General features: G+C 39.1%; 2 protein-coding genes and 2 long non-coding RNA genes across 6 annotated transcripts; 2 read left to right on the top strand and 2 right to left on the bottom strand.

Annotated features, from left to right (window-relative positions):
• Nucleotides 1-21,714: 21,714 nt before the first annotated feature.
• On the bottom strand, nt 21,715-31,440 carry gxylt1a (glucoside xylosyltransferase 1a). Of its 2 annotated transcripts, XM_046859004.1 has the most exons (8): nt 31,086-31,440; nt 30,387-30,479; nt 29,970-30,165; nt 29,202-29,333; nt 28,695-28,946; nt 27,664-27,787; nt 27,154-27,326; nt 21,715-24,334 (listed from the first exon to the last, which is right to left on the bottom strand). In XM_046859004.1, exons 1-8 carry the CDS (start codon nt 31,256-31,258, stop codon nt 24,173-24,175), a joined length of 1,305 nt encoding a protein of 434 aa, XP_046714960.1. In that variant the 5' UTR covers nt 31,259-31,440; the 3' UTR covers nt 21,715-24,172. The 2 variants fall into 2 exon arrangements, with proteins under 2 accessions (XP_046714960.1, XP_046714961.1); XM_046859005.1 differs by lacking the exon at nt 30,387-30,479 and having other exon boundaries at nt 31,086-31,438.
• Nucleotides 31,320-33,589, top strand: LOC124392231. Its single transcript, XR_006927132.1, has 2 exons — nt 31,320-31,455; nt 33,499-33,589. It is a non-coding gene; the product is annotated as an uncharacterized LOC124392231 (long non-coding RNA).
• yaf2 (YY1 associated factor 2) lies at nt 31,578-39,246 on the bottom strand. Of its 2 annotated transcripts, XM_046859008.1 has the most exons (4): nt 37,878-39,246; nt 37,473-37,598; nt 34,127-34,279; nt 31,578-33,757 (listed from the first exon to the last, which is right to left on the bottom strand). In XM_046859008.1, exons 1-4 carry the CDS (start codon nt 37,901-37,903, stop codon nt 33,502-33,504), a joined length of 561 nt encoding a protein of 186 aa, XP_046714964.1. In that variant the 5' UTR covers nt 37,904-39,246; the 3' UTR covers nt 31,578-33,501. The 2 variants fall into 2 exon arrangements, with proteins under 2 accessions (XP_046714964.1, XP_046714963.1); XM_046859007.1 differs by having other exon boundaries at nt 37,473-39,244.
• An 8,198-nt stretch (nt 39,247-47,444) lies between these two features.
• On the top strand, nt 47,445-52,454 carry LOC124392232. Its single transcript, XR_006927133.1, has 3 exons — nt 47,445-47,661; nt 49,927-50,058; nt 50,801-52,454. It is a non-coding gene; the product is annotated as an uncharacterized LOC124392232 (long non-coding RNA).
• Nucleotides 52,455-53,823: the final 1,369 nt, after the last annotated feature.

Here is a 53,823-nt window from a genome sequence, read left to right on the forward strand (position 1 = left end):
CTCTGTATGAATTGTGTTTATATATTAAAGCATCTGAATTACTGCCATAAATTATTTCCTCTGTCTTGACTAGAGCTTCAGTCTCAGGTGAGGATAAGCAGCTTCAAAGCGTAACAACGTCACCAACATGCTTTGTAATAAGTTAGCTAGGAAAAAACATATTTTACAAGAACAAGCTGGCCAGGAAAGCAAAAAAACACAAGAACAATCAAGACACAACAAAGTAAAAAAAAAGAGATGAATGAGTGAGTGGAAAAAAAATTAAATGAAGAACTAAACAAACCAGTAGCAGTGTTGGGTTTTGAAAAAGTGTATCTAAAGTCGGGTACCTATGTAGTGTGAGGAGGCCTGGGGTGCAGTCAGCGTTCCTATTCATCCCTAAGTTTTTCAACAGTGTTGAAGTCGGAGATCTATAGCAGGCCATTCAAGATTTTCCACTCCAGAAATGTATCTTCATTGAGTTTGCTTTGTGGACAGAGTCATTGACATGGTGAAAAAGGGTTGAGTCTCCTATTTTGTTAGGAAAATTTAATGGTACTGCATCCAAAGACATCCCTGACAATCATTTTGGTATATGTTTGGGGAAGAACCATATATGGCTGGAAAAGTCATGCAGCCCGATAGTTTTTTCCATGTAGTTTATATGTACTGTATATACTGCATATCCTATGTCCATTATGCATTATTGCGATTATATTCTATTTAATTTTTATTTTATTTGAATCTGTTTGATTATTTTGTAAATTCTGTTTTAGTCCTGTATACTGTTTTTATTCTTTTTTTTTTTACTTTTTAACATTTAAACTTTAATTTTTTAATTTTATCATTTTATCATTTTTTATTCAATTGTATTTAACAGACAATGATATGGTAATATATGTGACAAATCAATGTGAATTTGAATTTAAAACCTTTTTGTTTCCAAAACGAAAATTTTTTGGGGTTCATCAGAATCAGTTCATTGATGCCAAGCGTTTTTTTTCCTAAAACATTTTTACTTGATTTTTATTTTGCTACAACAAAAAACGTCTGACATGATTGATCTCTCTCTTGAATTCTTTTTCACACATCATAAATACCTGTCATTTTAACAGGAGTGTGTAAGCCACTATACACTATACATTACTGTATATTTCTGAAAAGTACCCATGTGCCTATTGTGCTTCTTATGCACACCCGAGTAAAATTAAACAAAGTCAGCTGTATCAACAGCGCTATTCTCCTGTGTCTTTACAAATGACTGCCCCAGTAAACTAACAGGTTAATTATGTACAATGCACTTACAAATCCAATTCAATATTTACTGTGGCACCTGTTCCAAAAGCATCGATCTCTCTTCATGCTGGCCAGAGCTTTAAATTCTGTCTATCACAGGTGATGAGATTTCAATTAAAGCAGGAGATCTTTATTGTCAGGGGAAGCAAAGCGTTCAGTTACCTTTGGGTCGACGTGCCTCGACTTATTCTCTCAGTCTCTTGCTGCATGAATAGATTTCCCTTTTCATGGTTCGACTTCACTCTGAGCTTCAATTAGGTGGAGAGAGGAAAGCGTGAGAAATCAATAGTGCTCTGCAAATTGGATCCTCTTGTAGAGTGACACACACTGGGTTTATTCTGTCAAGAGGCTGTTGTAGGGTCACTGTGAATCTCTTAGGAATTCATTTTCAAATGCAGTGACTTCAGTTACGTGTCAACTTTATACTTCAAATTACTTCAGAGGAAGAGTGTTGTCATTTTTGATAGAAATACAAACTCTGAAAACCGCCAAATAAACGTTTATATCTGGGGATGTCGAAATGCACCTGAACCGCGTTTCCCATCAGGTACTGCAAAACTATGTTTAATGCATCACATTGATTGTCACATTGTTAAAGAACCACGTATCTAGGTTTTACCTCGCACCTCACAGTTTGTCGTTCACTGTAATCATGCTGGTGGGTCAGGTTAGGGTCCTTTTTAAAATCATGTAGGTATTTTGTGTTTTGTTTCTTTGTTGTTTATGTAGGTTTGCACTCTAAATAAAGATATCTGCACCTGCATCCAACCATACGCTGATCACATGAGAGTTAGTGACTAATGTGAGCCGTTTGACAAGTGACTTCATTTTTGTTACAGACTTGTTTTTTCCCCTCACTGAAAACTATACCATTATCCTGAAAAAAGCAGCACGTGATCTGATTTTTTCACTGTCCCGCTATATCTTGCAACCAAATGAGGCCATGTCCTAGAGCATGCATAAATAATGCTAATGATGCCAACGAGCTGAAGGCTGAGGGGGTGGTGGAGGGGTTGTGCACAAAATTAGTTACGGAGTGTCTCTGAAATGAAAAGGACGCATGACAAACGATGTTCCTGGGGTGGTTTTAGTGTGCGCTCAATCTCTGCTACAAGGCATCTCATCAGATGTTACATGGTCTTGGCGTTTCGAATTTGCATAACTGTTATCGAAAGTAGCTATGGACATGTAACCTCATCTCCAAGTTCCTGTTACCTTGAGCTGATACTAGCATGAGAGCTATGTACATGTTAATTCATCAGTGTATTGTAGGGTCATTAAAAAACAGAGTAATTAGTTTGTTAAACATTAAGTAAGCTGACACTGATCTGGTTTAGTTCTCCATGGCCCTTTAATAAACTGAATATATGTTCAAAGCAGCATGTTAAACCAACACCCAGACAACTTTTGTCAGTACGGCATTTTAATTGCCTTTCGGAGAAACCCAATTTCTGTATTTCATTTAGAGCGGTGCCCCGAAGGTCTAGTCTTGACTTCTAATATCACACAGGACCGAAGTAGCATTCGTTTACAACTTGATTATTTGCCTTGATGCTGGAAAGCGAAAGATGCGCAGACCTCCAGGTGCTGTCTGGATGTCCTTCACACAAAGTAAATTAACATTCATCCTCATTCATCATGCTCCACATACCTGTCATGTTTAATGGAAAACAATTAAACCCCTAAAACCTACATGAAAAGAGTCAATGCAGCAAGATTGTAAACTTTTTTATTATTTGTATAATTTAAAATTTAAAAAAGGTCCAAGGCTCTTTAGTTGTCCTTAATTCTACACTACAGGTCAAAGGATTGTGGACACCTGATTATTACACCAATACGAGGGCTTGCTCCAAACTGCTGCCACAAAGTTGGGAGAACACATTTGTATAGAATGTCTTTGTCTGCTGTGACATTAAAGTTTCCTTTCACTGGAAGTCCCAAATGTTCTAGCATGAGAATCATAGTGTGCACAAAGCAAGGTCCATGATGACATGATTTGATGTGGTTAGAATGGACAAACTCATATAGCCCTGACCTCAAATTCACTAAACAGTAAACTGGAATTCAAAGTGCACACCATGCCTTTTCACCCAACATTACTAATGCTCTTGTCTGAATCCCAGGGCCATTTCTAGCCTCTCTGAGACCCTAGATGAGATTCCTATTGTCACCATCCAACCACAATGCTCCACTTCCACACCATACAAATCATTTGCAACCATTCCATACAAAGATTAAAACATCTAATTACCATTGCAAAACTGCCTGAATTTAACTATGTAAACATAGACTGTGCGCTAAACTTCAGCAGAAAAACGGGTAAATAATTTAAACAAGCGAGTGCGAGGGCAGTGGCTGGGTGGTGGGTGCCCCCCTAACTGGTTGCACCCTTGGAGATTGCCTGGTTTGTCTATGCTTAGAAACTGTGCTGCTAAATCCCCACATTCACATTATAACCAAACAAAATATGGACAAAACAATTGCAACATTTGATTTTTTACAATTGACACAATTTTATAGGATGCTTTTGTTTGCAATACGATTCAAATTTCCCTTAATTTTAACTAGAAGACCCAAACCTGTTCCAGCAGGACAATGTCTCTGTGCACAATATCATCTCCATAAAGATATGCTTTGCATGGGTGAAGTGACCTGCTACAAAGATATTGTCCTGCTGGAACCGGTTTGGGCCTGCTACAGAGCTCTAACCTCAACCTCATTGAACATCTCTGGGATGATTTGAAGTGCACCCCAGGCCTTCTTAACATAAATCAGTATCTGACTTTACCAACACCACTGTGGCTAAATGAGCACAAATCTCCACAAGCACTCCGAAATCTAATAAATTCCAGCAATAGTAAATGTAGACTAAATGTGGAAAAGTCTAGATTAAATGTGCCGGTCCCAAGCCCGGATAAATTGGGGAGGGTTGTGTTAGAACGTAACGTAGAGCATAAAGCGTAAAAACATGTGCGAAATCAAACATGTGGAGGATCCACTGTGGCGACTCCTAACGAGAGAAGCCGAAAGATATAATTTTGGCCAGTTTGCAGTTGTGTCTTTTACTTTAGTTTAGTTAGTGCACAAGTGTCAGGTTCCCATACAGCAAATTATTCAGTATTATTGAAAATAATTGAACATGACTCCAAAAACAATTCATGGAGCAAAAAAAAATGACATTTGCTGTAAAAACCCACTGCCAAAAAACAGCATCGGATGATTTAATTCAATTAATTTTTATTTGTATAGCGCTTTAAACAATAAACATTGTCTTAAAGCGCTATACAAGCGCTATAACTGGACCTCACATCATAGATAGATAGATAGATAGATAGATAGATAGATAGATAGATAGATAGATAGATGGATAGATGGATAGATGGATGGATGTGATAGCCTAGTGCGTTAATGTCAGGGTCCCCACGACCATGAGTTTGAGAGTTTCCTGGTCGAGCTGGTTGCTGTGTTGGTAAATAAAACTTCTGGAACTTGTCCACTCAGAAAACATTTCCTTTCTGTGTTGGATTAATTTCTTGATTTCCTGGTCTTTAATGAAAGATAACTCCACCAAAAAAAAAAAAAACAACAAAAAAAGGCACTTCAGTGGTAGATCAGTGGGTTAAGGCTTGTGCCTGAACATGGTCCTTAATATAGTCCACGCTGGTGATAAGGTTTCAAAGCCAGTCCTAACAAAGAATGAACCCTCCAAAAAACCACACATGCTTTTCAGCAGTGGTCGCTCAGTGGTTTAAGGCTTGTGCCTCATCTAAACATGCTTCCCAATCTGATCTCTTCTATGGTTTAGTGGGTTAAGGCTGGTGCCTCACTGAAGTCCTAGACTTAACACTCGACAGACACTCATTACTCATCTCAGACCATTCCACCATCATTTATTTATTATTATTTATACTCTACTGTACTACACTGTTTACATGCTGTTTTTTGCACCTTTACTGTTTCTTATTACACTATACTGTTATTATACTATACTGTTTACATGCTGTCTTTTGCACCTCTTGACTGCTGCTGTTTTTTGCACTACATTGTGTCTGTTTATATTCAGTCCCGGGTATAGTTTTTACAGTTCTCCTCATACAGTACTGTATATTCAGAGTATACAGTAGGTTTACTAGTTGGCGCTATCTCAGGTTTTGTGTCTTGTCTTGTGTTGTCTTGTGTTTTCTGTCTGCACTGTCTGTCTGTATTATTGTCTGCACTGTTCTCACCAGGTTGCACTCGATGCACTTTATGTAGCTTGTTGTTAATTAGTGTAGCTCCAGGGTTGTCTCATTTTTACTGTGTACTGTGTACCACTGTGTATAGTAGAAATGACAATAAAAGCCTCTTGACTTGACTTGATATTGAGGATCAGGGTTTGAATCCTGCTTTCTGCCTGCTAGTTGCGATGTAGGTTATGTTCCTGCTTCCTAAATCTTTCTTTAGCTTTATAGTCTTGTGTTGATGGTTTAAAGGTAGATAGACCTGCTCTAAACAACCTTCCTGGCCTGTCTTCCCTGATGGTACAGTGGGTTAAATCAGGTGTCCTGCTTTTGGTGGGGTTCAGGGTTCGAATCCTGGCTTCTGTCTGCCAGTTACGATCAGGATTCACTTCCTACATCTTTCTTTAGCGGTATATTTTCGTTTTTAATGAGTTGAAAAGAAAGATAGACCTGCTCTAAACAAGCTTCCTAGCCTGTCCTCACCGATGGTTCAATGGGTTAACGTTGGTATTGCTGGTGGTGGGAATCATGGTTCGAATCCTGCTTTCTTTCTGCTAGTTACAATGTAGGTTCAACTTGTGCTACTTACATCTGTATTTGCTTCCTACATCATTCTTTAGCATTAAATTCTTGTGTTGATGGTTTAAAAATAATGCTAGACCTTCTCTAATCAAGCTTCCCATCCTGTTTTTTCTGATGGCTTAGTGGGTTAAGGCTGGTACTTTGCTAATGTTGGTGGTGAGGGTTAAACCTGGCTTTCTGTCTGCTAGTCATAAGGTAGGTTAAATTCCTGATTCCTACATCTTCATATTCTTGTTTTGATGGGTCAAAAAGAAAGATAAACCTGCTCTAAACAAACTTCCAGCTTGTCTGTCCTGATAGTTCAGTGGGTTAAAGCTGGTGCCTCGCTAATGGTGTGAATCAGGGTTGGAATCCTGCTTTGTTCCTGCTAGTCACGATATGGGTTTGCTTCCTACGTCTGTCTTTAGCATTATATTCTTGTGTTGATGGTTTGAAAGAAAAGATAGACCTGCTCTAAACAATCGTCGCAGCCGGTCCTTTCTGATGGTTCAGTGGGTTAAGACTGGTATTTCACTGTTGGTGGGGTTCAGCGTTCGAATCCTGCTTTCTGTGTTTCTGTCTGGTCTGAATTTCTTGCTTTGAAGCATAAAACAAACGATAAACCCCCAAAAAAAGAAGGTTTTTTGTGGGACTTGATGGATTTGTGATAAAAGCCTTGCCTCTGAGTTTAGAGGTTGCTGGTTTGAATCTGGCTTGTCCCCACATTGGGTAAGCTGTGTGGAAAGTAGTATGTGGTGAGCAATGGAGTGGTTGACTGTGAACTAAGGTTGTGAAGATCTGCTGCTTCACAGCCTCAGAAAAAGTGAGGGTGATAGGTTTTTGGCAGAATTTTTCCCCATATATGCAAAACTAAGTCAATACTTTTTTGACTTCCTGTACATTCTCTCAATAACCGGAAGTCTATGAGAAGTGACTCAGGTACAAGAAACACATCTCCAACACCTGCACCACTGATATACCATGATTTGCCAGCAACCAATTTGAATGATCTTTCATTGTTCTGTTTTTAAAAACTTCTTATAATGTTCAATATGAAACTAGAGGTAAGAATCAAACCAGGGAAGTCTTTCATCATAGATCACTAATGGCATTACTTCAAAACTCAAAACTTTGTTAGACATTTAAATAAGCAGGAAAGACAGAAACAAAGACAAAGAGACACAAATACAGCTTTAGAAAGAGTGAGAAACAAATAGAGAGACACAAGACAGAGACATTTACTAAAAGGCTTGTTTAAGGAGAAGTTTTGACCCTCTACCATCATGATCTAAGAGAAAACACTGGTCTCCTAACTATAGAAAAGCCAAGAGTCCAATAAGCAAAGGCTTGTTTACCTCTCCTTTGTTGGTGTAATGGTCAGTGAAGTGGTTGCTGTTATCTGACTCACCCAGTTCGATTCCTACCGCTAAGCTTTCCTTTAAATTGTTTAAAAAGTTTAAAAAAAGAACCAAAAAAGGTCCTAAAAATCAGGTTCATGCAGGAGATCCTGTGGCTCAATTGGAAGAGCTTTACCTTTGGGTTAAAAGGTTGCTGGTTCAAACCCCGGCCAGGGCTCAAAGTTAAGAGTGCGGAAGGTTCCGGTGGCCGTAGTAAGGAAGCTGTCAGAAATGGCTGCGTGGAAGGTTGGATGTGGTTTCGGAGGGCGTATCCTGAAGCAGGGGGGCAATATCCGGGCATCTGGCCCCCCGGTGTCTGAGAAGCTGAAAACAGGGGGTTATGAAGCAAAAACATTCAAAAAAGTATTGACTTGGTTTTGCATATATAGGGAAAAATTCTGCCAAAACCTATCACCCTCACTTTTTCTGAGGCTGTGAAGCAGCAGGTCTTCACAGCCTTTGTTCACAATCAACCACTCCATTGCTCACCGCACACTACTTTCCACACAGCTTACCCAGTGTGGGGACAAGCCAGATTCGAACCAGCAACCTCTGAGCTCAGAGGTAAGGCTTTTATCACAAAGCCATCAAGTCCCACAACACACCTTCTTTTTTTGGGGGGTTTATCATTTGTTTCATGCTTCAACGCAAGAAATTCAGACCAGACAAACACAGAAAGCAGGATTCGAACCCTGAACCCCACCAACAGCGAAATACCAGTCTTAACCCACTGAACCATCGGGAAGGACCGGCGATGGCGATTGTTTAGAGCAGGTCTATCTTTTCTTTCAAACCATCAACACAAGAATATAATGCTAAAGACAGACATAAGAAGCAATCCCATAACATGACTAGCAGGGACAAAGCAGGATTCAAACCCTGATTCACACCATTAGCGAGGCACCACCATTAACCCACTGAACCATCAGGAAGGACAAGCTGGGGAAGCTTGTTTAGAGCATCTAGCGTCTATCTTTCTTTTTAACCCATCAAAACAAGAATATGAAAATGTAGGAATCAGGAATTTAACCTACCTCATGACTAGCAGACAGAAAGCCAGGTTTGAACCCTGACCACCAACATTAGCAAAGTACCAGCCTTAACCCACTAAGCCATCAGGAAAAAACAGGATGGGAAGCTTGATTAGAGAAGGTCTAGCATTCTTTTTAAACCATCAACGCAATAATTTAAAGCTAAAGAAAGATGTAGGAAGCGAATACAGATGTAAGCAGCACAAGTTGAACCCACATTAAAAATAACAGGAAGAAAGCAGGATTCAAACCAAGATCCCCACCACCAGCGAGACACCAACATTAACCCATTGAACCATCGGTGAGGACAGGCTAGGAAGCTTGTTTAGAGCAGGTCTATCTTTCTTTTCAACCCATTAAAAACAAAAATATATCACTAAACAAAGATGTAGGAAGTGAATCCTGATCGTGACTGGCAGACAGAAAGCAGGATTCGAACCCTGAACCCCACCAAAAGCAAGAAACCTGATTTAACCCACTGAACCATCAGGGAAGACAGGCTGGAAGGTTGCTTAGAGCAGGTCTATCTACCTTTAAACCATCAACACACGAATATAAAGCTAAAGAAAGATTTAGGAAGCAGGAACATAACCTACGTCACAACTAGCAGGCAGAAAGCAGGATTCAAACCCGGATCCTCACCATCAGCGAGGCACCAGCCTTAACCCACTGAACCATGGAAGAGATCAGACTGGGAAGCATGTTTAGATGAGGCACAAGCCTTAAACCACTGAGCAACCGCTGCTGAAAAGCCTGTGTGCTTTTTGGAGGGTTCATACTTTGTTTCATGCCAGCGCAGTAAGAAAGAAGGCATGTAGGACTGGCTTTGAAACCTTATCACCAGCGTGGACTATATTAAGGACCATGTTCAGGCACAAGCCTTAACCCACTGAGCTACCACAGAAGTGCCTTTTTTTTGGTGGAGTTATTTTTCATTAAAGACCAGGAAATCAAGAAATTAATCCAACACAGAAAGGACAGAATTTAAATGTTTTCAGAGGGGAAAAGGTCCAGAAGTTTTATTTACCAAACACAGCAACCAGCTCGACCAGGAATCAAACTCTCAAACTCATCCTTGTGGGGACCCTGACATTAACCCACTAGGCCATCACATCTATCTATCGATCTATCTATCTATCTATCTATGATTTGAGGTCCAGTTAACAGCTAAAACAGGTAGAAGTAATAACTACTTTTTACTTAAGTACATGTCAGAGCCAAAACTTCTTTACTTTCACTTAAGTAAAAAAGTTTAATCAGTACTTCAACTTTTACCCAAATATTTTAAAACATGAGTATCTGTACTTCTACTTAAGTAAAGGATGTGTGTACTTTTGCCACCTCTGATGTACAGTGATTAAATATAAAGGCTATATCAGTGCAGAGATGTGTGGACATCATTAAGAGCCTTTGCTATGTTTCCACACGGACAGTTAATGAGGTGATACCGGAGAGACTGCACCTCTTCAAGTCAAGTCAGGAAGCTTATACATAGAAAATTATAGACATTTTACAGATTTGAATGATGTATTGTTTTTATCTGTACAATCAATAAAGGCAGTAATTTAAGTTTGTGTCGCCATTATGAGGGAAACCCCCACAAAACGCCACCCAGAGGGTTAATGGTGTGAATCATGGTGGATTTGGAGTTTAATTTGAGACTTGGCGCATAAATAAAACAAAAGTTTACTGATTAAAAATATTTTTGTCTGGAGTTTATTTATTTATTTTAGATCTAAGTAAAGAAAGGACATCATGGATAAATGTATTTTTTGCCAAAGGTTTAAATTTTGCCTCTTTTTTATTTAGTTATTTATTTATGTATTTACATTTTTTATAAAAATGGTTTAACAGAAATGTGCGCAAAATTTATTTTTTAAATTTAAACTTTTGTAATGTTTTTAATTTATACTTTTTACTGTATTATTTTCAGAAATCCACCTGCCACGTCCCCTTCGGTGGCTGTCAAAACCTCCGCTTTCCCTGAAGCCCCCGGTTTCAACAATGCACACCTGGGGCTCATTGTTTACTCATCCCCAGCTTCTATATAAACCCCTCATTCAGCCACACTCCTTGTCGGTTATTGTTGGTATGTGAAGGTGTTTGGTGCATGGTTGTCTGTGTTTTCCCTGTCACACGTATTCCCATGCGTTTCTTCCTTTCCGGACTCCACGCGCTCTCCACGGCTGCGCTTTCTTTCCAAAGCGCACCCCGGGTTACCTTTTTCCTCCCGTGCATCCACCCGTGGACCTCGCCCCTCCAGGCCATACCACGGATATCTCTATTGTTTGTTGGGATTCTATGGACTGCCGTGTGTGTGTGTGTGTGTGTTTGTGTTAAACTCTCCATGTTTTCGTTAAACCAATGCGAACTGTGCTTTGCCTCCGCTCATTATGCTGCATAACAATTATATACAGTATTATTTATGTACCTGTATTATTTAGTATTAATACTGCTAAAAACAGGGAAACAATTGTTAATAAATGGGTATCGGTGGAGGTCGGGAACGGATTAATAGGTTTTCCATTATTTCTTATGGGATAATTACATTCGCTTATCGATTAAAGTCGATAAGCGGGGTACCACTGTACATATATATATATACAAAACTAATTAAAATGTTGTTACCTAATGAATGGGTCCAGGCTGAAGATCCACATATAGAACACAAGCAGAGAAAAGACAGGAAATCGGTTGTTCGACTGAAATTGCACGCAGGGAAATTTCACCAAATCAATGGATTAAAACTAAAGTAGCGAGGCTGTTTTGAAAATGTAAGAAGTAAAAAGTACAGATATTTGTGTAAAAATGTAATGAGTAAAAGTAAAAAGTTGTCTGAAAAATAAAAAGTGGCGTAAAGTACTGATACCAAAAAAATCTAGTAGTAGAAGTATTTGTACTTCGTTACTTCCCACCTCTGGAGGGAACCCATCCTTATCTGGGTTGCACCCAGTGTCCATTTATTACAGATAAACGATGTTGCGGGTTGCAGTGATGGTGATCAGAAGCAAACTGTAGTGCTGAGTGAGTGTAGTAGATTGTTGACATTAACTACAGTCTAAATCCATCTTCAAAGCTCCTGTTCTTACTCTGTAATTTCATGGAACCCAAGGGTGTTGATGAGAAACAGTCCCTAGCTGCACAGAGTGGCCTCAAATCGAAGATCACACTATCCAGAGGCAGCCCGGGACGAAGTGGGAAGATCTGATGAGGGAAGAGGGGCAAGAACAGTGGTCACTGGAACCTCAGGAGCATGTTTAACTCAACCGAGAGAGAGAGTGAAAGAAAGAGAGAGAGAGAGAGAGAGAGAGAGAGAGAGAGAGAGAGAGAACAACATCCTGCAAATGTATAAGTAATTACATTTTTCCAGGCATTGTTTTTTCTTATCCAAACCATAGTGTCAGAATTATGGCCCCTGGACATACAGCTACAGCTCCTAACATCTACTCCCTCACATGTCACATGATTTCTGCACCTGAATGTATAATAGCCTTACCTTTCACAATACACTCGTGTTCATTTCCATGGTAGGTATTGGTTTTCAGAGTGTTTCTCTTTTATTTAGTTATCTTAAATGAATCTTTTCTACCATCAAAGTAATAAAGGATAAATTATAATAACATTTAAAATATATATATAAATCAAGTGCCTTTTCCACTAAATTACAGGTTAATCAGCACAGCAACATAAAGCACTGGATCATTAGTTAATTTTAATTAACTAAATTCTTAGCTCAGTTTAAAAAATCTATCATGCTGGGACGTGCTTCATGTTCAAAAACACTGCTCAGAAGGAATCCAATGTTTAATTTACTCAAATCTAACTGGCTAATTTGGAGTTTAATCATGAACTGAACGATTAAATGCATGGCAGGAGTTTATGATGACTTTTGACCTGAGGCTACTCAGTATGGAGCTGCAATTGAAGTCTAACTCAACCATAAATGTAAATTGTAGTTCTCTAATAATAAATAGCAAAGATCAGCATCTGAATTATACAAAATGGCAATACAGCCAAATTAATTATCTAATTCCAAACTGCACCAGATTCTTAAAGATCTAACTTTTTGTTAGATCTTTGAGCTTGTTCCTCCTTTTAGTGGATCTACTTTTTGCCTTTCTATTTTTGAAAAATCCCAAGCAAGCTAACACCTTTGTAGCTCTTAAGTTTGTTGGAATTATACGGCCCACACAGTCGTCTTGTTGCTAGTGTGTGTGTATGTGTGTGTGCCATTAGTAATAGGGTCACTATGTTATTGTGTCACCAGGAACCCAGGCAATAGAGCAATAAACAGACCCTTAACACTTGCAATGATGCTGCCAAATTTGCCAGATGTCCTTGGCACCATGATTCCCAACTAACCGAACAGACGTGTGCTACAATTAAAGCCACACTTCGGAGAGAAAAAAAAATCTTCACCTAAATGCAATGAAAATGAGAAAACGGTAGTTTCTTTTAGAACACATTTTGGTAACCTATGGAGTTTTTAGACTTAGACCAAACATTTAATTCTGCCCTCTGAGGAGGATGAATTCCAGCAAACACCCAGGGTTTGTTTTGTGGGGCTCATCCGTTCCTCAATCACACAAATCTTTTCGTCCCTATTGTTTGCAAAATGATAGGTTCAACTTTGACCTCCAAATCCCACCATATGTGGGTTGACCATCCCATTTCAGAGGTTTGCTGTTCAAACTAGAGGTCAACTGATGAATTTTACTGATAGCTAGGTTGGCTCGTACTTGTTAATAACCTATTAATCAAACGATAATATTTAGAATATACTAGAGGATACTAGATAAAAAAACATAACACTTCATGTAAAATGGTATTGAACTTGGAAACCAAAATAACCAAAATAAAACAATACTGAATCACGAAAATGTGCCAAATGAAAAAACTATCGGTATGGATTTTTGCCAATAGTTCCAGAAATCAACTGTCTGTGCTGATCAGGAAAACCTCTCAATCGTTCGACCTCGAGTTATAATAACCTTCATTCTTCTGGGGGGGCTCTCCACTAGATTTTGGAGAATGACTGAAAGGGATTTGTAATCATTCAGCAACAATTAGTCAGATCAGGCACTGATGATGTGTGAGGAGGCCTGAGGATGCGTTCCAATTCATCCCAAAGGTGTTCAGTAGGAATGCGGTCAATTCTTCGAGTACTTTGATTTCTTCCACTTCTTCCAGTTTCATCTGACAAAACATATCATGTCATAAAGCTTGCTTTGTGTATCATGAAAGCTAGAACATGCTTAGGAGTCTTAGTTCCAGCAACGATAACTTATGTTACAATATACCAGGACATTATATACATCTGTGTGCTTTAGACCCACAAATGGGTCTGATAATCATAAAAAGCTCACCAACTTTTGGATATAGAATGTAAAGCCCTGGAAAGCTTCCAGTGGATGTAGCTCAGTTAGTAATGGCTTGTTTGTTGTACAAATACTCAAAAAAACTAAAAAAAAAATCGAATGTTTGCTATATTCCATGTATAGGCAGGGTAATAACTTAGTGATTTTTTTTTTTTTTACTAAGGACAAATATTCCTGTCATCTATAATTAGAACCTATGATTCATAAATCTTCCTCAAACCTCACTTGGTTATTTACCAGTGCCTTCCAAATACAATAAATGTGAGAGCAAATACTGAATCATGATGAATAGTATTGTCTGGGAATATCTGAGTGTCCCATTGATTTCTGACAGTAGCCCCGAGGCCATGGGGACTGGTCCACTTCACACAGAACTGTTCTCCACATAAAAGACAAAAAGGTCAATTTAAATGATTGATACTTTTTTGGCAGTGGATAACAGAGAAACCATTACTTAAATGTTTTAGATGATGAATCAGGCTGACATTTTCGTTACAATTGAATCATAAACCCTCGATGTTAAACGCGTCCCTTATTTTTCCGCCGTGTTGCACTTTGACGAAAAACGAAAGACACTGCACACAGGCAAATGTACGGAGCAACGATCAACATCTCAGCAACCCGGGGTGAAGAGAGTAATGATCTGAACAGTGATCCTTAAGTAAATAAGCAAATGAGTCATTTGGCACTCCACAATCAACTATTTTTATCCATTGTCATACAAAATAAAGTAACAGCTGTTCCCCACATTAAAGCTAATGAAGTGTCATGGACTTCATAATATTGTCCGTGGGAACAGATTGTGCCGTGTTTGCTCCGAGTACCATTTTGATAAAGTGCGTCCCTTATATTCATTGCGATCACAGCCTGCCAGATACAACAAGGCGTCGACGAGATGCCACCTCTGTTATTGAGATACACGGCCACCGCTTGTCTGTCCTCTTGTAAAGTTTCAACACAATTATCCTTGCTTCAGCAATCCAAGCCCACACATCTGTTTATCTGAGAGGACAGCTATAAGGAGAGATAGTGTCTCTCTCTAACAGGTTAACTTCCTTTTCCATTGCTCTTTCCCCCGTTACAGATTAGTCACCAAAGTGACAGCCAGACCAGGGTAGTGTAATGTTTTTTCCACTGGAAAGTAAAAATATGTGCCCAATTGCCTGTGCAAACATTTAGCAAGTGAATAGAGCTAAAAATAAATAATGCAGAACACTGATTGAACTCTAAAGACACCAGGTTAAACAACATTAATATATACTGTTACCTTAAATATTTCTTTTGCAACTAAATCTCATTTTCTAGAAAAGACGGTGGATTTCCTGAATGCACTCGTACTACATATTATTTTTACAAGCAGATTATTACAGCTTGTGCACATAAACGCTGCATGACAAATGCTCTATCTGAGCAGATCTAAGTCTAGCAATAAACCACCTTGTAAGAAAAAAATTTCATCGATGCAGCGAAGCTACACATTGAAACAGTCAGCATGTCTTCTGGAAATGGGATTATTTGCTTTCCAATTTCTCGGTAACATGAAAAACTGTGTTTTAGGTTTTTTTTTAAAGAGAGAGAAAGAGAGAAAAAAACAATGCTGCTGAGGAAATAAAATATTAACTATAATAAATATAAACCCGCCAGTGCACTCTTAGTGCCTGTCCCAAGCCTGGATAAATGGGGAGGGTTGCGTTAGGAAGGGCATCCAGCGTAAAAACATGTGCCAAGTCAAATCTGCGGATCACAAAACAGACTTTCATATGGGATCGGTTAAAGCCCAGGTTACCAACAACCGCAACAGGGTACCGGTGGAAATTGGGCGACTGTTGGCCGAAAGAGGAGAAGGAGAGGAGGAAGACATCTACAGAGACAGCAGGAGAAGGAGAAGTGGAGGAGAGTGGAGGTTCGGGTTGGTACTTTAAATGTTGGTACTATGACTGTAAAAGGGAGAGATGTAGCTGATATGATGGAGAGGAGAAAGGTAGATATGTTGTGTGTTCAGGAGACCAAGTGGAAAAGGAGTAAGGCCAGGAACATTGGAGGTGGGTTTAAACTGTTCTATCAGGGTGTGGATGGAAAGAGAAATGGTGTAGGGGTGATTCTGAAGGAAGAGTACAGTAAGAGTGTAGTGGAGGTGAAGAGAGTTTCTGATAGGGTGATGAACATGAAGCTGGAAGATGAGGGGGTGATGATAAATGTCATCAGTGCTTATGCTCCACAAGTGGGTTGTGAGATGGCAGATAATAAAAAATTCTGGAGTGAGTTAGATGAAGTGGTAGATGGTGTACCTAGGAATGAACAATTGGTGATTGGGGCAGACTTCAATGGGCATGTAGGTGAAGGGAACAGAGGTGATGAGGTGGTGATGGGTAGGGGTGGCCTTAAGGAGAGGAATGTAGTATATTTTGTTGAAATGATGGAATCAGCAGTGGTGAACACTTATTTTAAGAAGAAGGAGGATCACAGGGTGACGTATAAGAGTGGAGCAAGGTGCACACATGTGGACAATGTTCTTTGTAGGAGATGCAACCTGAAGCAGATTGGAGATTGTAAGGTGTTGGCAGGGGACAGTGTAGCTAGACAGCATTGGATGGTGGTCTGTAGGATGGGTTTGGAGGTGAAGAATAAGAGGAGGAGAGTGAAGACTGAAAGAAGAATTTGATGGTGGAAACTGAAGGAGGAAGACTGTAGTATGAGATTCAGGGAAGAAGTCAGACAGGGGCTCGGTGGTGGTAAAAAGGTGCTGGATGATTGGAAAACTACTGCAGAAGTGATAAGGGACAGCTAGAAAGGTACTTGGTGTGACATCTGGAAAGAGAAAGGAAGACAAAGAGACGTGGTGGTGGAACAAAGAAGTGCAGAAAATTATAAGGAGAAAAAGGTAGGCAAAACAGAATTGGGATCGACAGAATAGAAGGGTTGGATGGTGTGGAGATGGTGAAGCAGAAAGTGGATAGGATTAGTAAGGATGAAGTCAGAGCAGCAATTAAGAGGATGAAGAGTGGAAAGTCGGTTGGACCAGATGACATACCGGAAGAAGCATGGAGATGTTTAGGAGAGATGGCAGTGGAGTTTTTAACCAGGTTGTTCAACAAGATTTTGGAAAGTGAGAGGATGCCTGAGGAATGGAGACATAGTCTGCTGGTATCTATCTTTAAGAATAAGGGAGATGTGCAGACCTGCAGTAACTACAGGGGAATAAAGTTGATCAGTCACACCATGAAGTTATGGGAAAGAGTAGTGGAAGCCAGGCTGAGAGAAGAGGTGACCATCTGTGAGCTGAAGAGAAGGGGAATGAAAAGAGTAAGAAAGAGTACATAAGTGTGAATGAGAGGGAGGGCAGTGGAGGGGTGCGGTTGCAAGGAAGAGGTGGAGAAGGTGGAGGAGCTCAGGTAGAGTTTCAGGGGTCAACAGTGAAAGTAATGGAGAGTGTGTTAGAGAAGTGAAGAAAAGAGTGCAGGAAGGGTGAAGTGGGTGGAGAAGAGTGGCAGGAGTGATTTGTGATAGAAAAGTATCTGCAAGAGTGAAAGTTTATAGGACTGTGGTGAGACCTGCGATGATGAATGGTTTAGAGACAGTGGCATTGAGAAAAAGACAGGAGGCGGATCTGGAGGTAGCAGAGCTGAAGATGTTAAGGTTTACGCTGGGAGTGATGAGGATGAAACTTGAGGATGAAACTTCTAAACTTGAGTTTAGAAACAAGTTTATTAAAGGAACAGCACATGTAGGGCATTTTGGAGACAAGGTGAGCGAGGCGAGATTGAGATGGTTTGGACATGTGCAAAGGCGGTACATGGGGTATATGTGTAGGTGAATGCTGAGGATGGAGCCACCAGGAAGGAGGAAATAAGGAAGGCCAAGGAGGATGTTTATGGATGTGGTAAGGTAAGAGACATGCAGGTAGTTGGTTTGATGTAGAGGACGGGGGGGTATGGAGACGGATGATTCACTGTGGCATCCCCTAATGGGAGAAGCTAAAAGAAGAAGATTAAATGTAATAAAAATAACACAAAGTAATACAAATGGTTACATTACATAATGTGATGTCTGTTGATAATCTAAAAATGGTATAATAGGAATAAAACATATTATATGTGGTTATTGGAAAAAATATAACACTTTAGGTATGTAACAGTAGTAATCATTGATTCTTTTGCTCAAACGATGTTCCCTATTGTGTTTCATCTCTTACATAACTATTGACTTACTTTTACATCTCAGATGAATCCTGCATAATAATTGATCATCTCCATCTCCAAGGCTCATGCCCAAATCACTTCCTATTTGCAATAAATGCTCACTATGTACGGTAATGACATTGTGCTGATTTAGTTTTGACTCTACTCTAGTGCATTATAGGGCAGAGAGAACACCATTTTACATTGAACCATACATTTTTTTCACAAGTAAAAAAGAGTCTCAATTTCATGGCTGAATGTTGACCAGCATACCCATGTGTTCTTTCCTTAAAATGTTGCCACTGCACAAGTCTGACAATCTTCGTTAGATTATATTAGCAGTAAAATATCTCAGATGACACACTGAACAAATGCTTTAGTCTATGACAGGAGACTTAGACCTTTTGTAAACTACGATAGTTTTTCATTGAAAAAATTCCTAAAGAATAGCCGGTGGTGTGTGTCTAGTTGATGTGTTAGAAGCAGGAAAAATGGGCAAGCGTAAGGATTTGAGCGAGTTTAACAAGTGCCAAATTGTGATGGCTAGACGACTGGGTCAGAGCATCTCCAAAATTGCATCTTTTGTGGGATGTTCCCGCTTGAAAGTGGTCAGTATCTATCAAAAATGGTCCAAGGAAGGCACAGTGGTGAACCGGGCGACAGGGTCATGTGTGCCCAAGGCTCATTGATGTGGTCTGATCCAACAGACAAGCTCCTGTAGCTCAAATTGCTGAAGAAGTTAATGCTGTTCATGCTCGATGGGTCAGAACTGTTTCGCAGCAAAAGGGGGACCAACACAATATTAGGCAGGTGGTCATCATTTTATGCCTGATCAGTGTATATCCACTGGTTTGTTTCTCATTGCTGCTTAGTTTTAAGAAACCGAAGCAATTTTGAGGGCTTCATTGACTCGTTAGGTAAAGTATTTCGACATATTTAGACACATGGAGTTTGAAACTTTGTAGAAATTAAACCATATTTTACATACAAGTTCTCAAATTTTCAGTTACAGGCTGCTTTATTCCTTTTTTCTAGTCAGTTGCTCTCGGTTATCACCTTTGCCTGGTCTTTTTTTTACCAAGTCAACTAAAGAACCATTTGAGGGAGGTCTGTTTAACACTCGTTACTAATAAGCAGAACCTGTTGCAAGTGTGGAAATGGTTTCCTGAAATTTCCTGTACATTTGGATAGAGGCTTTTGATAGGCCAAATGCACAATTAATAATAATAATACAGTGACATAACTATAGACATTTTCCGCAGAATGTTCTTGCAAACCGAAAGCAATTATTCTAAGGCTCAGTACTGGATACTTACCTGGTAGTTGGGAAAATCTGGTCTTAGGAATAATATTTTATTTATATCCCACTCTTTGTTTACTACTTTTAAGTTAAGGAAACAAAATTACTTAGATTTGAATAGTATAAATAGTTATAGATTCTTGGAGATATTTTTTTTTTTTTGTTAAACATTTTCCAAAAACCTGATTCTATACTGAACAAAATTATAAATGCAGCACTTTTGTTTTTGCCCCCATTTTTCATGAGCTGAATTTAAAGACTTTTTCCTATTTCGGTTACGATGCAGTCAGGTCGAGACCCCGATGAGGAGGACGAGCATGCAGATGAGCTTCCCTGAGCCCCTTTCTGACAGTTTGAGCAGAAAATCTTTGGTTATGCAAACCGATTGTTGCAGCAGTTGTCCGGGTGGCTGGTCTCAGACAATCTTGGAGGTGAAGATGCTAGATGTGGAGGTCCTGGGCTGCAGTTGTGAGGCCGGTTTAATGTACTGTCAAATTCTCTGAAACGCCTTTGGAGACGGCTTAATGGTAGAGAAATGAACATTCAATTCACAGGCAACAGCTCTGGTGGACATTCCTGCAGTCAGCATGCCAATTGCATGCTCCCACAAAACTTGTGACATCTGTGGCATTGTGCTGTGTGATTAAACTGTACATTTTAGAGTGGCCTTTTATTGTGGCCAGCCTAAAGCACACCTGTGCAATAATCATGCTGTCTAATCAGCATCTTGATCTGCCACACCTGTGAGGTGGATGGATTATCTCTGTAAAGGAGAAGTGCTCAATATTAAGTGCCTTAATGTGGTTCCTGCCTTCTCATCAGAACTAGCTTTTTTTTCTCCAACCACCATATTCAATTTATTTCTTTGTTTAGTGCTTTTAACAATGGACATTGTTTTATAACCGCTTTTCTTTGGAAAGCTGCTTTCAGACAATGTATACGTTTGTTCTTTATAATTGTAAGTTTGTCTCTGATGAGCAAACCATTGGCGAATGTGTGAAGGAAAAAGATGGCATGAGGAAGAAACCTTAAGAGGAGCCAGACTCAAAAGGGAACCCATCCTGATCGGGTTGGCACTATATGTCCATTATTTTCCGTTCCATCATTGTTTAGGTTTGCGACGATTGAAAGCAGACCCTGTTCTTGGTCCATTGTTGGAGAATTTATATTAATTACATTCCAAATCCATCCTTAAATTTCTTGAGTTGCTTATTCATTTTATGGATCTTTAGGCTGTTGATGTGGAACTGAACAGTGTTCTCCAATTGAAGATCAGGCAGCTCCAAAAAGAAGAAGGGGACAGGAACATTGGTCACGTGTACCTTATACCATATAAATCAGCCTGATTTTGCCTGCTACAATTTTACAACTCTGCGAAACACCATGCTAGGTTTAATAATTCATTTTCAAACAGCATCAATGATGTGAACTTCGAGGTTATATGAGCACAGGCTACCAGTTTAAATGCCTTGCTTTAATTGACTTTTGATTTGACATGCACCGTGTGTTCAGTTTGCCAGTTCTGGAACAATTTAAAGTTGCTCCGCCTTACAGGGTGGAGAAATCACAATTACAAAAACATCCTTAATCAGACATTTGTCTTCGTAAAGCAACTCATTTTAAACGGCTGGATTTTCAATGAACTGGCTCATTTCTCGTCCATTGATTTATTCTAGGCTGTGCCTTAAAGGGCCGTCGAGGATGGCGTTATAGACGAGCGTTAAGAGGACTATCCTATAGGTGGTGTCACATACAATGAAACAGAATGAGCCCTTAGACCAGAGAGCTCCAATACATCACCTAACACATCATTATTTTTCACCAGAAGAGGATATTCTAAGGAAATAATCTCACTAAGTGCTTTGACTTAGAGGTATTCTGATGATTCCCTCCCCTGTATTTGTATAATTACTTCAGGAAAGCAATGAAAAAACAACCCCCAAACCCCTTTGGCATGGACTCCATGGCTGACCAGTAAACCTGGGGGCATTTAGCATTTATGCTCACCCTTAGCAGCCCACTGGGTTCGAAAGAGGAGGTGGAAAGCTGATAATTACAGTGAAGCTTATTGGAATTGAGACCTCCCATGAAACCAAAAGCTGTGCTGAATTAATAAGGCTTTGGGAGGGAGATATTTTCACTCACAAAGCAGGAGCAGGGATTTAATCCCTTCCTGGATGGAGGTTTGACACACTGGAGATACAAAATAGCATGGACTTGGATCTACATTTGCTGTTCATTTTTCATGTTTAAGAAGAACGTGAATAATATTTAAAATTTTGCCGTTTACAATGAACCTTTGGTGTTGATTTAAAGCACAGGAAAAGATTTTCCTCCACACATGAATGACTATAAAACCCAGAAAACTGAAAAATAATGAAAAGTGCAACATTTATTACAAAAATATACAGCATTATTCAAACATTTACATTTAGCGAACGTACCACTATTAACATGAACATTCAATGATCACATTAAATGACTGCAAATCAAACAATATAAAATATTTTGTACATTTTGAAAAAAAATCTGTTTAATTTTATTGAGATGTTGCACATCAAAATGACAAAATTCTTCAGCAGGCATGTTGAATATTTCTGCTATATCAGTATCTGCTGTATGATCAGTATGCACTCAGGTTTATCATTCAATATTTACTGTAGAAGTGGGAATACAAAGCAAATGGTTTTAATTACAATTTGTCTTGTTTCAAAATAGTTTCAACTTGTTTTTGAGTTTCAAAATATCTCTATTTCTTATGAAGAGCCTGGAACACATTTCAGAAACTTAGCATAATATAAAGTTGGTTGGCTGCCTAGTTTTGTTCCCTTTTATTGTTACTATACATTAATATTTGTAAACACCACCACGTTAAAAAAGTCGAAGAGAACAGTATAAAGTTAAAAACAGTTGCATGGTACTAAATTCTCTGTTAGATTAAACATTCAGCAAAGTGCAAACCAAAAAAACAAAACACAGATACACTATATGAACATACATATTGGGACAACTGACCTTCCCAGTCATATGTGGTTCTTCCCTGAACTGTTACCAGTTGGAAGCACAAATTGTATATGGTATCTTCTTATCTTTGGATGCAGTGTCCTGAATCTTCCCTTCACTTAAACTGGGAGACCCAAAACTGTTCGAGCATGACGTGCTCCTGTGCACAAAACCTGCTCCTTGGAGATAGAAGATCTTGGGTGTCCTGCTGTAGAGCTCTGACCTCAACCCTATTGAACACCTTTGGGATGAGTTGGAACACTGATGCACTCCAGGTCTCCTCACCCTACATCAGTACCTGATCGTAGCAACACCCTTGTGGCTGAATGAGCACAAATCTCCATAAGCGCTCTCCAAAATCTTGTGGAACATCTTCCCAGAAAAGTGGAGATTATATTAATAGCGAATGGGAACAAAATGTGGATTGTAATGTTCAAGAAGCATATCCAAATTTTATGGTCAGGTGTCCACAAACGTTTGTCCATATTGTGTATATGATGAAACACTGTTAAACCATAAAAATTTGCTCATCACAGTTGAAAAAGTATTCTGAAGAACACCTGATCTAAGGAACCCACTCTGATCAAGAAGCTCAGTCTGCTGTATTGCTTAAGCAGAACCGATTTTCTTTATCTATTTGTATTGTATGCTCTGTGGAAATTCAAAAAAAAATGTGTGCGCATTAGTATTTTGAAAAACTCGTTCCTTTTTGTCATTTCTAAAGATCATCAAGAACACATCAATTGTTTTTAAAACGACAGTGAACTGCCTATGTTCGGAAACATATTACTTTTAAAAATTAGCCTACAAGGTAATCTAAGCAATTTTTAGGGACTTCTCTGTCACAAGGATGCTACATTATAGCACCACCATCAGGCCAATGATCTTTCCAGCTTTTGAAGAATGCTGACTGCATCTATTTGGCAAATTTGGGGTTTGAGTTCCTTACAGCCTTTGCTTTCAAATGCACTTCAAAAGAGAATTAAAATTACAACAACAAGGACTCATAATAATTGATCTCGGAAGAGCATCTTAATATGTATTAAAATAACTGTAGTGTGAATTCACGTAAAACACTGAGGCAACTATAAACAAGACTTGGCCAAGCCCTCGAATTTGTTAAAACATAAATTCATAACAATGTATCACTGGAAAAAAAAACACTGAAAACCTGTAAATATTAATCACCTGAAAACTTGACGAAAGATGAATACTGATGAACACTAGGTTCCTAATTGACCAGTGACGGTCAGCGATGCATTATAAAGTTATAATCTCATATCTGTAAGTTAGTAGGCTCAATGGGCATAAGTATGTCATCTGAGATCCTTTGATTAAACACCAATGCTCATTTATACAGATCTTTAGTAAAGCTCACTTTTCAACCATAAAAACCAGTGATCTTACAACGTTAGTGACATTAATTTTTAATAATAAAACTGAACTCAAATCAGACAAACTTGATTTTACTACCCCTGGAAATAAGGCTTAATGATTAAACGTAGAATATTTTACTCTGCTTTCCATTTTTCCGTATAATATTACTCATAAAAATATTCACAGCCTGCAGTACCAACACGCTTATTCAGCTTCATCATTAGCTGATGATTAAAAAACAGGAAACAGAACTGTAGTGAGGAGCTGTTCCTAAAACAAAAATGTTCAATGCATTTGGCTCGTCTTGATTACATGTAAAAGTGATTTTAGTGCCTCATCTCAACCTCCCAGCCATTCCTACGAGATTATCAGGATGACCTGGTGTGAACCGCTGGTCGCTTCTCCTCAGCACTCTAGACGTGACTAACCCACATTGGTTGAGCTGGGTGAGATCATCTCGCGTTGTGATTGTCGTTCTGCAGCTTTCTGATGCTCTCCTGTAATTTCTTTGTGAAAAGGTGACTGGACCTTCCGCAGTATGTATGCAGGGTATTCTTCAGTTTTTCCTCTAACGGCTTAAGCAGAAAATTGATTGCATCTTCTCCAAAAGGATACTGAACAGAGAAGAAAGACAAAAACATGTCAGACATCAACAGCAGAAAAAGAATCAGCACTATGACTAAAACGTACAGTGCAAAACTTGTTTTCAGCTTCAACCTTACACCATGAACCTAGCATTTACTCCCATACACCATAAAAAACACTTTCACATACCTACAATGAATTATTCAATCAATACAGTAAAACCAACAGGAAAGCTGCACCATACGGACAAATGTTACGGGATACCTGACTTTTCCAGCCTTATGTGGCTCTTCCCCAAACTGTTACCACAAGCTTGGAGGTACACAATTGTGTTTGGTGTCTTTAGATGTGGCATTAAAATTTCCATTTCATTCAAATTTCTATTTCCATAACAGACCCAAACCTGGTCCGGCATGACAATGTTGCTGTGCACAAAGCCAGCTCCGGTGAATCATAAAAATTCAGGCGTCCACATACTTTTGCCTATATGATGTATGTGGATATTAGAGTGAGTAAGTATTATCCAGGTGCTGGTAGTTTTACTATAGAAGATGAAGAGTGGCTTGGTGCGAGTCTGCTTTGCGAGAGAGGTGATTGAGGGGGAAAAACAAAAGATGAGAAACGATGACCTTAGCTCTGTCGTCATATATATTTGTTTGCTCTTTCTCTCTCTGAGCACGGAGCTGTGCATGTCCAGCCATAAGCAGACACAAACAGCAAAGGGAAGTAGAAATAAAACCTTATTAAAAAGCTCATGTGTGCATATGTCCTGGGTCTTCTGCATTCTCTAAACCAGTTGTTCTCAAAATAGACCCGGGGACCCCCAAAGGGTCTATAAGAAATGGCCAGAGGGATGAATTTGATCACAGCACTAGATCAAATCTATCACATGTATCATTAGCTCTTATAAGCTATTACTGGACTGGTCACTTGAACTGAATGAGTTTTATAGAAAGCTCGAGAACATACAATCTATAAATAATACAGTATTAATAAGTACAAATAAAATGAAATCTATCTCTACAGTAAGGATTCGTGGAATTTACTTTGCAGGTTCCCTGGCTATAAAAAGTTTGAGAAACGAAGTGATGTACTGCCAAGATATACACTAATAACAAATGTTTATCAAGCTATATATCATTGGGTAACATCGCTTTTCTCGTCCTGCATTGAATTGATCTATATTTTCTCTATAAGTCCTGCTTTAATCTTCTTATCTCCCGGAATAGGAAAATGTGCTTTTATAACCTACAGAGTAAATAAAATAAAATGACCTTTTTTATGGGGCCTCATTTGCTTTGGGCTTCTGCTTGGTATGAGATCACTAAAGAGTGCAATTTTTTATTATCAATGATAGAACGCACATCATGCCTTGATGAAGCCGAGTTTATGGTCTCCTATTGATTTTCATGGGAAGGGTGGAGGTGCTGGATGCTGCCTTGCTTTCTACTAGTCCCAAACGCAACAACGGTACTAAAGATTTTATAGTGCTTCTGTTAGACTTGGCACGGTAATGGTTGGGGTCTTTCACTGCCAACTGAACTCCTGTCTCTGTTAGTGTGTCTATAGGGAGTATATGCTGTCATGAGATACTGAGGCCTGACACCCTGGTGCACTCAGTGATGAGGAAGAACAATATAAGTACAGAATTGGTGCAAAGGGACACTTTTAAACCAAGACACCTGTGATAGACAAGATGATATAATATTGTAGCTACTTTAAAGCGACTCCAAACCTGATTGCTATAGTCATTCTTTCATTTTTTGCAAATGCTCTGCATGGCCAAACAGTGAATGTGGGCTTGGCCTTCCTTCCATACACAGAGCATTTAGCTGAATCATGGGCTTCACCTAATGACAGACCTCATTTAGCTAATGGTCCAAAATGCTTCCTCCTCTGTCAAGGGCAAAGGGGTCTTGCCTGGCAATAATGACCAGAGACACAGACACACACTCTTTCTCCCTCTGCTAATAAAATGAACAAGGAATTGACCACTTGCTACAAGAGAAGGAAAAAAAAAGTGACTTCCAAACCTCAAACCCTGACAAATGAGAGTGGGAGGTTCTGAGGATGAGAAGGAGTGGAGAGAGGAAGAAGGGAGTGTTGGTTTTAAAGATTAGCGCATTAGGAGCGATCGTTGGCCCCGATGAGGCCGACAGAGATTAAGTCCAGAACACGATGGCGCTGGCGAGCTGGCAGTCTAAGTTAAGAGAGCTATTGATTTCTAGCCCTCAGCTACAGAGCAAATTCTCCCACTCATTCCAAAACAAATCCGCTTAACCTGGAGATATAACCACACAGATGTTAATGTTTAGAGAAATCACCACATCACATATCGAAACCAAATACTGACAAGACCAATCTGTAGGGGGCGAATGACCTGAAAAAGACGCTTTATGTCTGACAGTAAAATAAATGTTCAATACATTTGTAAACCCTGAGTGCTTTAAAGTCCGAGTTGAAAGGGTTTGGGTGGAAACAGGGAGAAATGATAATGCCGAGTGAGAGTTGATGTGGCAGACCAACAAAAGCCTATAGGGCGACAAGCACAGGTGTTCGATCTGAAAAATATTTGCAAGAGCAATTCCGTTTTGCAGCCCATACTGTGCTTCCATTACGAAGAACATGAGCACAAGCCAGAAGAGATTTTGCCTGAAGGAACATCAATATGGCCTTTTACAAATTAACCACTTTTAATTAGATTTTGTCCTGCTTTGATGAAAGTGGTATGATGAGTATTAAAAAAGCATGATACTTGTCCCTTGTGTTATTCAACACCACTATTTCTATTTTCTCATGATGACGTATTGTTTGACCAGTTTTTTTTTTTTTTTAAGCAAGAGCTTACCTTCTGAATGGCTTCATAAATAGCTCGGAATGCAGGCTGCTTGTCATCGTGGTAAACGCCTCGATTGCCGTGGAGAATGTGAACCCCGTGTTGCTCAGCAGCAGCGCAGTTGCTGCCGTATATGCAGTGGTCCGGGCGGTAATTCCAATGGCACGGGAATACAAACAGGCTTTCTGTGGGGCATTTAATCAGCAGTCAATACACGTGTTTGTTTATACATCAGTCCTGAAGTGACTCAAGCATCGCCTGAAGAAAAGTTGCATTCATGTTTTTGCCATCTGGCGCGTACATCTGCTTACAATAATTTGGAAATCAATAATCACTTTCGGGGAGGGAGTCTGAAACTACTGGAGACACATAATTAACATTATACTTTGTCCAAATTAACACGGCCTCGGAGACAAACTACTTCTGTAAAGTACGTAATTCAATTTAAATACCAGTGACTTGTTGGGTTCAAGCTTTAAGCGTCCTCCAGGGCTACACATCAAATGGCATGTGATACAGTACCTGGATTGTAGTGGAAGATGATGTTGAGGAGGTCTTGATCCCCCCATGTAATGTTAAGCTTGTATTTCTGTAGTAGTGGCATAAGCAACTCCTTCCAGGTCAGATGAACTGTCGTCATATCGTTCTGTTCAAACAATGCAGAAAACTCCATCAATCCTTTTTTTTTCAGAAATAATGTCATAGTAAACAGTGATATCTCTAAATCTGGCTTCCAAAATGTGTGATTAACATTTGGTCATTTGATAAGCAGTGATCATCACAATCAAACAAAGTAGCGTTTTCATTTTTTCGTGTCTGGCTGAATTGACACTGATATGCCTTTTAAATTAATATGGCTTCTTCCTATTTAAAAAAAAAAAAAGAGAGAGCATGATGAAACACTTTCAGCAATGAGGAAATCTGAGAATTTAACTCGCAGAGTAGCAGTGACCTCTGCTGGTTGAACCCCTGTTCTCACCTCAAATATTTCTTATAACATGCAGCATGCTTTTTTAATACACTGATCAGGCATAACATTATGACCACCTGCATAAAATTGTGTTAATCCCCCTTTTGCTGCCAAACCAGCCCTGACCCATCGAGCATTAAAAGCATTAACTGAGCTACATTAATTTGAGCTACAGGCGCTCGTCTGTTGGATCGGACCACACTGGACCAGACTTCGCTCCCCACATGCATCAATGAGCCTCGGCCACCCATGACCAGTTGCCCAGTTCACCACTGTTCCTTCCTTGGACAATTTTTGATAGATACTGACCACTGCAGACACCCACAAGAGCTGCAGTTTTGGAGATGCCATCACAATTTGGCCAATTTGGTCAAACTCGCTCAAACCCTTACGTATGCCCATTTTTCCTGCTTCTAACACATCAACTTTGAGGATAAAATGTTCACTTGCTGCCTAGTAATATCCCACCCACTAACAGGTGCCATGATGAAAAGGTAATCAGTGTCATATTGTTAAATCATTATAATCATATGCATGGTCAGTGTATATACAAATGACCCAATAAACTCACACACTTATATACCTTGAAGTGTTTGGCTCTGATGCGCGTCATATTCATTAGCATAACTCCAGAGTTGACACCAGTTTTGCCATAAAAGGGGTGCCGTGCAAAACGGCTATACCAGGCGATTCTCGGCTCCTCGTGCTCAGGTGCCATGGCAGCCATGTGACTGCTATTAAACTGGGAGAGAAAGTTCCAGATCTCCTCAACGGGCTGCAGGAACAAGATGTCTGTGTCCACGTAGAGTAGCGAATCCACCTCAGTTAAGATCAGCTAAGAGAAACAACAAGATAGTCAACTGCTAAACACAGGATGAGTCGTTACAAATATTTGTTTAGAAATACAAGCAATTCAAATGAGCTGCTTAATCCCTCTACTTAATTTAGCAGACATGTCCCTCATTTCAGCCTGATTTGTCTATGTTTGCATAATCTCCAATCTTGTTGTCCTCAAGCAGACTCATTGGACTGATAGGATGATGTGCAGGTCCACAATCAGATTACCAGGATTGAGAGATGAAACACTCACAGGAAGGAAAAGCCTCTGGGAAGCACAAGGTTTAAACAGTCTCTTCCATTCCTTGGCATTATCACTGGGGAAGGTGATGTGGTAGGTAGTGTAGTTAAATTTAGAACGGACCCTTCCTGGCCACGACTCCAACTGGCAGAGAACAGACACAAAGCTTAATCATTAACACCTCCTTGCACAACCAAATGAGATTTTTTTTTTCCTTCTTCTCTCTTTTGCCAATTAATTTCCAGCTCTTTCAGTCTTATGCTTCAATGATAGCAAAAGATGGAGGAAGACTCCAGCGACACTCATTAAGTTTTCAAGAGAAATTTTAATAAAAATTGTGTTTGAAGGCTAACTAGGGATATTTTAGCACTTCTGACCTCAATCATACTTTTTCGTTTTATATAAAAAAAAATATTTGCGAACACGTGAAAAAGAGAATATAAATTAGCACTATGCTGAATGAAGGAATTTGCCTGAATGGCCACACATGCCATGACCCTGATTAAAATGTTATATCATGATGGATGTTCATTTCGAACCAATAGTAACAAAAATGATTACAATGCAATATTTAGTTATTACATTATATGAAAAACATTTCAACATCAAAACGACTGTTCCTGAAGATCATTTGCTTTTGAACCTTTTAAACTACATAATTATGTTTTGTAGTATCGCAATGTAAAACTAAACAGTAACCGAGCAAACAAAGGCGTGCATACTTTTGCTTGAAAACAAACAACAAAAACACCCTGAAAGTAATGTAAGCACTGAACTCACAACATCTCTGAAACTAGAATGGAGCTCATCTTCAGCAAAGATGTGAAAGTGGAGAGTTCTCTGACTAAAGAGAACGGCAGACTTCAGCATAGTAAGAGTCTCCTCCAACCTCGGGCCACAAGCCACCACTGCCAATCTGACCGGCTCGGCTCGGTCCACCTTCGACACCTGGGACGACGTCCTATCCACAGGATATCTGCAAAAGAGCACAACGGCGACGACCAGATGAGCTGGTGGTTATCTAATCAGAGACGGCGAGACAGGTTGAAAAGATGATCAAGGGCCAAGTGGTCATTCCTCTGAGGTAGCACTAATGAGGAAGGACAGGATAGAAGCAAGATTTAGAGAATGCCTTGACAAATAGCAATCTAACGTTGGTCTAAACTCACAACCAATGTTCAAGTCAACCCATCATACCTACGAGCCGACTCCATAAAGCAGTTCTTTCCACAAACATCACGGGGCAGTCTCCAATAGGGATTCCAGTGTGTGACAGACACTGACTTACACCTGACGGAATGAGAAACATAGGCTCGACATCAGGCGTGATGTAGAGCACTTCACAGTTTAGTGCTCAACCTCAACTAACACATCTGCTTCAACATCTAATCTCCAAGTGGGATGAATGACATGCATGTACTCCACACAAATTTCTCTTCTTTTCTTCCTGGATAGCAATTAAATTCTCCTTTCTTTAATAGATCTACTTTGCTACCATGAATGGCCAGAGCTTTATTGCTGAAAGATCTGGGCTAGGTTTAGCTGACAGCCCACACACTCACTAGGCTTTAAAGTGTGGAAGTATAGAGACAGAGCTAGCAAGCATTTTATATATAGCAAATACGCTACAAATGTGTTATAACACAACAAACTTCGGGTGTTTCGTGCATAATTAGATTTGCTTTGCGAGATATTGAAGTAGTCATAGTTAGCAAGAATGCTAATCAACCAAGGAACTAGCAACTAGTCTTAGCATTCTAAAAAACAAGGCTAACTAGCTAACCCTTGCTAGACAGGTTTTGGGGGATGTTTACTTTGAACCAGCTTTATATATATATATATATAAATAAAATATGTGTGCTTTGTCCTTGCTAGTTACTAGCTTGCTAGCGCTACCTGTGCTCGGACTGAGGCTGGCTGAGGCCTCGGGAGCGCACCCCCGGCTGGCGGAGCGGCTCACGCCACGCGGCCTCGGTCTCCAGCGAGGACGCAAGCTGCTCGAAGACGTAGAGCACGGCCACGAACACCGAGATCACGCACACGGACACGAGACGGACGTGTCGCCGCATTTCTTCTTTCGTGGACTTGCTGAGGTCACGCCATGGCTGGAGGCTCTGGCGACGCGAGTACAAGCGAACATCGTCCGGAACTCGGGATCTCCCTCCTGGAGCTCGGCCTGCTGCGCTCCTCGTAGTGCGGCTAACGCTGGCGGATCAGCGCCACGCTGCAGCACTCAGTCCCGTTTACACACAACAGTCAACATATGGTGAAATACTTTGCTTTTTTTGTATTTATTTATTTGGAAATGCAATATAAACTTCACTCGAGAAAACCACGGCAAACTTTAGAAACCCTTGGCATGTCAAAATGTATAAACGATTTCATATCCTTTATGAGAAACATGGCTTTTATTTAATAATAATAAAAAAAAAAAACATTCAATCTGCTTCTTTACAAACACAAACCTGGAAAATAGATCTACAGTTTTCCTATCAAGCACTCTAACCAATATAGTTATCTAAAAAAAATTGCTTTTGAGTTCATATTGCAAAAGTGTGACTTATGAGGGAACATCATGGGGAACTACAATGGCCTGGGGGTTAGCACACAGTGCAGTGCATATATCATCATATCCTAAAGAGGCATTTCAACCTTCTTCAGTAACATTCACGGCATCTCGCACGAATGCAATGACGCACACCAGCTTTAAAATATCCGTCTGTTAGAAGACATGGTGGTGATGGACATACAGAAGACAATAAAAAAAAAAAAAAACATCCCATAACACCATAAGGTTTACAAGCTGATCAGTAGCCCCTGGTCTCCTTTTGAATCCTTTTAGATCGTCGAAAAACAGATCACACAAGTGCAGTGGAGCAAAGGAAAAAAGCAATAGAACAAGTGATAAAATATAAAACTAATACTTGATAAAGTAACTAGAATTTCCTCGAAACATGAAAACTTTTAGATACCAGATACTGCATCCGATCTTTTATAACCACAAATCATTACTTATAACATAGGGATGCATCAATACCGTTGGATCCAGACCGTGTATGAGTACGGGTTTTTGGTCATCGGTGTGATAGCAAAATCGATGCACCTAGTAATCTACCTAGTATTATCTGAGACGACATGAACGTTCGTGTTTTTGCTTTAAATTTTGAGATTTATGTTCACATAACCAAAGCATGCAGATTAGCATCAGCAAGAGTGGTCATGAATAACCAGGAGTTGCGAATTGTACCTTGACCTGCAAAGTGTGAATCCTGGCGAGCAAAAGGGGACAGGAAGTGTGCGTGTGCATGCATGTGCCGGTGCTCGCAAAATCGAAGTGCTCTTGTGTCAGGATTGTTGATTTCTCTGTGCCCGCACAATTCACGCTACCCTGCGTTTGTTTTTAATGACCACGTTTGCTGATGTGTACAGACCGGCTATGTTTGCACACTGCCTAAACGACATGCTTTATCAGGTTTCTGTTTTAGTATTTTCACAGAGCACCGCTTGAATCACGAATCAAGAAATAAATCCAGGAATAAGTTGTCAGTTCGTTATTATGGCAACATGCGCTAGGCTTACGGCACACAGCATCACGTGGTAACAGAAGCTGGTATTGGAGCATTTTTTTTTTTTTTTTTTTTTTACAAGTATGAGTAAATAAGCATGGCATCAAGCTTAATACCAGTATCCATACTGATGCATCCCTAATCAAAAACTCTTCACATTTATATTCTGTAAACTTTCCACTTTTATGAAACTCAGACCGAAATATTCCTCATTGCAAAATGAACAACACAAACTATGCTGAACATCACAATATAATGGTTTTGTTATTGGATCTCAAGCTCAGTCCTCGTATGTGTTTTCCTGGATCGAAGACCACTCACCCTGAATCTCATCCAGTTTCTTATATTTTATATATATATATATATATATATATATATATAAATAAATTGCCAGTCAGGTAAGATAGAGCTTGGAAAGTACAACTTAGTACATTCTCTTTACTTCCAGACACACATCAGTAACTGTCTTTGAGCCAGAAAGTTGTTTTGTGAGTTTAGAAAGCATGTGACGTTGATCGGAACAGTCTCATCAGCGATATTCTTCAATCACACTGACAGTTGCGCTTTAGATGGGCAGTATTATAACTCCTTGCTACTCAGCTGAGATCTTCCTATGATCTTAGTGCAGTGACTGTGGGGATACTCCAAGCCCCATTCAGTCCAGTCAAAAAGAAGGAGTAGGGATATGTGCAGGGAAAAACTTTTGACCTTCAGTAAAATAAGGGTGTTTTTTTTTCTTCCAGAGGCTAGTGTGCTTCTCCATTGACTGATGAGCCTTCACCCCGAGGTGATGATGACCTGGAGACTGCTCTTTCTGTGTTATCTGAGCTGGAACCACTTTGGCTGCGCAGATCTGCTGACGTGGCTGTGGAGGAGGATGAGCTTGTGGAGGAGGATAAGGGCTTTGCTTTCTCCTTAAAGTCTGTGATGATGACTGTCAGGTCTCCCACTGTGACTTCTAAGTGCTGTGCACTGCTTCTGTCGACGTTTTTTAACCTCGGCCTGTAGAAAGCAAAAAAGAAATGAATTAAAATGGTGTTTATAAGTTAATCAAATAGGAAGCGATTCGCATTTCTAAACCAATCAAATAGTGCACTCTTGCACAACATTTTAATAAGCTGGAAAACTTGAAGCCATTTTTCCATTACAATCTATTATAATCAAAGCGCTTCTGGAAATTCCAGTAACCCGGCTGCTGTAAATGGAATGCAGTTGCTGGATTGAACCTTAAGCAAGATCGAACATTGTGCCAATCATAACAAAACAAGATTAAACATTTCCTTTAGCATTCTCCGAACAAAACAATCTTAAGCTGATGTCATGCGATATTCCAAACAACACGGGGGTCTGAACCTAATCGAAATCCCCTACCTCATCTTTTTGTGGCTGTTCTTTTTCATTGCTGGCTCCCTGTCGTTTCTGTCCTTCTCCGTCTTTTCCTTCTTCTCTTTTTTGGGTTGTGTGGGCGAAGCGAACTGCGGAGGTACTTGCTGAGCCACAAGCTGTGAAACGGCACGAGGTTTCCTGGAAGAGGGTGTTGGATGAATAATGATGATGACATCATGGAGAGTGTAAAGTCAGGACTAATGGGGTCATTAGTGGTTAGCACTAAACAAGGGGTTGTATTCCAAATCCTGATGCCTCAAAATGCTGGGATCTCACTATGCTGCTTCTCTGCTTCTGGCAATACATAAGACCAAGTTCCTTTTTCGTCTCATTAACTGGATGATTTGGGGAAAACCTCTTAAAATGTGTGTGAGTGTACTTATTTTAAGACTTCGGAATGAGTTCACGAGGCATTTTTGTCCTAAAAGAAGATCTGAATGCTATGATATCTGAAGAATAGCACGCTATCTGAAACAGCTGACGCTGGCAACGCACAAGATCTCATGGTCCAAAATATTTGAAGTGCTTTATGGCTACAGGCTGCCCTTTAAAGCCCGGTGGACTACAATGACTGTTGTTATGAGAGCAGTTATCTCACTTACTGTGGGAATCTATGTGGTAGATTTTTTTTCTCCTCACTGCTACTTAGTGAAAGTAAAACACACTCATACTGCATAGATGTTCTGAGGCACTAATGTGATTAAGAGCTCAGTAAAAGCTCTTTCCACACCATGCACATTGCTTTAATTAAATCAGTTTCTTGTAGACATTCGCCAAATAGCAAAGACACGGGTCCTTTCGGCTTCCTTTACTTTATACCTACTTATGTTTAATAGAGCAAATGCTCCTATACTCTAATTAATTCAAACACGCCACACATTTATAAGGGGATTCAAAACCAAGCAAATATGCACTACATGGACAAATATACAGAGACACCAGACTTTTCCAGGCATATGTAGTTCTTCCTCAAACTGTTACCACAAAGTTACACAGTTATAGGATATAGGATGCCTTTGGATGAGGCATTATTACATTACATCCTTTTACTTGAACTAGGAGCACACAAACTCAGCACCAATGAAGAACTGCTTTACATGGGTTGGAGTGGAAGATCTTGAGTGGCCTACTATAGATCTCAACCCTATTGAAAACCTTTGGGATGAATTAGAACCTAATGACTGCACCCCTGGCCTCCTCACCCCACATCAGTAGGTGGATGAATGAGCACAAAACTTCAAAATCTAGTAGAACATCTTCCCCTAATAATGGAGGTTTTTTAAGATTATAACTGCAAAAAAAAAGACTTAAAGATCAACAAACTTTAGTTCATATAGTGTAACTTACAGGTAGCAGGCATTTGATTTTATGTATAAAATAAAGGATTTTTTTCTTCACCCCTACACAGAGCACTACTCTAGTAAGCAAATACACTATTCATGATACATAAAGTCAGCCATAGTAACTGAATAATCCAAATAAAGTTGTAAGCTGCCAGTCAGAGATCTGAGTGTTAAGAGAATATTTTTGTGAATGTGCCATTATATCTAGAACTACATGCTGATGCAAAGTCATACCATGTTCAGCATAGCATGTCTACAGTAATGTTAATCATGTCCAAAACATGAAGTCCTTAAAGACAGATTGTGGCAATGAATGTCAGGAAAGATCTGAGCAGAACATGGAAAAAAAAAAAAAATGGAAAATGTATGATTTAATAGATAGACCAATTCATAACCGACATGTAAAAATAGACAAACAACTTTATTTATTCCAAAAGGTGGGAATGACTGAGCACTTGTGACCGATCACTGTTCACCACTGTTTCCCAATGACCAAAAAGTGATTTCCGGTTACCCAATGACAATCCACTGATCGCTGCTGTTCCAACGACCAATCATTGATCACCAATGTTCTCCAGTGACCAATCACTATCACTGCTGTGACCCAACACCCAATGACTGATAACCGATTTCACATTGACCACAGTTTTTTTTCCCCCAATGGACAAAAACCTATCACCACTGTTCCCCAACAACCAATCACTGACCAGCGGTTTCCCACTGACCAATCACTGATCTTTGCTGTTCTCAACCCCCTAATAACTGATCACCGGTTTCCCAATGACCAATCTCCAATTTTTTTCCATGTGCATAAAATCTGATCACCACTGATAACTGCTGTTTCCCACCGACCAATCACTGAACACTGCGGTTCCCAAACAATCACTGATAACCACTGTTCCTAATGACCAATTACTCATAACTGCTGTTCCCCATGACCCATTACTATTCACCAGGTGGTCAGACCCTACACCTCTTTTCTCCTTGTTTAAAATACTTCAGTGACATTTACAGGTAGTAAATGTATTGTTTATAAGTAAATTCCTCCTGCATTTCCTTGCTACTCGCAATTTTTTGCCTCGATAGTAAGCAATTTTGTTTACTTTATGGTACCTTCTTCTTCCTCTTTCGGCTGCTCCCATTAGGGGTCGCCACAGCGGATCATCCATCTCCATACCCCCCTGTCCTCTACATCTGCCTCTTTCACACCAACTACCTGCATGTCTTCCCTCACCACATCCATAAACCTCCTCCTTGGCCTTCCTCTTTTACTCCTTCCTGGTGGCTCCATCCTCAGTATTCTCCTACCAATATAACTCATGTCCCTCCTCTGCACATGTCCAAACCATCTCATCAATCTCGCCTCCCTCACCTTGTCACCAAATCCCTCTAATAAACTCATTGAAATATTCGAATATATGAAAAGATACATTATATAAGAAATCAATGATATAAAAAGCTATTACTTTTGATTCTAAATATCCTGAGAATCCAAAACAAAAATCTCATTCACGATCCTTCAATCGGATGACTTCAAGAGGAAGAAGGAAATATGCAAATCCGTTTCTGACGTCATGCAGGGCTTGCCGAGCGTGCTCGAGCTACTTTCCCATGAAAAAGGGAGAAGTTGGAAGCGCTGGTTCCAGAGTGCGTTCAGGGAATCTCAGGCCAGGAAGTGGGGAATAAAGATCTTGGGATGGGACGGCGGGCTGTCACGGAGCACGAAAACGCGGATAGAAACACGTTCACGACCAGGGGCCAAGTATCCGGTGGAGCTACCGGAATGTTTTTAGGGAGGAAACCGGAGGAAACGCACGAGGACCATGGGGAGACGTGGTGCTGAACCCTCGAGACCGCTGTTTGAGCTACAAATCATTACCTAGAGCAATACAATGAAGACTTCTGAGCACTCAGGATCGCTGTATACGAAGAAAGAAAGTACGGGGGGCTGAGAGTGCGGGTCGGACGGGTCGGTTCCGGGCTCTTACCGTGTGGATGTGCCCTTTCTAACGTCGCACATCATGCACTTGAACGCCTCGGCGGAGTTCCTGAAAGTGCAGACGCTACAGTCCCAGCAGCCTTCGTCCGACGACGGCTTGCAGTGCCTCTTCGGCCTTAAAACAAAACACAAAAATAAAAAAAAAGACACACGGGAATAGGGTTTTTCACACATTCACACACATTAGAGACATGTGTCAAACCGGTGTCCGGGTTGTTGCTGCGCAGCCCGCGGAGCACCATCGCCTGCTCATGCCGCTAATGGTTGCTGAAACAAAACAAGCTATCCGCCATGTACGGCTGTGGTGTGAGGCGCCCCACGCCTCACGAATTACACACACAAGCAACAGCGCCTCGGCTTTTTCACGGTGCTGCCACCACGCTGCTCCCGTTACCTTGTCGGACTCTTCTTATCGCCCATATTTTAGACAGGATGGAGCAGAACGGAAAGTGTGCAGAAACCCGACCCCGAGACTCCCGCGGCACCACCGCGCTCCAGCTGTCGCCAAAACTCCAGGCGGAAGTCGGTCACGTGGTGCGGCCACTAGCCAATCACGAGGTAGACTCCGGCAAGTTAGGGGAAACAGTGTGGCGACTGAGACGTGGGAAATTCTGTCCGGAGAGATGTGTGAGATCTGGAGCTCTCACAAACCATACATGAACTTTTACATGAACTAACTGAAGTTAAAATACTTAATGTAGGTCATCATGAATGAATTAAGATGGTGGTGAGTTTATAAAACAATCTATAAATGTTTGTTTTAGAAATACTGACTTGAATTGTGATGGATTTTGCATTCAGGCTTCAGGTTTTTTCCATTAGATTTCAAACTGGACAGAGGTGTGTGTGTGTGTGTGTGTGTGTGTGTGTGTGTGTGTGTGTGTGTGTGTGTTTACAATATACAATTGGTGAAAAAGTTATATACATGCATAATACAAAAGTGATAAAAAAAGGATACATGTTTTTCCATAAATTGTATTTCATAAATTCAAATTTTTTTAAATGTAAATATTTCATCTTTCATATAATCCCCCCCCAAAAACAAACAAACATACAGTCTTACAGGGTTGTGAAAATAAAATGACTTATTTCACTTTGAAATATTTTGGAAATAGTTTAGTTTAGAGCTTTATTTATCCCCATGGGGCAATTGATTTAAGCTGTCATGGTGCTTCACACAATCAGAACACACACATACAAATGTTAATACCTTTAAAAAATTAAAATAAATAAATAAAATAAAAAATAATTCATCTAATTCGACTGGATTTGTTACATAACCGTATTGCTTCAGGCACAAAAGTAAATTTGTACCGGTTTGTGGAACATTTAGTTGATCTTAAATGTCGCCCAAGGGGCATCCACTCAAAATAGTCATTTAAAGGGTGTGTACAGTCACCCATAATTTTCTGTGCCATTCTCATCATTTGCTGTTCATAATAAAATGTGAGACTTCGCAAAGGAACACCTACAATTTTTGCGCATAGATTTACCATACCTTGCAAGCGATTCCTATTCTTTACAGACAATAAAGAAAACCAACAAATAAAAGAAAAAGACAAGATACTTTCCACAAAAGAGTTATAAAAGGTCATAAGAATACGTCTCTGTACATTAAAAGAATTTAACTTCCTCAGCACAAATAATCTTTGATGTGATTTTTAACTAATTGCATTTGTATTTTGTTCAAACTTCAATCTGTTATCAATAATTGTTCCTAAATACTTGTATTCATCCACTACATGGACCTGAGTGTTATTAATAATTACTCTTTGAGGTGCAGGTGTTTACTTACTAAAATTGATAATCATCTCTTTCGTCTTTGACACATTCAAATCCAATTTTATCAGATTACACCATACAATAAAATCGTCCAAAACCGGTCCATATTCCTGATCTGCATATGACAACAAAGATAAACGCACAGTATTGTCTGCATATTTTACCAGATAACTGTTATTATACAAACTTTGGCAGTCATTTATATACAATGTTATGTATTAATGATTTATTTATTCTAGCAATCTCAACATGCTTTCGTTGAACTAGAACTAGAAGAAGCATTCCGGTTTATTTACTATATCAGTCGATCCTGTGCCAGCAGTGTGATACATAAAATCAGACTGAGAGATTCAGATAATATTAATCAAATCAATAAAAAAATCTTATAAATCACACATAGATAGATAGATAGATAGATAGATAGGTAGATAGATTGATAGATAGATAGATAGATAGATATCCTGCTGAATGTTAGTTAAAGTTTTGCTTTTTGATTTGATACATGTTCATCTTGTCAAAAATTGAATATTTTAGAAACTACTGATCCGAGATTTATTTTTACACATACTACAGACTCTAGAGTTTACACATGCAATCATTACTGGTAAAAACGCCTTTTGGAGACAACGGAGAGAGTAGAATGATCAGACTGTCAAGCTGATAAGAAATCTATAGAAATATAAATAAGCAAACTTTGCAACCCTGGTTAGTAGAAAAGCGTGTCAAAACTCATTTCTATTTACAGCATTTGGTGTACACTCTTATCCAGAGTGACCAGGGTTAAGGGCTTGGTGGTCCTGGGATTTCAGGGTTTGGTTGTCCTGGGATTTAAGCTCATGATCTTCCAATCAGAAGTCTAACATCTTATCCACTGAGCTGTATGTGTCTGCATCTGTATGTGTGAATGCATCACAAAGATGGGATGATTGCCTCAACAAGCAGGAATACATGTGTTTTTATTAAAATGGCAGTTTCTATTACAGAAGCTTAAAACCTTCAACAAAGCAGTAGTAGTGAGTGGGGGTAAATAATGAACTAAAACACTGATTTGAAATTTTATTACTGCAGTTTTAGAAAAGACATATTGTAGATCCAGAAATAAGTTTCGACATTTTATCCAAAAATTTAGAAAATAATAAAAGAAAAGAAAAAAGAAAATGATTTACATGAAGACATCATTTGTAGCTCTAGTGTGTTGCCGTGAACATGTGATGAGGCCAAAGGATTCGAACAAGTTCACTATCATGAGGAAAAGTGTGACTAAGAGCTTTGAGTTGATCTATGATTTCATATACACAATCAGGACTGTTACTGCTTCAACATTAAAAAAAGGTTTGGGAAATTCTTTAGGATTCCTCCTGTCATATAGATGGCGACAGTGTGCACAAAAAAAACTTTTCACAAAATCGACTGCTTTTTAAAAACCTTCAAACTAATATATCTGGATTCTTCTAGTTCCCATTTTGTCTCCCTAATTGAGATACAATAATCTTCTGCAAAACTGCTTTAACTCACGATAATAATGTTTGATGACTCTGCACACATCCTAATGATGGATAATGTTAGCCAGCTAAAACAAAAAGCAGCTCAGCTTTGTTAGAAGCAAAGTTTCACATGTTTCACCTAATGTTAAGTAAAGAAGGATTACACTTATACATACTGTGCAAATGGTCTCCTGGGCTTCAATGCAACACCTCCACTTTATTGTAAGTTGTTCTTTCTTTAATTATCTTGGTTTATTACAAGTTACTAATGAATAGTTATATTTTGATTATAAAGGCTGCAGAGAGTATAAAATGCACATACATTTTCTTGTCAATACTGAGATATAGGGATGTCATGGTGTCAGTTCTCAACCAGTTCCCAGCAACCACTGCGGCCTACTAATATGACTGCCAGAAATACCACACACTTTCCCTCTCTGACTCTCTCTGGTACTGATTAAGAATGTGACCTAGTTACATGACATTGCTGAGCCTTATTTCTGTTGTCTGATACTGCTTTTGTGTGTATGTGTGTACATCTCTATCTATCTATCTATCTATCTATCTATCTATCTATCTATCTATCTATCTATCTATCTCTCTCTCTATCTCTCTCTCTCTCTCTCTCTCTCTCTCTCTCTCTCTCTCTCTCTCTCTCTCTCTCTCTCTCTCTCTCTCTCTCTCTATATATATATATATATATATATATAGACATATATATATATGGACACACCTTCTCATTCAAAGAGTTTTCTTTATTTTCATGACTATGAAAATTGTAGAGTCACACTGAAGGCATCAAGGGCTATTTGACCAAGAAGGAGAGTGATGGGGTGCTGCGCCAGATGACCTGGCCTCCACAGTCACCGGACCTGAACCCAATCGAGATGGTTTAGGGGTGAGCTGGACCGCAGAGTGAAGGCAAAAGGGCCAACAAGTGCCAAGCATCTCTCGGGGAACTCCTTCAAGACTGTTGGAAGACCATTTCAGGTGACTACCTCTTGAAGCTCATCAAGAGAATGCCAAGAGTGTGCAAAGCAGTAATCAAAGCAAAAGGTGGCTACTTTGAAGAACCTAGAATATGACATTTTTCAGTTGTTTCACATTATTTTGTTATGTATATAATTCCACGTGTTAATTCATAGTTTTGATGCCTTCAGTGTGACTCTACAATTTTCATAGTCATGAAAATAAAGAAAACTCTTTGAATGAGAAGGTGTGTTCAAACTTTTAGTCTGTACTGTATATATTTACTTATTATCTGCCATTTAGATTCTAATACAGTACTGTCCAGAGGAGTGACAATGGCCCCAGTGGTGCTAGAAATGAATATAGTACAGATCAGAGAGCGTGTGAAACAATTTCCAAAATGGAAAGACATCTTACATAACATGTTCATCTAAGCTATGTGTAATAAATAAGATTACATCTATCACAGTAATTCATTATTCTTAATAACTGCAGTGTTCCAAAAACCAAGTCCTACAGTAAAAATGTGTAACAGGTCCTGATGATCCAGGGCCCTGCTGAGAATTTCCCTCCAGAATAATCTCAAATGTTTACCTTAAGGCTGAAAACTAAGGTCTGAAGTGCTCTGACCTTCCTGAGCTTGGAGGTTGTAATCCTAGAAATGTTTTTAATATCCGGCTGTGAAAATGTCAGTTCAGTTCCTCTTTACAGAACGGACTCGATTGTCTTATTCCCAATTTATAATTAAAAGAAAATGAGGAAAATGAATGAACTAATCATTTTTCATGCACAGACACAGTCTCAGTCTTCTAGGCCTGTATTTTTATGTGATCATATTTGCTCTCAACCCATTATCACAATGTTGTGTATGTTCTTTTAAGAAATTTATAATACTTTCTAAAGTAAATGTCAGAATCAAAAGTGATAAAAAGTGCTAAACTGTGATCTAATGACGCATGACTTATTATATATTGGGACACCTGAATTTTCCAGCCATATGTAGGTCTCCCAGAAAACCACCACAAAGTTGAAGGCACACAATCGTAGAGGATATCTTTGGATCTTTGGTAGCATAAAGCGTTCCCTTCAGCTGAACAAGGAGATCCAAACCTGTTCCAGCTCTATGAAGATATGGTTAAAATGGGTTGGAGTGTTACATTTTTTGTGGTCTGCTATAGAGTTCTGCTCTCAACCATACTGAGCAGCTTTGGGATCAACTGAACTCAGTGGAACATCTAATCAGACGAGTAGAGACTTTATTATAACATCAAATGGAGATTAAATGTGGCATGGGATGTTCACAAAGCACATGCACAACCTGTAGTCAGGTGTCCCCAAACTTTTGTGTATATTCTACATTAGTATTCTACATCAGTCTATAAATATTAATCATTAATGCATTTTTAGAGTTGTGTTAGTTCCATGGTGGTCTAGTGGTTATGATGCGGCGCTCTCACCGCTGCGGCTCGGGTTCAATCCCCGGTCAGGGAACCGACCCCAAGCCTTAGTTCTGGTCCCAAGCCCGGATAAATGGGGAGGGTTGCGTTAGGAAGGGCATCCAGCGTAAAAACATGTGCCAAATCAAACATGCGGATGATCTGCTGTGGTGACCCCATTGGGAGAAGACGAAAAAAAGTTATTTTTAGAGTCGTGATAGATAGATAGATAGATAGATAGATAGATAGATAGATAGACAGAGAGATAGATAGAACTTTATTGTCATTGCATTGTACAGGTACACAGCAAGGAAATGCAGTTTGGCATCTACCAGAAGTGCAAAAAAAAAGATAGAAATGCTTAAGACAATGAAGATTTGTTTTTCCTAATGCAATTGGATCCACATTTTATCTAATGATGTAACACGAAATTTAATAATATGCCTGCTTGGTGAACATCGGTGCAAAAAGATTTTAAATTTCTAATATGGTGAACTATAATAACTCATGACAGTAATGACAGTAATGTCAGTGGCGATTGGTGCCCAGCAGAGGGCAGTAGAATACTTTGTGTCAGTACATCACTTTTGAGCTCCTTGAAGAATTGTATATAGTGCTCGTGGGCAAAAACAAAAAAAAGTGTTTTAATGGTCTCAGCAACAAATCATTGGTCAGGAAATGAGCAAGAATGAAACAAATGCACTCCTGAGACCTTCTGTGCCATTATTTTGCTCATTTATTTTTGATGCAGTGAACTGTATAGGGGAAAAGCTAGAAACAAGGAAATTCACATATATAGACTTTAAAATGTTTTATTGCTATCTATCTATCTATCTATCTATCTATCTATCTATCTATCTATCTATCTATCTATCTATCTATCTATCTATCTATCTATCTATCTACAGTGGTGTGAAAATCTCCTGATTTTGTCACTTTAATGTTTCAGATCATCAAACTAAAGATTAGTAAAAGATAACACAATTGAACACAACATGAAGTTTTTTAATGAAGGTTTTTATTATTCAGGGAAACCAAAATCCAAAACTACATGGCCCTGTGTGAAAAAGTGTTTGCCCCCCAAACCTAATAACTGGTTGGGCCGCCCTTAGCAGCAACAACTGCAATCAAGCGTTTGCGATAACTTGCAATGAGTCTGTTACAGCGCTGTGGAGGAGTTTTGGTCACTCATCTATGCAGAATTGTTGTAATTCAGCCACATTGCATGGTTTTGAGCATGAACCGCCTATTTTAAGGTCATGCCACAGCATCTCAATAGGGTTCAGGTCAGGAACTTGACTAGGCCACTCCAAAGTCTTCATTTTGTTTTTGTTCAGCCATTCAGTGGTGGACTTGCTGGTGTGTTTTGGATCATTGTCCTGCTGCAGAACCAAAGTTCGCTTCAGCTTGAGTTCACGAACTGTTGGCCGGACATTCTTCTTTAGGATTTTTTTTATAAACAGCAGATAAACTTGTTCGGCTCAGATGGTGTACCAAATGTGTGGCGACGACCTGGTGAGGAGTAACAAGAAAACTGTCTTACCTACAGTCAAGCATGGTGGTGGTAGCATCATTGTCTGGGCTGCATTAGTGCTGCTGGTACTGGGGAGATGCAGTTCATTGAGGGAAACATGGATTACAACATGAACTGTGAGATTCTGAAGCAGAACATGTTGCCTTTCCTTCAGAAACTGGGCCGAGTGGGAGTTTTCCAACATAATAACAACCCCAAACACACCACCAAGATGACACCTGCCTTGCTGAGGAAGCTGAAGGTGAAGGTGATGGAGTGGCCAAATATGTCTCCTAAAGTGGAGATGCGCTATGTGTTTAACATCCAGCAGCTCCATGATGTCATTGTGGGGGAGTGGAAAAGGACTCCAGCAACAACCTGTGCATCTCTGGTGAATTCCATGCCCAGGAGGATTAAGGCAGTGCTAGACAACAATCTTGCTCACACAAAATATTGACTCTTTTTACTTTTGTTTCCCCTTAATTAAAGAATAATGGCTGTATGTTTTGTATAAATAAGGCTGTATGTTTTGTGAGATACTGTATATATTATTATTATTTTTATTTATTTATTAATTGTTTTTTGCTTTCTTTTACTAATTCATCTACATAATATCAGCAAATCGGGCACAAGTTAGTGCAAGGTGCACACCCATTAGAAAGTTATCACACAATCTCTGTGATCAGTGACCAAGTCAGACCCCCCACATTGCCCAACACTTGATCTTTTTACCAAACACATAGTCTAGTTACCCGATCTCGCTCCTTCCTATTACTTTCATGCTTAACAGGGTGCCAATAGTTCACTGGCATGGTCTCCAGTTTTCTCCCCCACCCGGTTTTGGCCTACATTATTCCCAGTGGAAGCCCACCAGATACCAGGCTTAGGACAAAGGGCACTACTGTCTACTCCTGGAGCCAAAATGTTGTGAGGTCCATTAAAGGGAGATGGTAAGTATAGAGACTGTAGTTTCCACACAGGATGCTAGAAAGGTTTACATCATTTTACATCATAGCTAGGTCTTTTAAAGACCCTTGTTTCTTTAGCATCCATGTGGTCTCTTTTTTACTCAGATCCCCCGAGTGGTTTGTCATTAGTCCTATAATGCTGATTAAATTGTAAAAACACATCTATGTAGTTGATGTGGACAGGATGAATGTGTCAGAATGATAAACCAATTCTCAGGAATCTTACTGGTGAATCTCCCATTCAGTAATCCACCTTTAAAGCGTATGCAATTATGTGTTCCAGCAAACTACTGTATCCAGGGGATCACTCTGTCTTTAAAGTTGATCTGTTGCATGAAGGGGAAAGTGTTTGTTTTATAATGGCTACACCTCTGTGTTATTCTGAACATTTGGGGATAGATCTTTGACTGTACTACTTTCAGGCACAACATGATAGGACATATCTGAGCTGAAGTTTTTGAAATTTCCCACCAGTTTGAACAAGTCAGAAGGTTGTGAGGTCAAATCCCCTTCCAGCTGCCACTGCTGGAACCTTCAGCAAAGCCCTTAACCCTCAACTTTCCATTTCCATAAAATGGAATAATAAGTCACTCTGGATAAGGGGTCTGCCAAAATTCTTTATTAAGTATTGCTTTTTATAATTATTAAAATTACTATTGATTGTTTGTATGTTTCTGGTAGTCATTCCAATTTTCTTTGATAATGTTTCATAAAAAAAGGTGTTATGAACATGTATGAACATATTATGTGTGTATGAATAATTATGAACATGATAGAAGGCATATATGCTAATAAATAGTATGTATGTATGTATATATATATATATATATATATATATATATATATATATATATATATATATATATATATAAACAAACAACTGAACAACTGAACATAAATATCTGAACATATTTTCAGATTGATTTAATATATATATATATATATATATATATATATATATATATATATATATATATATATATATATATATATATATATATATATAATGTGTGTGTGTGTGTGTGTTAAGCAAAAAAAACATCTCGATGTGATAGGCGTACTTTAAAAAGGTAACTTTAAAAAAATTAAGTATTTACAATAGCATAGATACAAATAACAGTATAATCATAGTCATTTAATTAAAATCTTTATTATGTCATTTAAAGCGATTTAAAGCTTTACAGTTAAGACATTGTTCTTAGTTGTTTTCAGTTTTGTCTTAGTCTGAGAGCCCCTGAAGTAGAATCCAGTATACAAAAGTAATAATGCTCCAGCAGGACACACCCATGCTTTCTCACGGTCCTGCAAACAGAATCAGCATGCACAAGCTTACTTGCAAATCTAAGTATACAAAACAGCATGGATATCTGTTTCTGAACACATGAAGGAAAAGAGTATTAGGAACAATTCTGGCCTAAAATGTTTTTTTTTTTACAGACATATTGAGCAATCAGAGTAGCTGAATTCCAGTGTGTGTGTGTGTGTGTGTGTGTGTGTGTGTGTGTGTGTGTGTGTGTGTGCGTGTGTGTGTGTGTGTGTTTTTATCCTTTTTTTTTAGTTGGACATGAAGTGACCTATGGAGTTGCATGTTAAGAAGTCGGAGTTACATGCATACATTTAGAGAAAACAAGCTTCTTATAATTGTGTCTTAACCCTTCTGTATCTCAGTTCAACTTAGTTCAGGCTTGTTCATAAGTTGGATTGTCTTGGAGCAGGAAAAACTTGAAAATGTGCAGGAGCAGGATTGAGAAATCCTGCGCTAACTACATTTGCTACAGTGTGTACACATAGACTCAGTGGGTGTCCTGAGGTGCTTGTCAAGACCGAGGCTGTAATGATATTCTGGGCAAAATGGAGCTTCAGTAAGAAGTGGAGTATCTGCTCCGGTCTGGCTTCGTGTGACCTCACATGGTGAATAGTGGATAATGAGCCGAAATAGCCACCCTGTCAGGCACGTTTGAAGTGCAAATTGTTGGCAGACAGCTTCCCTTTGAACCTTCGAAGTCACCTCACCAATTCTTTAATGGTTAGTACATGCACTCTTAGAAAACAACCCAAGGGCCTAATTTTGTTGTTAATATTTTATATGTTGGCTTTCATGGTAATTATCATTTTAATGATCTCTCCAGTAATGACATAGATGAAAAGCTGCATGAAAAGCACTCTTGATTGAGGCGACCCAATTATCCAATGTATTTTTGAAGTCTTCCCTGTATTAACTTTATAGGCGAAAATGCCAGCTAAGGTACTTGTAAGGGGGTGGAGCAGGTAAAGCTGGCACGTCTTATGGGATTTAAAAAATCTTCTTGTAGATCTGTTATGGTTGCTTTAAAAGGTATGCAAGCCCCGCTGCAGGACTGTCTGGGATCTGTCATGCCCATTTGCAGGCCTGCACAGTTGTCTGTCCTGCTGTGCCTAAAAGAGCACTGCTGTTTATTCTGTCTCTCAGCTTTTTTGCAGCTCTCTCTGGCACCCTATTGCAGTCACCATAGTGATCCGCTGTTTGAAGTTGCTCATTTTGTACTTCTGTCAAGACAGAGCTGCACAAACAAACACACACCTGCCTCAGAGACTCTGCACCAAATGACGCTGCAAATAAAATAGTATATCTTACACCAGCATTACTACTGAGGCAATACATATTGTTAGGAAAAAACCTTGTCCAAATGCCTCCAAAGGTCAAGTTCTTCATTTGGACATAAAATAACTGGATAAAAGGATTATATACTTATATACAATCTTTCCTTTCTGATGCTCTGGATTTCATTTCATTTTTACCTGCAATGTGTTTCAGCTAATATGTAAATTCGAACTGAGAGTTTTGACACAGGGCGAGTGAATCAAGCAGGCTCTGTACAGCAAATGGTGGATGGTGTCTGGAGTGTTTCAAGACAGGCCTTAGATCATTAATGTCCTTAGTCATGTTAAGCCCACTCTTTGGTTTTTGTGGTCTGAGTTCAGCCGCAGGTCGTGGAAACCAGGTGCCGTCAGTTCATTTATACCTTTGCTGCATTGTTAAAGCCTTATGGCACGTCGTAGAGGCACTGCTAATCAGGCCACCAAATCAAAGGCATCAGCAGACACAACAATGAGCTCCCTAAAACAAGCGCCCTGTTTTACAGCTGCTGCAGCAGATATGACTGAATGCAAATAACCTGCGAAGGAAACAATGACATCCTGGTTGAACGTTATTCAAACGGCTTTTCCATTACACTGAGCAAATTCACTTTCCCAGCATGTTAATTAATGACAGCATTTGTTCATAGAGCTACAAATAGTTTGAGTTCCATCAGACCAACATTGGAACTTTAGTATAAGTTTAGGTGCAAGGCACAGGCCTTGACTCTGTCATGCACTACATCTGTGTCCTATCCAATTCGACTGCATAGCCACATCATGGCTATGTGGCCTTTTTCCCGAAAGGCAGAAATGTCAAGAGGTCGTTCTTTAGTGTCGCTGACCTCTGGCCTGGCAGGCTCCAACTGCACTCATGAAAAGCCCAGGGCAAACTCCTAAAATAAACAGTTAAATTAAAAGTAAGAGAGAGATGCAGGGATTGTGTTCCTCAATGCCCCCTGCTTAACCTGGATTTGACCAAAGGGTAGCAGTGGCAGAGCCCTAATAACTCTTTTAGATCTCACTGGAGACTTTTAATTAGTCCTGCCTTCTTTATTGCTATCATATTTTAGAGCAATGAGTTATAGCCATAGCTAAAATGGATTTAATGAAAATAAAAAAAGAAAAAAAAACTAATTTGTTTCCTCAACTGTTTGATATTTTATTCAGGAAACTGACCTGATAAGGACATCCTAACACTAATTACACAACACATCAAATTACAGACATTATTTGGTTTTGTGTTCACTTGCAATGAATTATGCAATGTATCTGAATACCAGCGTTCAGTTCATATATGTGATCAGTTTAAAATTGAAAAAAGTATATCACAATCAATCTGACACCCAGCATGTTATATTAAGTGATTAGATGATAGATAGATAGATAGATAGATAGATAGATAGATAGATAGATAGATAGATAGATAGATAGATTGATTGATTGATTGATTGATTGATTGATTGATAGATAGACAGACATAACGTGGACTTATAATCCAAAAAAAATTAATATTTCAGAATGTATTCAATGCATTGACAGGGACTTCAATGCAGATTTGTAGGCACCGTATTTTTTTTTAAGATTTGTGATCATGCTGTTGTCTTATATGTTAAAGTCTTAAAAATACCCGCACACCATCACAAATGTCTTTCCTGTAATTTCTGATTTTTAGGAGCAGTGACAGGGTGACCTCTCAACCCACTGACTGGGGTCAAAGTTTGCTCCCTCACTGTTCACTCTCCAAGGCCATAACCCTGAGAGGAAATGACCGCATAATGCATGCAGTTATAGATCTGGACTGAGGGTAAGTGCCAACGCATTCTTTAGTCATTAACTTATTTTTATGCCTTTTTTTTAGACTAGTTATTTTAACTAAATAAGTGGACTCTTTTTAATTTGCACTGTCACGATATATAATTTATTGAGATTACTAACCTCATGGCTCTCAAGTCAGACCCATGACACATAGTCAGAGCTTTATAATTTTTAATCTATCTATCTAAAATCTATTGTTTTATTTTTTATCAAAATTATACATTACTGAGTTTGTATACATCATTATTAGCTTATCTGTTTGCTTAAAATAAATTATCCAAACTTTAGGAAACACGTCGAACTATAAATCACTTGAAACTAATGACAAAAATATGTCTTTCTTCAATAAATAGTTAAAATATAATTGTTTACACTTATTTATACAATGATTTGTCTATAATTTCATGGTGGCCTTTTTCTCAAACCTTTTCCTTCTGACTTAGGGATAAGAGGAAAAGAAAAAGTTTTTAAAGTTATATATTTGGCGTCAGAAACCTGAGCAAGCATGTCTAATCTCTGTGCTGCAGCCCAGCCTGGCTTGATACCCACCTTTGACTTTTATAAGTAGTTTAAAATGTAATATACTGAAACCTACAGTAGCAATATAACCTCATTCACACGCTTGATTTCTCTTTCAAATGTGTCTAATTGATTTTTTTCCTTGTTGCATGGTGTTCACATTTTTGGACAGATTTTGACTGTGAACATGCACTGCTTTGTATTATGTGTAGACGGCTGTGCATGCTGATAAAGTGATTGCAGTATTTCATTACATAACTCTCAGACACCGGCAGCAATGAAGATGAAGAATTATATTTTGGGACCTTCCAACACACTATAAAGAGCATATGTGTGTGTGAGTGTGTACACTAAAGTGTGTGTATGTGTGAGGAATGCTCCAGGCACTTTAAGACAGTAATCACTCAACAGTTGAGACATGGTGTGCTGAGGTGAACCTATCTACCCATTTCAAGGTTTGACCTTGTGTTTGCATACGCACGTACACGCATGTATCCCTGAGTGTTTCGGGAGCAGCGTGTGTTTAGGTTTGATAAATGTGTCTGTCTGGGAGCTCTTTAAATCACTCTGCATGTGCTTCACTGAGTTGTTGTTTTCAATCTTGCCTAAAAAGAAAATAAGAAAGTGCTCATGCAAATCCATAATCAGTGCTATATATACATTATATATGACCAAAAGTATATGCTGACCTGATCATCATACCCACATGTGGTCCTTTCTCATGTTCTATGTGAGCATACAGTTGGATAGAAAATAAAGGAGGTGGTAGCTTAGTGGTTAAGGCATTGATTCGAAGTCCTAGCCACACCAAGATGCCACTTTTGGGTCCCTGAGCAAGGCTCTTATCCGCATAGCTGCTCAGTTGATAAATGAAAATGTAATGTAAATCTGTTTGTAATTTATGCCATTTTGCAAACGCCTGATTCAGGGCGACTTACATTTATCAGAGCAGTTGAGAGTAACTGGCCTTGCTCAAGGGCCCATCAGCGATACTAGGATTTTAATTAATGACCTTCTGATTAGAGGGACAACATCTTTACCACTGAGCTACTGACCTCCCTGGAAGTGAGTGTCCCTTCACTGGATCTAAGGGGCCCTAATATGCTCCAGCATGACAATGCTCCTGTCCGCAAAGTGAGCTCTATGAAAACATGACTTGTCAAAGTTAGAATAAAAGATTTTAAATGAAGTGAAGTGAAGTGAAGTGAAGTGAAGCTGTTCTGAACAGCTCTCAAATAAACTGTACACCAGCTCTCTTCATGTGACATCAGTGCCTGATTTCACTAATGCTCTTATTGTTCAATGAGCACAAATCCCAACAAGGATACACTTATGGAAAGCCTTTCCCAAACAGTAGAAGATTGTTTGGTTTTACAATAACACCAAAGAGTTGACTTAATCTGGAATGGGATGTACAACATTTGGTCTCCTAGGATATCCACAATGTTTGCCCATATAGTCCCTTATATACAATATGAAGTTGTTTTCATAATTGATATTCAGTGCATGTTCTCATATAACCGATACTAACAGCGTTTAATGAGAGCCTCTGAGAGACTCGTGTCTTCCAGCATTTATTTTATATTCATTTCATATTGTAAATTGTTTTTCAACTTCTTTTTATTGTGTTGAACCTTTATTTAATCGTTACCTCCGGTCTTCTTCGCAATAAGTATTATAAAAAGGGAACAATTCTAGCTGTTGTGACATGGTAGACATTTTGCTGCCATTGTTAGGCTTCTCATACCCCTCACATTTTCTATTATGGATTTTACAGCCACAAAAACACAACCTGACTGAACATCTGTTTGAGTATTTGGATAGATTTTTAGACAGCACTAAACCACAAACATCACTATTTGAGTTAAGGGAATATCTTTTGGTTATGAGTGCTGTTCATTGGTCATGTATCTTTCCAGAGACTTGTAGAATATATGCCATGGCCCACTGAAGCATGGCTCTTGGTTGTTTCTTTCCCTTCTTAAATTTTTTACTCAGGTAACTTAATAAATAAAGATTTTGTTCCTCAAGTTGATTCAGTGCCGTGTTCTTCCCATTTTTTTTATCACAGGTCACACTATCATACTTTTAAAGTTTTACACTGAACTGTGTTTATGTGGCTAAAGTAAGAAAAGGGCACACTTATGTGGTATTAAGAGAGCTGCCTCATCTTAAAGTCGAGTAGAGTCACCCTGCAGTTTGGCATAAATTCGAACCTTTCTTTTGAAGAAAGCAATAAAAGTACCAGCAAACAGACGTCGTTCTGTTCCCCCTGCCTCCATTCAGCCTGGCTTTTGCTAGGCTGCTAATTAAGCAACACATCAAAGTAGGCAAAAAAAATGGCCTCAGGAGTTTAGGAAAGCATGTAGACATGCACCTTGGTTTGCTGCAGAACCACTAGAAAGTGAAAGGCTTGCTGATCATCTGTTTACAGCATTGCGTCTGGCATGCTCAAACACAGATCCGCTTTAAGAAACAGAGAGAAATTGTCATACTACTTACCATACTACGGCATACTTCTGGCTGTGCGGTGATATTTGTAAATCGATAAATTGTACTTTCATTACTTTCTATTTGAGAGACATTGAGCACACTATAACGTCTGTGGCCTCAGTAAAACAAATTACCAAAAAAAAGAAAAAAGAAAAGGTATTTGTTGTGATTTACGTTAGCCAGATGGTTATTTCTACGACAAAAAATGCAATGTGAAATCTAATTGTATATCATTACGAAAATCGCAGTGCACTTCGCCTTCAGCTCAGAGGATTTAGACTGTGGGAATTTGGTGTGTGTGTTTTTGAGATGAGGTGAAAAGTACCAAAAGAATTACTATTGAAATTAATGCTATAAATGTTCAGTTCATACTCATGTTTCAGTTAGCAACACGGTGATTTCAGAGACTCAACTGTAATATTGCTCATACTGTACTCAAGGTATAAAATAAAAATAGTTTGTAGTCACCCAGAAGAAGACTGGTGGTGGATTTCCTTCTATAAAGCTACTTTGTGCTAGCTGTGCTATATAAATAACTGATGGAATCGAAAGAATATCAGACAAAACAGCATTTTGTAGGACATGTTTTGTGTAGGAGCTCCACCTTTTTAATATTGGCGTATGCTGGAACAAATGGTCAATATAAAATGTCAAAAAGTGTATTTTAATTTTAATTTTATAGTAATAGAAAACCTGGGTTTAGGATTGAACTGGGGTGCTGTGTGGCAGCTACACTACCCAC

The sequence above is a fragment of the Silurus meridionalis genome, chromosome 10 (genome assembly GCF_014805685.1).
Source record: "Silurus meridionalis isolate SWU-2019-XX chromosome 10, ASM1480568v1, whole genome shotgun sequence".
Classification (NCBI taxonomy): Eukaryota; Metazoa; Chordata; class Actinopteri; order Siluriformes; family Siluridae; genus Silurus; species Silurus meridionalis.

What these genes read in the sequence shown, in the direction of transcription:
- gxylt1a (XM_046859004.1), bottom strand. Translation starts at nt 31,258, where the DNA reads ATGCGGCGACACGTCCGTCTCGTGTCCGTGTGCGTGATCTCGGTGTTC. An exon ending in CAGCCTCAGTCCGAGCACAG is followed by an intron (nt 30,480 to 31,085) that starts GTAGCGCTAGCA and finishes TCATTCCGTCAG; the next exon opens with GTGTAAGTCAGTGTCTGTCA. An exon ending in CATCTTCCACTACAATCCAG is followed by an intron (nt 27,327 to 27,663) that starts GTACTGTATCAC and finishes AATGCCCCACAG; the next exon opens with AAAGCCTGTTTGTATTCCCG.
- yaf2 (XM_046859007.1), bottom strand. Translation starts at nt 37,657, where the DNA reads ATGTGTGAAAAACCCTATTCCCGTGTGTCTTTTTTTTTATTTTTGTGT. An exon ending in AGAAAGGGCACATCCACACG is followed by an intron (nt 34,280 to 37,472) that starts GTAAGAGCCCGG and finishes ACCCTCTTCCAG; the next exon opens with GAAACCTCGTGCCGTTTCAC. An exon ending in AACAGCCACAAAAAGATGAG is followed by an intron (nt 33,758 to 34,126) that starts GTAGGGGATTTC and finishes TGCTTTCTACAG; the next exon opens with GCCGAGGTTAAAAAACGTCG.